Source organism: Eutrema salsugineum, unplaced genomic scaffold, assembly GCF_000478725.1.
Source record: "Eutrema salsugineum unplaced genomic scaffold, Eutsalg1_0 scaffold_18, whole genome shotgun sequence".
Classification (NCBI taxonomy): Eukaryota; Viridiplantae; Streptophyta; class Magnoliopsida; order Brassicales; family Brassicaceae; genus Eutrema; species Eutrema salsugineum.
Window position 1 is genome coordinate 2152749 of NW_006256846.1, and position 70295 is coordinate 2223043.

At 43.0% G+C, this 70295-nt stretch overlaps 6 protein-coding genes and 1 non-coding gene across 7 annotated transcripts; 3 read left to right on the top strand and 4 right to left on the bottom strand.

The window, feature by feature from the left end:
* Window positions 1-1271: 1271 nt before the first annotated feature.
* Window positions 1272-3798, top strand: LOC112087248 (uncharacterized protein At3g60930, chloroplastic-like). The gene is made up of 5 exons (XM_024157279.1): window positions 1272-1900; window positions 1975-2150; window positions 2247-2521; window positions 2669-3019; window positions 3091-3798. Exons 1-5 carry the CDS (start codon window positions 1272-1274, stop codon window positions 3796-3798), a joined length of 2139 nt encoding a protein of 712 aa, XP_024013047.1.
* A 15319-nt stretch (window positions 3799-19117) lies between these two features.
* On the bottom strand, window positions 19118-20053 carry LOC112087249. Its single transcript, XM_024157280.1, has 2 exons — window positions 19556-20053; window positions 19118-19480 (listed from the first exon to the last, which is right to left on the bottom strand). The coding sequence occupies exons 1-2, from the start codon at window positions 20051-20053 to the stop codon at window positions 19118-19120; spliced, it is 861 nt and encodes a 286-aa protein (XP_024013048.1).
* A 1565-nt stretch (window positions 20054-21618) lies between these two features.
* Window positions 21619-22980, bottom strand: LOC112087250 (protein FAR-RED ELONGATED HYPOCOTYL 3-like). Its single transcript, XM_024157281.1, has one exon. The coding sequence runs from the start codon at window positions 22978-22980 to the stop codon at window positions 21619-21621; it is 1362 nt and encodes a 453-aa protein (XP_024013049.1).
* A 1548-nt stretch (window positions 22981-24528) lies between these two features.
* Window positions 24529-26302, top strand: LOC18020395. The gene is made up of 3 exons (XM_006403007.2): window positions 24529-24821; window positions 24912-25104; window positions 25703-26302. Exons 1-3 carry the CDS (start codon window positions 24714-24716, stop codon window positions 26080-26082), a joined length of 681 nt encoding a protein of 226 aa, XP_006403070.1. The 5' UTR covers window positions 24529-24713; the 3' UTR covers window positions 26083-26302.
* A 308-nt stretch (window positions 26303-26610) lies between these two features.
* On the bottom strand, window positions 26611-29784 carry LOC18020396 (methyl-CpG-binding domain-containing protein 2). Its single transcript, XM_006403009.2, has 5 exons — window positions 29624-29784; window positions 28581-29115; window positions 28443-28496; window positions 27424-27581; window positions 26611-27004 (listed from the first exon to the last, which is right to left on the bottom strand). The coding sequence occupies exons 1-5, from the start codon at window positions 29634-29636 to the stop codon at window positions 26871-26873; spliced, it is 894 nt and encodes a 297-aa protein (XP_006403072.1). The 5' UTR covers window positions 29637-29784; the 3' UTR covers window positions 26611-26870.
* A 1876-nt stretch (window positions 29785-31660) lies between these two features.
* LOC112087252 lies at window positions 31661-36944 on the top strand. Its single transcript, XM_024157282.1, has 5 exons — window positions 31661-33230; window positions 33373-33939; window positions 34060-34111; window positions 34374-35635; window positions 35809-36944. The coding sequence occupies exons 1-5, from the start codon at window positions 31661-31663 to the stop codon at window positions 36942-36944; spliced, it is 4587 nt and encodes a 1528-aa protein (XP_024013050.1).
* A 7712-nt stretch (window positions 36945-44656) lies between these two features.
* Window positions 44657-44763, bottom strand: LOC112087442. The gene has a single exon (XR_002900121.1). It is a non-coding gene; the product is annotated as a small nucleolar RNA R71 (small nucleolar RNA).
* Window positions 44764-70295: the final 25532 nt, after the last annotated feature.

Here is a 70295-nt window from a genome sequence, read left to right on the forward strand (position 1 = left end):
GGCCCATCAAAACTTCTCCACGGCTCGACCCACTTACCATTCGAATCGTGACGTGATTTGGTTCACCTCACCGAGGCGCGGCTCGGCCCAAGCATGTTGAAATGCGTCTCGGCCCATTTCTCACGATACAGCTCGTTCCACCTGCTTCCTTGCACAGCTCGGCCCACTGGGCATCCTTTCCGCGGCTCGGCCTACTTGTTCCTCTTCACGGCTCGGCCCATCTTTGCACGGCGTGGCCCATCTTTCCTTATTCACGGCTCGGCCCATCTGCCTTTCTCCACGGCTCTCCCACTTATCTTGGTGAGCGCAGCTCGGCTAATTTGTCTTTCTTCCATACTTAGTCATTTCGAGATGGTTTTATCCACTTGGGGTGAAAACCGACCCCAACAGTTATCCCCCCAGCTCGTCAGTTTCAGAGGCGAGAATGACGAGGTCCATTACTCCTGACTGTAGGATAAACCATCGAGTCAAGTTGTTACGACTTAAGCCCAAAGATGACGAGGCGTTCCCAAGGAGTGCCGAGGATGCCGAGGCGTTTCAAGAAGGTGCTGAGGATGCAGAGGAAAGTTAAGGACGAGGCGATTCTGTTTAGTAGTGGTGAGCCGTGATGAGGCGTTTTGAGAAGGTTCTGTCGAGCCGAATAAACGGCGAGGCGTTTCGAGAGAAAGTTGGTGCCGAGCCGTTTTGTTAACGACGAGGCGTTTCAAGAGAGAGTTAATACCGAGCCGTTTCATTAACGGCGAGGCGTTTTAAGAGAGAGTTAATGCCAAGCCGTTTCGTTAACGACGAGGCACTTCAAGAGAGAGTTAATGCCGAGCCGTTTCGTTAACGACGAGGCGTTTCAAGAGAGAGTTAGTGCTGAGCCGTTTCGTTAACGACGAGGCGTTTACTTTGGTAAGATATCGGCTGAAAACTTGGGTATCCCAACTGTTGGTCTTCCGAGAGAAAATTCCTGATCTATTGGCGCGTGCCACCGGCGCAGTTCGGGCTAGCTAATTCACCGCGGATCCCACGCGCTGTTGGACGGTTTCCTGAGGTTTACACGGAATTCACGCGCTTCGGTTTTCCTATAAGTAGGTGAAGCTCCTTCATTCTTCCTCATTATCTTCAGACTCACTCGTTTTCACTAAAGGTAGCTCTCCATTCTCTCTTCTTTCTCTCTCTAGTTTATTTATTTTCCGGCTAGGGTTTCCGAGGTCTCCGCCGTTCCAGATCTTTTTCCGGCGGAGGTTCGCCGAGTCGTGCTGCAATTCCTGTATAAGCTGTAAATTATGTCGAGCCGCTCCGACGATTTGCTGGATTCACTCTTTCACTACGAGCCGAGCCGTGTAGATGCCGAGGCGAGAGGTACAACAGAATCCTCTGAGGCGTCTGTTTCACCGAGCCCTTCCAATCGTTCATCTGACGAGGCATCAAATCATGCAAATCCATCAGATGTCGGCTCTACAGATGACGAGCCGTCGGTTTCAACGACCCATCCCCAGGATCCCGTTCCTGATGAAGATATTAATCGCGCCGCAGTCAAAGCCGAGGAGGAGGCATTTCCCTTTGACCTATTCGAGGCGAAGCGTGAATTGGAAGGTCTCATGGCGTCCCGAGGCGCTTCCACATCTAGGCGAGGGCCACGAGTTAAGAGACAAAAGCCTGACCCGCCTGGCTCTATGCTTTGCTCCCTTGAGTCGATCGAGGCGTTGAGGCATCGCTTCGGGATATCCGAGGCAGTGGAGTTTGTCGTTCCAGAGAAGAGCGACCCAGCCGACAAGCCTCCAGAGAATCACTTCACTCTGTACGAGGCGTTCTTCGAGCTTTGCTTTCTCTGGTTCCCGATCGCCGGAGTGATCCTCGAATATCTCTGGAAACACGGGATCTCGATTGGGCAAATCATGCCGAGGGGATTACGGCATATGATTGGCATCTTAGTTCGAAGCTTTGAATGCGGGCTTGATATCGAGCTGAATCACCTGCGGAAATCAGGAAAGCTCCGAAAGGAAATAGATTCTATATTTCCAACAAGGCGAAGCGACGGATCATAGGCGGTTTTCCCAGCAAGGATCAGTTTTGGACTGAACGCTTCTTCTACGTCTTGGTGAACGAGGCGTCGGTCGGCGAGGATTACGTTCAAAGAACCAAGACCGCTTGGGGACCACTTGGTAGCCGACCCGAAGCTTTGCCTCGGCTCGGAACTGTTTTTTGGTATCCTTTTCCCTTACTGAATTTTTCCTTTCTTTTTTTGCTTTGTTTTGCAGTTCGGAACATTCTTCCCCCGATTCCCGACGACCTCTTTGTTGTTCGAGATTCTCTTTCGGCTCGGAAGGTCAATTGGAGGAAGAATTTCACCCTCGAGAGAGTAGAGAAAGTCCGAGCTATCCTTGCCGGAGTCCCTGTCAGCTCTTCATCTTCCAGCTCCTCAAGAGATACACGAGAAAAAATGGTGATAATCACTCTGAGAGATAGGAAGAGGCGTGAAGAAGAAGAGGCCGCGAGACGAGCTGCCGAGGCGGCTCAAGCGCAGACCGAGGCGGTTCAAGCGTAGACCGAGGCCATCCCTCAACCCGACCTGCCGAGCCGGGAAGGAGACGAAACGGTCCGAGCCGCAGAGGCAAACCCTGCCGAGGCGGCCGAGAAAGATGCAGTGCCCGAGGTGGAACCGTGCGAAATTATTCCCAAGGCGTCCGGGGATGATTCGGCGGTGCGGAGCAAAACCCCTTCGAACTCTGCCATTTTGGCCCTCCCGAAGTCGACGAGGCCCCCGACTTCAGTTGTTCAGAAACATGACCCCAGCCGAAAACGTTCGGCCGCTGACAAGGTGAAGGGCGTTGCTGTTCAGAAGGACGAGCCGTCCAAGAAGAGGCGGAAGCCGACGCCCAGAGACTCCGCTGCACGCAAGTTGGTCGTCGACGACCCCGACGCCTCTGCCGTTATGTTCTCGCGTGTAAATAACGCGAACACGCGTCTTCCTCCTCCGGAGAAGCTGAGGAGACCGAGGTCGTACGACGCGATGGCACAGCGCGGTACCAAGGTACGTTCTATTTGCTTTCCTTTATTTTCTCGAATTTTACTAAGTGTTTAACGCGAGTTTGTTCTTTGCAGTTTGTAGTGGCCATTAACGACCTGATGGTCGAGTACGAGGCGGACCTGTCTAAGGTCGAACGTCACTTGGACGAGGCCCGAAATGAGACCGCGGCGTCAAAGGTGAAGCTGGAAGAGGCTCAGAACGAAGCCGCGGCAGCAAATGGGAAACTGGACGAGGCGATGGCCAGGGCGTCCAGGCTGGAAGAGGAGAAGATTGTTTTGCGCGCCAATGTTGACAAGGTCTCCGCCTCAGTCATTCGCCTCGAGGAGGCGAGGAGAGCTAAAAGCGCCGAGGTGGAGATGCTTAAGAGGCGTATTGAAGCCAAGGACGCCTTGTTCGATGCCAAGGTCAAGCGGGCGAAAAAGGAGGCGAGGCGAGAGCTTACGACTAAGTTTCAGGAACGCCTCGCCAAGGTGGAGGAGGGTTTGGCCAAGCTCGAGAAGGCCAAAAATGACGAGAACGATCTGGGGCAGATCAAAGGCAATCTTGCGATGATTGCCGACCTGAAGAAGCCGGACGCCCCAACGCTTGATGACGAGGACGCGAAGCTGAAAAGCTGGGAGAGTGAATATACCGACGACGAGGTGTACGAGCGTATTGCTTCCGAGATCCGAGGCGAACTGGTTTTCTCTCCCGTATCGCCGGACTCGGTAGACACCAGCATTGGCAACGAGCCGCTTGAAGAGACAGCGGCCAACCTGGGTGTCGTTGATCCGACCGGATGAAACGCGGGGATACCGGCCCTCTCGAACCTCCTTGCCGAGCGCGAGACGCAGTCCGCGGCCTGATACTATCTGCTTTCCCTCACCCTTTATTGCATATGTTCTTTTTTTGTACTTAGGTTTTTTGATGATTCATTTTTCGAACTTTGTTATGTAATCGGTGCCTGGATGGCTTTATCCATTTGACTTTTATTTTTGCTTTATGGATATATTTTATTTTCCTTAGCCGTTTTCGGATTCACTTGTCTCTAACGATCCGTGAAAATGTTTACGAAAACTGTTGGCTTAGAAAAAATTGTCAAGGATGAAAACTGTTGTGTCGAGAATGATTTTGATTGCTTCCTTAGCCAAACTTTTCGAAATTGATAGAAATACGGGCTAAGGGGTGAGTTGTTTAAGGATCTCTTTTGGGTTCTTAATCCCGAGCTTGGAGTTAGTTTTGTGGAGTATCTTTTGTTTTAGGTGACGCTGGAAAGTTTTTAAATGACAACATCAAGGCAACTTTTGTTGGCAATGCCGAGCCGTGTTTAACGACGAGGCGTCTTCACTTTGCATGGTGCCGAGCCGTGTAAACGACGAGGCGTTTCGTTTTTGTTAACTGAGGATGATCTGGTGGTCTTGTTGAATTTGACTATAGACAGGTGTTTCCGAGAGGATGAGTGTGTCTTGCCGGGTTTCAAGAGTTCACTTCGGTTTTAGAGAAAACGATGTAGTCTCGACTTATAATCTTGTGTGCGATAATGAACTTTGGCGACCGATACGTTTTTGGTCTGATATTTGTATAACGCGCTTTAACTTTTATCCATAGAGGATGTAACTTGCACCCTCGTCCTAGGAAAGGTGGTAATAGTCCGTTTAGAGAACTTTGTATTTGTTGCCCCGTTGTGGCCAGCAACGAGACGAGGCATTCGGAGGCTTAGTTGCTGAACTGAAACTGAGGACCACTAAAGGTCCGAGGCAATCAGGTCATGATACCATGTCGAAGTAGTATAATTACTTGCCGAGGTGAATGAAGAATTTAAAAATCCGAGCTTGTTAAAATAAGTTGCTGATTTAGAAAGAATGAGAAACTAACCGAAGCGATAATGAACGAACTAGAAATCCGAAGTAAACATGAAATAAGTAGATGATTTAAAACTCCCACTGAAAACGGGCCGAAGTGGCGATGTTCCTAAGTGAGCAAGCTGAAATTGTAGAGTTAAAGGAGGTATGTGTATACGTACCCACTCCCCCCCCCTTTTTAGGAGGGGGGACAGCTGAACCCGTCCGAGAACGGGCTGCCTACGTACCCTTTGCAGGGATCAAGCCGTCCCGTAGTTCATGTTGACCGTGCTGTGGTTTTAGTGATAATACTTCTTTAGATGCATTGCGTTCCATGATCTTGGAATCGCTTCGTCAGCTAGTGTCCCGAGTTCATAGACTCCTGGGCGAATTACTTTTGTAATCTTGTAAGGGCCTTCCCAGTTTGCCCCGAGCTTTCCTGCATTCTTCTCGGTAGTGTTTTGGAAGACCTTTCGGAGGACGAGCTCCCCTTCTTTGAATCTTCGACTACGAACGTTTTTGTTGTAGTATCTCGCCGTTGCTTGTTGATAGTTCTGGATTCGGATTAAGGCTTGGTCGCGCATTTTGTTGATTAGATCGAGCTCATCTAGCATCATTAAGTGGTCCAAGCCCTCCTGTCCTGGTAGAAGTCTTCGTCGAATACCTGGGAAATCCACCTCGGAGGGGATTACGCACTCTGTTCCGTAGACCAAGGCGAATGGAGTTTCCCCGGGTGGCTCGGCGCGGAGTTGTCCGATGAGACCAAAGGACTCCTTCGAGTTCGTCTGCCCACCGTCCTTTTTTGGTGTCGAGCCTCTTTTTCAGACCGTCGAGGATCGTCTTGTTGGCTGCTTTGGCTTGCTCGTTCCCTTGAGGGTATCTTGGCGTAGATTTGCTTAGACGGATTTTCCACTTCTCGCAGAAGGCTTCAAAGCGTGTTGAGATGAACTGGGATCCGTTGTCGGTGACTATCTCGTAGGGGACCCCGTGTCTGCAGATGATATTTTTCCAGACGAAGTGTTCGACTTGAACATCCTTTATGCTTGCGTAGGAATCGGCTTCGACCCACTTGGAGAAGTAATCCGTGAGGACGAGCAGAAAACGCTTCTGCTTTGAGCAATGTAGAGGTCCGACGATGTCCATCGACCATCTCATGAACGGATAAGGTGACGAAATTGACGAGAGCAACTCGGTAAGTTGATGAATTGTTGGAGCGTGCCGCTGACACTTCTCGCATTTCGCCGTAAATTTTTCGCAGTCCTTGACCATCGTAGGCCAGAAGTAAACGTGCCGTTTTATCTTGATAGCGAGCGACCTTCCGCTAGAATGGTTCCCGCACGCGCCGCTGTGCACTTCCTCCATGATCTTTCTTGCCTCCAGTCCTTCGACGCATGTCATGAGAGGCCCTGAAAATCTCCATTTAAACACCTCCCATCAACGAAGACATACCGCGCGGCCTGAGCTTTTAGTTTGCGGGCTTCCCATTTGTCGGTTGGCACCTCTCCATCGGCAATATACACTCGGATAGCTCAGAGCCATTCTTTTTCGCAGCCGTACTCCGGCTCGGCTGGTGAGGCGCTTCATCCATAGGAATGGCTTCGTCGTCCTCTGGTTCTTGTTGAGGAGGATTTATCAGCCGAACTCCTTCTACCTCTTCGATGCTAGGACGTTCGATGAATTCGACTGAGATCGTCCGTTGGAGGTCCGGGTGTGAGGTCGAAGCGAGTGCTGCCAAGGCATCGGCCGAGGTGTTTTCTCCTCGGGGAATTCGCGTGAGTTCGAACTCGTCGAAATTTTGCACCAACTCTCGGACCACCTTGAGGTAAGCTCCCATTCGTCTATCCTTCGCCTTGTATTCTCCGTTGAATTTACATGCTACGAGCTGTGAATCGCAAAAGGTTCTTATCTTTCGAACTCCGATTCCCTGCGCTAGTCGTATGCCCGCGATCAGTGCTTCATATTCTGCTTTGTTGTTCGAGGCGTGGAAGTTCAGGCGAAAAGACTGCTCCAATATTTCTCTGGTGGGAGAGGTGAGACGGATTCCTATTCTCGAGCCGTGTTTAGACGACGAGTCATCGACGTGCAGCGTCCATACTTCGTCTAGAGTCGGCTCGTTTGTTGCTTCGGCTGGAAGTTCAATGAGAAAATCTGCGAGCACCTGTGACTTTGCAGACGACCTGTTCCGATACTCGATGTCGTATTCGCTCAGCTCTATGGCCCACTTGGCGAGCCGACCGGATTGGCTTGGGCTGTGTAGGATCGAGCGCAGCGGAAGTGTAGCGAGCACAACAATCGAATGTGATTGAAAATACGGGCGCAGTTTGCGAGCCGAGACTACGACGGCTAGGTCGACCTTCTTGATCTGGGGGTAGCGGGTCTTGGCGTCGGTCAGTGTCTGGCTAATGTAGAAAATGGGTTTTTGCTCGGATCGTTCTTCTCTGATAAGCACTCCGCTTACAGCTGTAGCAGACACTGCAATGTAGAGGAAGAGCGGCTCTCCTTCGACTGGTTTTGCTAAGATCGGTGGACTCGCCAGATAATTCTTCAATTCCTGGAAAGCTGCTTCGCATCGCTCGTCCCACTCAAATTTCTTGTTTCCTCGGAGGGTATCGTAGAAGGGCAGGCAGTTGTCTGTGGAGCGGGATATAAACCTGTTTAGCGCGGCGACTCTTCCTGTGAGCCTTTGCACTTCGCGCTTTGTCCTTGGAGAGGGCATCTTAATTAATGCCCTGATCTGCTTGGGGTTTGCTTATATGCCTCGGTGAGTTACCAGATAGCCGAGGAATTCTCCCGAGGTGACCGCAAATCTGCACTTCGCCGGGTTTAGTTTCATGTTGTGCTTGTTCAATTGCTCGAAGCACTCCCGTAGATGCGCGACATGGTCTTCCTCCTTAAGTGATTTGACTAACATGTTGTCGATGTACACTTCCATGGTTTTTCCGAGCTGAGCCGCGAACATTTTATTGACGAGCCGTTGATACGTTGCTCCTGCGTTCTTGAGCCCGAACGGCATGATTTTGTAGCAGTATATCCCGCGATCAGTTATGAATGCCGTTCTTCTTCTTCACGGCCACCGGATTTGCGAGCTAGTCCCGATATTTGGCCTCGGCGATTAATCCTACTTTGAGTAACCTCTCAACTTCGTCGTTAACTGCTTTAGCTCGTTCGGGGCCGAGCTTCCTTCTTTTCTGCTTGACTGGCTTAAAGGTCGGATCCACATTCAGCTCGTGACAGGTTACGTCGATGCTTATTGATAACACCGGATTTTGACCATTTTTATGGATCATTTTAATATCTTTTACAGGTGTTTTTACTCCATTTTCAAAGGTTTTCAAAGGATTTCTATGTTTCCGGATTTTAAAAGATTTTTCAGGTAATTTGGGATAAAGAGGCACAAAATGGAACAAAAAGACTCTTTTGGATAAAGCAGACCGTCAGAACTCTTATGGAGATACGAAGACCTTCTCACCATCTGATCACCCTCAAAATTGGACAACTTATAGAAGAATCAACCAGCTTTCAAATGCACTTGGTTTGGAGACTTTTCAACGGTTGGATCTCAAGATATTCCATTAGCCCCGGAGCCACTCGAAGTCGGTCAGCAACTCACGCGAGCGCGGCCAACAAGCTATTTGCCGCGGTCAGAAGCTTCCCGACCGCGGCCAACAAGCCAATTGCCGCGGTCACAACACTCCCGACCGCGGCAATCAATCTCCGAGTTAAAGCTCACTTATCTGAAGTCCAAAGTCATTCTCAGCCTCAATTCCGGAACCCTAGAGACCATGGAGTGTTGGAGACTATAAATACATGTCATTTAGGTCGTTTTTAGACACAACCCTTCATACTTTACAGAAACCCTTTTCCTTTAGCTGTTTTTATGAGATTTTTGTAGAAGATTGTTCAAGTCCGAGTTCTTCAATAGAGAAGCTTTCTTTATCTCTTTTCTTTACTGTTTTTCATTACTTTTATTAAAACCAATGATGATGTCGAACTCAGCCATGTCTGAGTAGATCCCGAGTTGGGCTTAGGGTTCCCGAAAGGGGCTCTCATAATCGATTAAGACATCTAGGTTTATAGATCTGGGATTTCGACCTGTTCTCTGTTTATTCTTGTTCTTATTGCATGTATGCTTGATTGATCACCTAGTATCTGATCTAGATAGTTAGTATTGCGAAAGTTTTCATTAAGTACCACCGTACTCTAGCTCTAGAACCCATATATCATTATCTGTCAATCCCAATCTATCTACCTTAGTGTTAAAAGTGATTATGATCACTTAGAGTTCCCAAAAGCTCAGCGTTTTTAGCCATAGTATACAATTCCATCGATTTGTACTTGCTTTCTTAGACGTGCATTTCAATTTCTTTAGTTCATTATTTACTTGCTTTATTTACCTTTCATGCGATATTTTACTTGCCTTATTAGTCTTTCATTCGATATTTGCTTATTCTAATTGCATTTCATTCGATTTTCTTACCTGCTTTTTAGTATAGATTTATTTGCTTTCTTTGTTTTTAGTTTAATTCGCAAAACAAACAACCAACCTTTAAAACCAATTTAGTCTAGACATAAAGTTAAAAACCGTAGAAGAATACCAGGCACATAAATCTCTGTGGATTCGATCCCTAAATACTACAACTGATCAGCTGTGCACTTGCGGCTTTCATTTGTTTTGTTAAGGGTAAAACTTGTTCCCTCACGCAGTTGACACGACCATCAAGTTTTTGGCGCCGTTACCGGGGATTTGTTTCGCTGCCTTTTGCTATTTTTCTTGTTTTAACTTCTGTTCTAGACACCTGATCTCTAGTTCTTTCTTAAAGTTTTTCTGAACTATCTTTCCCTTCTTTTTTTTCTCTGAATTGCATGAATACCAGGCGTAGACCTGCAGGAGACATTCCAATTCTAGACGAGATAGACAGACACGAAAGAGGACTTCGAAGACTTAGACGAACGCAAGGAATGACCAACGACGACCAGCCTGGAGATCCTATTAATCGAAATTTAAATATGGACCAAGACGGGTCCGAACATGGAGAAAACAAAGAGAATGATCACATAGAAGGTGATCATGCTCGACAAGATGGAGAGGAGGATGAGGTTCTTCCAAGAAACCACCAGAACCGAGAGAGAGAAGGACGTGAAGACCTTGATCCACCCATCAATGCAGCCGATGGTGACCACCCAGCAATGCAGCCGAATGAACGCATTCACCACCCCATTCCGCCAGCAAATCAACACCGAAGACAAGCCAGGAACCATCGCATAGCTGATTTTGATGCACCTACTCAAAATTTTCAGAATCGATCTGCAATTCAAGTACCATTTCCAAACCGGAATGAGTTTGAAGTCAAGCCTCAAATCATCTCATTGGTGAAGCAAAACCAGTTCCATGGAGTTCCTTCTGAGCACCCAATGGACCATATCGAGCTTTTTGAAGAAATTTGCAGCATGATGAGAACAAACCAAGTTCCACCTGAATATTTAAAGTGTAAGTTGTTCCCTTTTTCATTAGCAGATAAAGCTCACCGTTGGTTGAAGTGTTTGCCTGCAGGATCGATTACCAATTGGGAAGAATGTAGAACTGCTTCCTAAACAACTTCTACAATAAGTCAAGGTCGAACAATTTGAGAACGAAGATCTCAACCTTTCAACAAGGGCCAACTGAATCTTTCTATGAAGCTTGGGAACGTTTTAAGGAGTATGAACGAAAAAGCATCTAAAGACGTGAACGTGAAAGTGGACTGCATGTACAATGATCTGAATGGTAAGTGGATTGCCCTCACCATGGATTTCATGGATCAAGCCTGCTGGGCACATTTTACCAAGGTTTGCAACCAAAATACAAACTTTCACTTGATACAGCTAGCAATGGAGATTTTGGGCAAAAGACGATAACCCAAGGAAGAGCTCTCATCGAAAATTTGGCTCAAGCCAATAGCAATGACTGTCCTGAATACGATTGATCGATGAAGCAAGCCGGAACAGACAACGAGGAGATAACCGAGTTGAAGAACATGGTGAGCCAGCTTCTGAAGAGCAACAATCGCCCGATCCATGCCTGTGAAACCAACAATGGCGCAGAAGAGGAAGGACCTAGTGATATCGATCACATTAATCAAGCATTTCAAGAAGAAGATGTGAACTACGTAGGAGCACTGGTGCCATACCAAAATCGCTTCAACAACAACTTCCGGAATGCAAATTACAACAATCTCTCTTACCGCAATCCAAATGTGGAGAATCCTCAAGATCAGTACTACCCACCTCAGCAAAAATCCTTTCAAAACAAGTTTCAAGGTGGAAACTTTGGGGGAATAGTACCATATCAACCGCGACAGCCATATAACTACCAAGGTACGGGTTTTAACAATCAATTTGTACAACAGCAGGGAGTCACGACGAACCAGCTAGCTTCACAAATCGGTAGACTTGAACAGTCAATCCAACAGCTTGTTATGACGAACGAAAAAGCATCTAAAGACGTGAACGTGAAAGTGGACTGCATGTACAATATCTGAATGGTAAGTTTGAATCATTATCTTCGCACGTAAAAAATTTAGATGTGCAAGTCGCCCAAACAGCCTACTCTATGAAGAGGCAAAGTGGAGTTCTTCCAAGAAGAGTTGAAGATAACCCTAAGAAGTTTTGCAACGCCATAATTAACCACATTGCCCGAAGAAGAGGCCGGAACCGATGGAAAGAAAGAAGAAACCCCAATCTTTGTACCACTGTACAAGGATATCGATCCGAAGCAGCCACCGTTTAAGGTACCTGAACGATCACCGTTTCAAAGGCTTACCAAAGCCGATGATCCGGGATGCTTTGTTTTCCAGTGTTTCATTTCAGGAATCAAGTTTACAGACTGCTTGTGCGATTCCGGAGCCAATGTCAACATCATGTCTAAGACATTTGCCGAAAAATTGGGCACAAAAACCTTAAGGACATCGACGGTTAAGGTTATCTTTGGAGATTCATCTCAAAAAGATATTGAAGGGGCGATTCATGATCTACAAGTTCTAGTGGGAGATAAGATTGTTCCAGCAGATTTCCAAGTCCTGGAGATGGATAAAGACAAGGAGAGGCCACTCATTTTCGGGAGACTATTCCTAGCTACAGTAGGAGCAATTATCGATCACGCAAACCGGCATGCTGTTTTCCTCAATGTGGACAGAAAAAGGTACTATCCTACTATCTTAGATGAATTTCCAAGCAAAGGAATCATGCCAAAAGAGAAAGAAAAGGAGAAGCCGAAAGCTTTTGCAAAGATCAAGATCATCATTCCACCAGATGCAACAGAAACTAGTGAGGACCAAATCCAGGAGCTGATCGAAAATACAAAAAGGGTTTTGAACAACATTAAAGTCCGAAAGAAGAATAAAGGAAAGAAGACGGCTCCTCAAGGAGAAGAAGTAAAACCTCCAGCAACTGGAAGTAATAAAGGCACATCAAGTGGAGTGCCATTTAAATCAGCCTGATTCCTAATGCTTACGTCGAGCTAAACGACTGAAAACAAAAGCGCTTAATGGGAGGCAACCCATTTAGGTACTCTTTCTTTTAGTTTTCTTTTTCTTTTTACAATTTATGCTTTCTTTTTCTTTTTAAGTTTTAGGTATGTTATAAAACAAAAACACAAAAAAAAAAAAATTAGAAAATTAGAAAAACCAAGAAGAAAAGGTAGGTTTTTAGCTGCTCGGCCCGGCAAAAACGAGAAGATTGGACAGTAGGCCGCAGGAGGAAGAGCCGCGGTCGTGACCGTTCGACCCGCGGCCAAGGGTGCATCGACCACGGCACCGTGAACGTGACCGCGGCCGAGCCCTCAATCACCGCAGTCGCGCGTCTCCTGACCGCGGCCGTTGGTCGTTGAGGTGATGCCGCGGATTTCTGCCGTTTTTCGATATTTCCCGGTGTTGCCTGGTGATTCCCGGTGTTTCCCGAAATGTTCCCGGTAAAACCCGAAAAGATTCTCCGTAAGTTTTAAACTTTTCTAATGTGCAAACAAGAAAAGGTAAGTTCTCGTAAACTTAAAAATTTCCAGAAATTTTTCGTTTTTGCTTCAAAAACGCTTTTTAAAGAAAGGAAACAAACTTTTTGGATCAAAACTCTTTCTTCTCTTCTCTTCCAAAAGACTTAGAGATTTATGAGAAAGAACACATTTTTCAATTCTTAAGCTTTTTAAGAGATTTTTGGCTCAAACCTCACTCTTTTTCAAAGCTGATTTCAATTCTGCCATCAATTCTCTATTTCCAGCAAGGTATGAACCTCAAACTCACCATTCTTACTCGATTTTGAACTTAGGGTTTTCTTTAAAAACCCAAAATCTTGGTCTATTGATGGTGGAAATAGCTTAAGAATGATAGATTATCCATTTAGGTTATCTAAAAATCGATTTTAGCACCTAGCTTAAGAGAAATTGAGATTTTTGAAATTTGGATTCTACATGCTTAATAAAAATCGAATTTGGAACAGCAAAATTGATGAATTTGATTTAGTCTTGTGTGATTAGTGATTAGTATTGGGTAATCTTTAGAATTTACATGGAAATTGCTCATCAAAACCGATTTTTAGAAGATTTCTATGTTAAGAACATCAAAAATCCGAATTTAGTCATGAACTACTTGATTTCTCTGATTCAATATAAATTTTGCTTGCTCAGGGTTTTAATTAATCTCTTTATACTAGTATTAGTATAACAGATCTTAATGTGTTAAAATCAGCATCCATATTCATTCTTTTTCCAAGAATCATTTCATTTTGCAGAAAATGGACGAAACCAGATCCCGAAGGAGCCGTCGCACTGGTGGCAGCTCCGAGGACATTCCCGATGATGTTACTCTAGGAGAGTACATGCTGAACCAAGCCAGACCAAGAAGAAGAAGCTATGTGATGAGATTGCTCCAGCACTCAAAAGAAACACGAGCAGCTCCCGAGCCACCACAAATTTGATACATTGGGAGGGAGACAAACCCGAGAGTGGACTATGCAAGGCGTTTCAAGAAGCTGAACATCAAACCCACGCCTTGCATTGATTATCATACACTCGTGATGCTTGGAATCAAAGAGGATGTGATCTGGTACATCGATGCACTTAAGCTGAGACCCTACATGGAGCTGAACCTTCCGACTTATCCTGAGCTAGTCCGTGAGCTTTTAGCGACTATTACACTCCACCACACGAAGAGGAGGAACCCCAGAGCATCAGATGGCATCTTGTCATTCTCTATCTGCGGACAGCCTTATTCTCTCACCATTTCCGAGGTTTGTGAAGCTCTTAAGCTTCCATACACTGATGGCATTTACCTTGAAGATGAACCTGATCTTAACCTGTGGAGAGAGATGGGTCATGGAACCTATGATAGTGGGAGATCGAAGTCAGCTCTTCTTAGCCACCCAGCAGTGAGAGTTGTGCACAAACTCTTAGCACACACGATCTTCTCTAGAGCCAACATGGGAAGTGTTTTGAAGACTGAGCTCATCACACTTCAGATTCCTTTTATGGATGATCCACGACTTGCCTGCTTCGCATGGATCATAGTGCAGAATATGGTAAAGGTGAAGCATGATTTACATGGTTGCGAGGACGCTACTCCAGCTTTCGGGAGTGCTATTACAGCGATACTACAGGCTGTAGGATTCGATTTCTCATCTGATGATCCACTTCCCAATGTCTGGTATGATCTACTTTATCTCTCTCGCGATCACACTATCTCTCGTGCCGCTTTCGATCCAGACAGGTTTGGTTACAAGTATTGCACTGGCACCAAGGAGCACCGAGTCCGCTTACCTTCAGCATCTATCCCGAGATTGTGCAATGGAGGACGCCCATGATGGACTCCGGTATCCGATGATTTTCTGCCATCTGTACCTCGTCTACCATTCACCATTGGCCAATACATAGTGGCCAAGGCGAAGCGTGATGCAGATGCGGCCCGTGCTCATTTTCAGCCATCTATTTCGACTGGCCACACCTCATCATCTACATCATCACACACTCATTCCGATCTGGAGCGCAGAGTTGAGAGACAGGGACGACGCTTTCAGCGCGTTGTCACCTTCTTACAGGAGCAGCACCAGTTCGCAGACGACACTTCGGAGGATGAGTGATTGATCAGCACTTCACTACCATCACGGTTCTATCATCATTTTATTTTCTTTTATCTTATTTTATTTTATTTTGCTTTTATTCACCATCTTCTCACCAACTTTTTCACACTGGGGACAGTGTGATTTAAGTCTGGGGAAGGATGTCTATCCGTACTAATAATTACCCAGCTTTGCTTTTAAATTTCAAGTACTTTTTAAATTTTAATATGTAACCTATTCGACATTAAGTATTTTTCAGGAATGTTTGACGCAAAACTATGATGATTTAGACCTGCACACTTCTACACTATGCATGATAACTCATTTGTGGTTAGCACTAGACTAGGCGGTAGCTAGAGTACTTGCACTACGAACTCCCACCAGAGGACTTCTATTTATGGAGATTCTTTCTGACAGGATATACTAGCTCATTTTATTTGGACTTAATATTGATATCTAATTTTCTCATCATTGATTTTAGGCAGGCATCGACATACACATCTAGGACGTCTTTTACCATCACTTTTACCACTATTTGTCGTCCTAGATGACCAGTTTATCTTTATCTGGTACCATACCCTAAACCCAAAACCCTTGTTTTCAATCCTCATGCATTCTCTCTTTAGTTTATATCAGCAGATATGTGCAAAAACGTCGGAGAGAAGAGGAGCGACGTAGTTTTCAGTCACTCACAAAGAAGACTGAATGGAATTGGGAAGGAAGAGTATCAGAAACATAATAAAGCTTTACAAGACAGATATTGACTGGTAATTTCGTGCTCTCTAAGACTCTATATCTAAAGGTGTTCCCTTTCTTTAAAAAAAAAAAAAACAAAAAAAAAAAACGTGAAAAGAGAAAGGGAAACAAAAAGCCTAATGAGTCTTAGATTGTCGAAATTTATGGAGCAATGAGAAACCACTATTCGTTTAAGGAGCTATTGTTTTGAAAGATTTACAAAAATCTACGTCTGGGGGAGTTTGGAGAGAACTTGAGGAAGAAGACCACGAATCTATGTCGAGAAAAAGTGACTGAAAACTGTGGATACCAACAGCTTCACTCTCTCTTGCGGTTTTGCATAATGTCCTGCATCCTCCAGATCTTCAGGTAACCCTTAAACACAAAAAGCCATACCCCCAAAATAATCCTTCTTTACACTTATCCTAGATTGCCTTGCCTAGATTTTCTTTGATGAGAACCACCGAGATTTTTAATGAATGTTAAGAGCTAGTTGACTGGAAGTTAGATCTTAGTGCATAGATTTCTGCATGACGGATTAACGGACTAGTTATGCCTGTATTTCTAGTGAGAATTTTCTAGGCTATTCCCGATTGATGCATACTGATTGATATTGGTCTAGAAGTTTGGTCTCTGAGATTTTGTTTAGTTCCTGCGTTTTCAAACCTCTCGCCGAGATTTAGCCTTTGTTTTGTTTGAGGACAAACAAAAGACTAAGTCCGGGGGAATTGATAACACCGGATTTTGACTATTTTTATGGATCATTTTAATATCTTTTACATGTGTTTTTACTCCATTTTCAAAGGTTTCAAAGGATTTCTATGTTTCCGGATTTTAAAAGACTTTTCAGGTAATTTGGGATAAAGAGGCACAAAATGGAACAAAAAGACTCTTTTGGATAAATGCAGACCGTCAGAACTCTCATGGAGATACGAAGACCTTCTCACCGTCTGATCACCCTCAAAATTGGACAACTTATAGAAGAATCAACCAGCTTTCAAATGCACTTGGTTTGGAGACATTTCAACGGTTGGATCTCAAGATATTCCATTACCCCGGAGCTACTCGAAGTCGGTCAGCAACTCACGCGACCGCGGCCAACAAGCTATTTGCCGCGGTCAGAAGCTTCCCGACCGCGGCCAACAAGCCAATTGCCGCGGTCACAACACTCCCGACCGCGGCAATCAATCTCCGAGTTAAAGCCCACTTATCTGAAGCCCAAAGTCATTCTCAGCCTCAATTCCGGAACCTAGAGACCATGGAGTGTTGGAGACTATAAATACATGTCATTTAGGTCGTTTTTAGACACAACCCTTCATACTTTACAGAAACCCTTTTCCTTTAGCCGTTTTTATGAGATTTTTGTAGAAGATTGTTCAAGTCCGAGTTCTTCAATAGAGAAGCTTTCTTTATCTCTTTTCTTTACTGTTTTTCATTACTTTTATTAAAACCAATGATGATGTCGAACTCAGCCATGTCTGAGTAGATCCCGAGTTGGGCTTAGGGTTCCCGAAAGGGGCTCTCATAATCGATTAAGACATCTAGGTTTATTGATCTGGGATTTCGACCTGTTCTCTATTTATTCTTGTTCTTATTGCATGTATGCTTGATTGATCTCCTAGTATCTGATCTAGATAGTTAGTGTTGCGAAAGTTTTCATTAAGTATCAGCCCTAGAATGAAACCGGCGATTTTTCCGTAGGAGTGGAAACCTACCTGCGGCGAGATCGTGAGTATTGGCGAGTCTTGTGCAGCTCTTGCGTTCTCTCCCTTCCAGGGCCAGAGTGGAAACCTACTTGTCAGGGTTGCGAGAAACAGTTGGTTATGATCACGACAGTGTAGTCATACCGCCGTACTCTAGCTCTAGAACCCATATATCGTTATCTGTCAATCCCAATCTATCTACCTTAGTGTTAAAACTGATTATGATCCCTTAGAGTTCCCAAAAGTTCAGCGTTTTTAGACATAGTTTACAATTCCATCGATTTTTACTTGCTTTCTTAGACCTGCATTTCAATTTCCTTAGTTCATTATTTACCTGCTTTATTTACCTTTCATGCGATATTTTACTTGCCTTATTAGTCTTTCATTCGATATTTGCTTATTCTAATTGCATTTCATTCGATTTTATTACCTGCTTTTTAGGATAGATTTAATTGCTTTCTTTGTTTTTAGTTTAATTCGCAAAACAAACAACCAACCTTTAAAACCAATTTAGTCTAGACATAAAGTTAAAAACCGTAGAAGAATACCAGGCACACAAATCTCTGTGGATTTGATCCCTAAATCCTACAACTGATCAGCTGTGCACTTGCGGCTTTCATTTGTTTTGTTAAGGGTAAAACTTGTTCCCTCACGCAGTTGACACGATCATCACTTATGCCTGGCATATCTTCCGCTTTCCAGGCAAAAGTATTGATGTTCTCCTTGAGGAGGGAAAGGAGTTCGCTTCTCAGAGGCTCTTCTAGTTTTGTTCCAATTTCGACGCATTGCTCCGGACGCGCCTCGTCTATGCACACCGAGTCCACTGCGTCACATACCGGCTCGGCGCGTGTTTCGCGGCTCTCCGCGATCTGTAATTGCTATAAGAGTTTCGAGAGCTCGTTCGCGGACTCTCGGTCTGTCTTCATCTTTTTGCGGTCTATGTCTGCTCGTGCGTCGGTGACGGGGTTCCTCAGCTAGTGTTCGGCCAGGCAGCATATTCGTGACTCCTTCTGATTCCCCCATATCGTTTTGACACCCGCTGGAGTTGGGAATTTGAGGCAGAGATGATAGGTGGAGGGTACCGCCCTCATCCCGTTGATCCATGGAGTTCCCATGATCACATTGTAGATTGCTGGGTGATCAATGACGCAGAATTCGACGATCTTAGTGACTCCGCCAGCTACCACAGGAAGCCTGATCGTTCCCATAGTCATCGTTGTTTCTCCTGAAAATCTGGTTAGAGGTTTGGGGATTGCTTCCACCTCGGAGAGGTCGATTCCCATTCTTCTGAGTGTTTCCCTGAAGATGACGTTCACTGAGCTTCCAGTATCGATGAGCACCCTTGCTACATCATGATCCCTGATCGTTAACTCAATCACCAACGGATCATTGTGAGGTCGATCGATTCCTGCCGTTTCCTCCTCGGTGAAGGAGATCATTGTGTTTGGGATGTCGGTTGGTTCTGTCCAATTCTCCTTTGCTTCGGCTCGGCGCTGATAGGTTTTGATGGAGGACACGGTATCTTGGTAGTATTGAGATCCACCCATGATCATATTGATCATTTGCCTCGGCTCGGATCGCTCTTCGGGTTCGGCTCTCCTGTCGCGTTTGGAGTTATCGCCTCGTCGGGGAGGATTCGCGGGTTCCGCCGCGCCGCTCGGCTCGGCTCTTTCTTGTGGTCCATTAGGGACGAGGTCTTTGAGGTTGACCGCGTTTTGGAGCTCTCCTGCTGCCATATTAGCCGCGAGTTTCGCTCCTAGAGTTCAGCATTGTACCGTTGAGTGCCCGTAGGTCTGGTGATACTCACAGAAAGCCTTCTCGTCGTAGTTGGCAAACTTTCTCACCCAAGTGTTGTTGCGCGGCTCTCCTCTTCCGCGTCCGGTGCCTACCTGATAGTTTTGGGCACCTCCACTTCTAGGTTCATCCGAGCTATGCGTTGTTGTGTTGTTCGATGGGTTGCCCTTCTTCGCGGGGCGCGGCAAAATTGAGCTTCGGATTGCTGCTTTCGTTGCTTCGTACTGCTCGTCCAAGTTTTTCATTTCCTCCTTGTTTACGACGAAGTCTGATGACCGGTGCAAAGCGTCTTGAATTGTTTGCGGCGTGTTGAGAGCCATCTCCCGTCGGAACTCGGATTTGTACCACAAAGATCGTTTCAGAGCCTCGAGCGCAGCCTTGTCGCTTATCCCTTCTATTTTAGATACGACTGCCTTGAATCTTGCCATGTAATCCCGAAGCGGTTCGTTCGGTCCTTGGGATAGTGTCCACAGGTCGGCATCAGATGTTCCTCTGTCCATAAACATCGAGTATTGTTTAAGGAATAAGGCGGAGAGCTGTTGAAAACTGCCGATTGAATTGTGTTCCTGTCTTGAAAACCACTCGAGCGCGGCGCCCTTAAGATGCTCCACGAAGAGCAGGCAGTATCCGGCATCTACTTCCCGTTCGGTCAGTTTAGCGGCGTTCTTTGTGAAGGCCCGTCCCATTGCTATCCGAAACGCTGTGATGTGTGCTTTCGGGTCGGTTGTTCCTTCGTAGAACGGGATTCTCATTTTCCCGGGCTCGGGAATCCTTGCCTCCGTGATTCTTGCCGTGAATGGAGTTCTCTGAGTTTCTTCAAGCATTCGGTCGATTTCGGGCGCGGCGTTTGTTGCGTTGTGCACTTGGGACTTCATGGCGCGTATTTCAGCTACTGTCCGAGCCATCGAGGCTCGCATCTCTTTGAGTTCGAGAGTTTGTGCGTGAGTCGTTCCCTTTGATTGGGGGGGGGGGGGGGCGCTCTCGCTCCTCTCTCCTCGGCTCGTCTTCGCGCTCTGCCTGCTCGATCCACTGGAGGTTTTCTTCCTCCTCGGTTGGGTTGTCGCCGCGAGTCGGATCGGAGACTTCGTCAGTTCGAACACCGTTTAGTGCCGAGGCGAGCTCTTCTTGACTTATTCGCCGAGCCGAGCCAGTTTGTTGCGGATTCATGGTTCCGTCGTTCTGCTGGGCGTCCACGTCGATCGCATCGTTTTCTTCTTCGCCGGCTCGTCGCCTTGAGTTCCGGCGGAGAGGGGGCGGCTCGGTCATGTTGACTCGGGTCGCCGCGGGAGTCTGTTCGTCGAGGGACGAAACATTGGAGGAGCCGAGGGGTTTCTTGCGCCGCTCCCTGAGGCTTCTGCAGGTGTTGAGAAATCGAAGCGTCTCCGGATTCCATCCATCGGGTCAGGAATTCCTGCTCTCCAAGTTGGGTGTAGCCGCTCAGCCGCCATCGCGTCGAGCCTCTCCGTAATCGCCTCGTTTCTTTTATCCTGTTCGTCGATTTTCTTCATCAACGCAGTCATCATGTTTCGCATCTCCTCTTGGGTTTCGGTTGTTGCCGTCGTTGTGCCCGATGCCGGAGCGTCCTTCTCCGCGCCGTTACCATTGTTGTTGTTATCATCGTGGATGTTGCTTGCCATGTTCTTTGGATCTTAAAGTCTTTGTCGATTTAGAGTAAGAAAGCTTTGAGTCCCCACAGACGGCGCCACATTGTGTGAGCCAAAACTCGCACAACCAGAAATTTGTTTAAGGAAAACTAAGGGATCGAAAACTTCTAGAGTTTATCGTCAAGAACAGTAAGATTGAAAGAAAGTTTTTCTTGCTGTAAAAGTGTTTAGCTCTTATTGCTTAGGGTTGCCAAAGTTACAGAATGAATTGTATACATCGTCTATTTATACTAATTCTCTGAACCGCCTAGCCGAGAATTTCGGGAGAGATTTTTGGAATATTTCCTTATCGCCTCGTGCGGCTCACCGTCTTTGTATTTCACCTAGGGTTTCTATGGGCTTCGTCTTTCAAGGCCTAGGCTCGGCCCATCAAAACTTCTCCACGACTCGACCCACTTGCCATTCGAATCGCGACGTGATTTGGTTCACCTCACCGAGGCGCGGCTCGGCCCAAGCATGTTGAAATGCGTCTCGGCCCATTTCTCACGATACAGCTCGGTCCACCTGCTTCCTTGCACAGCTCGGCCCACTGGACATCCTTTCTGCGGCTCAGCCTACTTGTTCCTCTTCACGGCTCGGCCCATCTTTGCACGGCGTGGCCCATCTTTCCTTATTCACGGCTCGGCCCATCCGCCTTTCTCCACGGCTCTCCCACTTGACTTGGTGAGCGCAGCTCGGCTAATTTGTCTTTCTTCCATACTTAGTCATTTCGAGATGGTTTTATCCGCTTGGGGTGAAAACCGACCCCAACAAATACCATTTCAACGACCAGTTATCCCTTACAAGACGAAATACAAATCGCAAATTTAAACTTCACTCGGGTTACCACCTTGGTTATCACCTTGGTTTTCTTCTTCATCTTCATCTGTGTTAAGCGGTTCCAACCAACGACCAAGATGTATGCCTAGATTGGTCCTGTTACTTCGTTTAGGGCGAGCTTCTCCGGTTGAAGGGTAGCACTTGTCTCGTTTTCTCCCTGATTTTTTTGTGTCCAAGTTGTACTTGTCTCCTTTGAAGTAACATCTTGCCCATTTTTCAAGATTAACACTGTTATCTAAATACTCAGCTGCTTTGGGAAACCACTTTCGAAACTCTGTGTATGCACTTACAAACTCAACTTCTGTGTATTTGTGAGCGCATTCTCTAAATTTGTCTGCACACAAATCCTTACATCCGACCCTAGCCTTCCCTCTCACGTTATGTGACAAATGCCAAACAAAAAATCCATGTTGAGATAGAGGATACACCTCCTGGACTGCCTTAACAATGCTCTTATGTCTGTCACTCATAAAAACCAGCTCGTCATCATCTGGTATTACAGTTTTCAATGTTTCAAAAAACCAAGACCAACTAGCATCTTTCTCCTTATCAATTACACCCATTGCAATGGGGTAATGGTGATGATTTGGGTCCTGACCTGTGGCAAATACAAGCATACCACCATAAACACTCTTCAGAAAAGTTGCATCCACAACTATGACTTTTCTCATTGCTCTAAACCCTTCAATACTAGCGCCCAAAGCGACAAAGAGATATTTGAATTTATTTCTGGCATCCAGTTTCACACTTGTTACTGTCCCAGGATTAACAAGCTGCAACATGTAAAGATAACAATACAATTTCCGATAACTTTCTTCAGGACTGCCCCTCACCTCACTGATAGCTAGTTTTTTCCCTCTCAAAGCAGTAGAATAGGACACATTAACGTGAGCTTCATTTTGAACAACTTTAATCAAAGCTTTAGGCGCAGGGGTATCTACTTCACCTGGATAGACCCCACGCAAAACATCTGCTACTACTTGTGGTGTGCCTTTCCTTGTATTCTGAATTGTACTTGCAACAACCCTAGAGCATGTATGGATATTCCTATACACTCTAATACTGAAATAAGTAGAATCCTGCATCCTTACGGCATGTAGATACCATGGACAACCATGTTCAGCTTGACGGCATTTGAGTATGAGTCTCCCAGGATCCGACTTTACAGTTTTTACCTCAAAACATCCCTTATGCGAAGCTCTATCTACTAAAACTCGCAAAGCCGCCTTTGAACGAAATTCTTGATGTTTTTCAAAACCAGCGCCATCATCCCATTCTAGAACAAACCGAGTTGGTTCTGCAGCCCGTGGAGGCTCAACATGATCATGTTCATCTGCATATTCATGCATACCTTCCCAGCCGTCCTCGTCCGCCTCATTCTCATCCAGTACCGCATTCTCATCCAGTACAGAAATTTCATGTAATACCTCTAAATCAACACTCTCTATCAGCTTCTCTTGTCCTGGTTGTCCCTCTGCTACCAGTTGTCCCTCTACTACCAGTTGTCCCTCTGCTACCAGTTGTCCCTCTGCTACCAGTTGTCCTTCTGCTTATCCTGGTTTGTGATCAGTCGATTGGCCCGCATTAACAGCCGCATTCTCTTCCATTACATCAACATCATGTAATACCCCTAAATCAACATACTCTATCATCTTCAGTTGTCCCTGTTGTCCCTCTGCTTCTTCTGCAATTTCAGCCACCTTATCTGCTCTGGGAAGCTCCTCACATAACTCGCCTGTCTTTTCTCTTTCCAAATCTTCTACTACCTCCACATTCAGAACAGATCTGAGTCCTTCTTTATCCACTGTTGTTAGATAAACATAAACATCACCATCATCGACAATACATGACTCCCTACAAGGCTTAGCTACCAATGGTATATAGGTCAATCTCAGCTTCGTCGTACTGTTGTTCAACCCAATCTTCTTGCATATACCATCACCAAGCACTGAGTATGTTAAATCGTCCACAGATAAGTCTCTAAATGATATAACATAGATGGGATTTCTTGAATTCCATTTCAACTCTTCTCCTCCTGCTGAGTAATACCCTCCATAATCAAAATGTATGTTTGTGCGGCTCGTCATCCTCTACTGGAGTTTCTGGAAATACAAAAAAAAAACAGTTCCCAATACTCAGCTTTCTCTCACTTGTACCATTTGTACCAGTTGTCCCACATCTACCAGTAATAATGTTGTACCAGTTGTCCGATCACTATAATTTGTACTAATTGTCCACCCCTCTTAGTTGTACCACTTATACCAATCATCCCAACTGTCCTAGTTATACCACTTGTCCCAATTCATCATTCACAACCTAGAACTACAATTCATCTCGATTCAGCTACATTCAGCTTTCAGCTCGATTCAGCTAGATTCAATATCAAAAATCAACTAATCGACCCATATAGGTGTTTACATTATCCAATGTGCTTACTCAAACTCCAAGATTTCACAAATTCATCATCTAAATCGAAAATCTCCAAATTTTCGTTTCTTACCTAATAACTCTGTAGTCGACCTCCAGGCGCTAAAATATGATAACGACGAGTGTAGAAAAGGTCGACGCGGTGACTCGGCCCGATATTTCTGGATTTCAGCTCAATATTCGATTCAGCTGAGCTCAACCCAGAAATCGTTCGAGAGAAAAAAGAAAACAAATTTTAATTTCGTTTAGTTTCATTAATTAAATTATTTTTATTTAATTTCTAAATAAATAATAACAAAATTTTGAATTATTTAAAATAAGAGATAATCGAAAATGTCATAACCTTTTTTTATTAAGAGCAATTTTAGAATTACAACACCACTTATAGCACGTACACTTAATTATGGCACACTTAATTATAGCACCTGATCATTACCTTCTAATTTGTGGCAATTTGGCCATTTTTTCTTTGTGCTTTCGTCAACCTTCTGGAGTCGTCTGGAGGACCTGAGACAGACCCTTTCTCTCTCTCTCTCTCTCTCTATATACCTGTAGCTTCCTTCTTTCCTCTCTCTCTATCTCGCTCCATAGTTTAATACCTTACTAGATTTTAGTACTTTCTGCTGGAAGCTTTACTTGTCGTTGAGACGAGAAAATGGTAAACGACGAGCGCTTGCTGATGAAGAGGAAAGATATCGACAGAGCGAAAGAGGAATTTTCTGATTTTTCCCTCTCTTCTCCTGCTCGAAAGATTCGTCGTCTGGTAATTCATCTTAATCTTTTCTCTGTTTTCTTAATTTATCAAATCCTAGGGTTTCGTTATCCTTACGCGATTCTGTTTTGGATGCATCAGGATGTGAAATTTCCACCGATAATCGAGGAAGAGGAAACAGATGTGGCGATGCAAGAGACGGGTGCGGAGGAAGAACACGAGCCTGCACCTGTAAACGAGGAGAGAGCAATTGTTCTATTCAAGCCTCTCCATTATCATCAGCCTCCTTCTGGGCAACTCTATGCTGATAGAGACTTGATCTCTGGCTTTAACAGTAAGTTTCTTATTACTTTTATCAAATTGTTATCTTTGTGGGTTATGTTATGAGCTTAGGAATAAGTATTAGATGTTCTTATGAAGTTCCTTCGACAATGAGATAAGTCTCAGCAAAACAATCTTATAACTCTTATTAATATGTTATCTTTGGAGATGATGTTAGAAGTTATTGGGAGTGATGTTATGATTGGAACCAATATGCTTAGAAATTGTTATGAAGTTTTTCGACATTGAGATAAGTCTCAGCAAAACAATCGTATAAGATTGTTAAAAAAAAAACAACTTGTATGGAGCCTTGGAAATTATAGTTGTTGATATTCATTAGTATAAAGCACAGAGAATCTGAAGTGGTATCATAAGTAGGCATTCATGATTCAATTGTGGTAGGGATGCATATGATATGAGGCTATGTAGTTTATATATTCGTTTTTTGGGGGAGCTTGGTCCATAAACGTTGCGAGGACTTCGCTTCGTCATATGGTTTCATCGCCTTAGTTATGCTTCGTTTAGTTTATCTTTGATGTTTGAGAGCCGAAGAGTCTGGACAAGATACTGATGAGTGGCTATTTTCTGAATGTGTTTCTTTTCTTGTGCAGATAGATTTTTACGTGATGCATCAAGAGCTGATGACGAACACGGTGAAGACCAGACTTCCAAGAAATGCCAAGCCGTTGTTTGCTGGAATCCGTCTCAGTCTCCTTACTCACAGTCCATAGGAACTTTCCAACAACCCCGTGCATTAGAGATTATCGAGTTGGACGAGTCAGGTGAGGATGCTGTAATGGATGACGCAGCCGCGGTTATAGAAGAGGATAATAGAAGCAGTGGTCTATCTTTTCCTCAACAAGGGCAGCAACAGCTTCAACAAGAAGTGCCCACTAATGGTTTTGGATTTCAACAATGGCAGCAACAGCAACACTGTATGGTTCCGCAGCTTCCGCAAGTCAACTCTACTCCCATCACTTGGTTCCGATGAAGGGGTTAAGCCGACGAAGCATGACCTCTTGTTGAAGCAAATGGGGAGTCCTTGAAGCAAATGTAGAATCAGCTTTTGAGTTCTCTGCCCTTTTGTTGGTGTAGGATCTTATCTTTTGGATGTAATTAAAATAGCTTAGAGATTTTCACGTTCCAACTATTAGCCCAAAGTGAGAGCCTGTAATTTCACATAATGATAAGATTTTGCGATGACTATTGGTTCCTACAAAAGATGTTTCTTCATAAGAAATTAACAGTAACACAGTCCAAATAAGTTGCTTTCAAGTTTCCAGGATCCATCAGTTTGGCATCTCCTGTGCGTATCTAAGTGAAATCCAAAGCTTGCAAATTCGAACTAGGCTTTACTTGCAAGTTGTAACTGTATGGTCAAAATTTTTTGGTGGTTTCTTATTTTCCAAATCAACCAAATAATGCCTCTGTTCCGAACGATCGTGCTCTGTTTTTAGATTCAGTTGATCACCTACCTTTGGCAATCCATCAGATTTGATATTTAAAAACATTAACTTCATGGTTCATGAGAAGTCCAGTAATTTATAAAAAAAAAACAATAGTACCAAAAGACCCATCCTCTTCATAAAAGTAACCTATAAAATAGCTTGCACAGCAAAATAAAACAGATAATACACAAATAAACAAGCTAACCCACGTCCTCAGTTTCTTCGATATACCCGACCCAAAAAAAACAGATGTTCTCTATTTCCGACGAAGAAAGAAAACGGGTTATATACCAGAGATTATCAAAAACTACAGGTAGTTCAGTCAAGATCATCAATAGGAGCAAGAGGATGGCAGCTCTGATGTTCTTGTCCTTTTCAACGGCGACTCGTAAAGTCCAGGCTCGGTTGGGTTACGTAGCTGCAATGCTATCTGATCCTCTGGGGATATCGAAGCCAGTGGATTAGCTGATGTAAAATAAACGACCAAATGTTAGAAAATTTTAAGAGCTGGATTTGATGGAAAATGATATACAAATTGCCGTGAAACAAAGGCGTTTTCTTGTTGATAAGTTCCCTTAGACACCTGTGTTATCTGTTTTAATACACATTAAGCACAAGATTAAGCTACTGAAGGGAACATAGTTGTACAAGTATTGAGATTTGCATGGCTAAGTGAAATGAATATGTTTTCTCTGTGAAGGTATACAAAAAGGAGAAAATATATCTATTCAAATCCGTGTGTAGACAAGTGCCAGTTTTGATAAGTAGTTTTAAGTGACTCTTAAAATATTTAGCCAAGAATGTCGTTTTCAGATATTTCCCAATAAAAAACTAAATCCAACAATTGATAAAGAAGAAGTAAGGTGGGAAATAAAGCAACATACCTCCTGTAGCTACAGGGGTGTTTGTATTATCGGTGGATTCCATTAGTCGAGTAGGGCGCTTCCTTACGTAGTCGTGCTGCAGAGGTTTTGGGATTTGGAACGAGAACTGTGAAAGCTTCACTCCTTCTCTTATGTATTGCGGGTGGTCATTCAAGTACCTGCAAACCAGCAATGAGGTTTGTTAGGACGTAAAGAAGCCGTCCATATGTTACTCAAAACAAATTGGTAATCACTAAGTTTTTCTTCTACCAATGCTCAAATGCCGCAGGACAGATTTATGATAATATCATAGTTTAACTAATTCCTTCGCATTGCACATTTTCGTTCGTAAACAAAACACAGGCAAAGGTTTATGTAGTTTGCATCACTGCCTAACTTTGGAGATAACACTTCGAGATTCCAACTATATGTTCCTGCTGATTCTATATATAGGTTGGCAAAAATGGTAAGGCGCTGATACACTGATACCTCATGGTTATATATACGCAAATGTAAAAGCAAAGCACTCTAGGAAAAACAAAAACAGATCCTAAATCAGAAAATCGAAGAAGTACGAATCGATAAATGTAGCTTTCTTGTTGTGAAAACGTATATGTTGTGTAGGAAAAGGAAAAAAAGAGGAATTGGAAAGGTAGAAAAACTAACTTATGAATATACGATATGTTAACTAATTTCTTGGCATTGCACACTTTCGTTTGTAAACAAAACACAGGCAAGGGTTTATGTAGCTTGCAGCACTGCCTAACTTTGGAGATAATTATCACTTCGAGGTTCTAACTATATGTTCCTGCTGATTCTATATATAGGTTTGGCAAAAATGTAAGGCATAGATAATCTGAGACCTCGTGCTTATACATACGCAAATGTAAAATCGAGGCATTTTAGGAAAAGGAAAAACAGATCCTAAATCAGAAAATGAAAGAAGTACGAATCGATCAATGCATTGGCATTGTTGTTGTGAAAGCAAAAATGTTGTGGAAAAGGGAAAAAAGTGGAAATGGAAGGCTAGAAAAACTAACTTTTGGACTTCCACACTTGATCGAAGCTTCTTTCCTGACGGAGAAACATAATAACTGAAAGACCAAGAACATAAATTATAAGGAAAGCTTTGTTACACACTACATGTTTAAGAGGAAAAAGAGGGAAGAGGAACGTACACATCAGCAAATCTGGTACCTCCTTCACCTCTAATACGCAGTAGACGTTGCCAGCCAGTGGGTGGACGAGCGATGCTAGGCTTATCAATAGCCCAGAGACGAGTTCCATCTTGAGAGATATCTTCAGGAACATCACAAGACATATTTGGTTTCCACTCGCATGCTGCTTCGCAGAAAAACGGATTTTCTAGAAGCTGTTCCCTTATCTCTTCATACTTCTGCATCGAAGGCATGAGCCTCCATTTGAAACAACTAGCACACTGGACGGTAAAAGCACCGATAGAAGGACACGGTGTTTTGTATGCAGAAGAAGGCTGAGATTGGGTAGGTTGGCCTTCTCCTTCAGTATCACTTCCCTTAGAGACATAAAGAACCAACTGATTCTCGGTGGCATCGTCAGTAGGTGAGGATGATCCTGATCCCCCCGAAGGTTGTACTGCTCGAAAATCCGTACCACTGGAGAAAGGAGCAATCTTTCTTTCCTCCATTACATTGTTGGATTCATTTCCATAGCACGGCTGCGACATACTCGAACCTGTTTTATATTCATCACAATTACGCTTTTCTTTATGTGAACATCATAGGAGAACACGAAGAAATTAAAATTCAGACAGAAAATTGATCATGCAAGCAACAAATGATACAAATAGTTAACATCTCTTCCTCTTTGAATCAAAGAACAGTCTCTGTGAACATCGTAGGAGAACATAAACAAGACGATAAAATCAGAATGTTTTACCATGGAGCTTTTACTTTCTGTCAAGGAATATGGAGAATCAACAATTGAATAATCCAGACAGAGAGTTGATTATACAAGCAACACATTCATACGAGTAAACGAAGAGTTAACAAACCCTCTCATGTATAAAACTATTCAAACTCACAATCAGCTCTACCAAATTGAGTGAGGCAGAGAAGGAAGAGAAAGGCATATCAATGGAAGCAACAATAATCAACAAGAGGCAAGGTGCGGTGAGAGAGACGAGATCCATACAAATATCATCGAAAGCTTAAATTTTTAAGGAGAAGAAGAGAATCATTACACGAGGAGAACATGGGTTTCAGAAATCGGTGAGAGATTTCCTGACAGAATCCGCGAAGGCCGTAAAGATGGTTTCGTAGATTTCTCTAATCCGACAATAATCCCACGGAACCAAATCGATCTAAAAGCTTTTAGATTTGTTGGTGTTGTTGTCGAGACAGAAATAAGGAGAGAGAGAAAGTGAAACCGAATTTAATTCCTTTTGCATAAATATATTTGTGGGGATAAAAACCAATTAATTTGTTATTGATTTTTTTTTTGTTCGCCATTGTACCATAGAAAACTAGTTTATTAAGAGCAAGTTTAGCAAGAAACCTATGTGGATTTCTTATAAATTATTTAAATTAGGAGAGAATCCGCGCGTATGCGCAGGTGTTGTTTTAATTTATATTTAAATAATAATAAATAGTATATTTTGAAAATTTGTATTGAATTTTATGTTTACTATCAATATTTTTGTGTTTAAAATATTTATATTTTCTTCGATTTTTTCTTGATGATATATTATTTATAATCTCTTCTATACCGATTATGCCAAGTAATCTAATTTTTTTCGAAGATAATAAATGACTAAAAATCTATTATTTTAATTTTTATATGAAAACGTAATAGTTTCACTTAAAAATATATATTCAATATCTCTCTTGATATTTATTTGTTCTTGGATATTCGATATTCGATTTTCATATTCTTTTTTCTCTTATAAATTTTACTAATATAATATTTGTTAAATTTTCAATTAATCATTTTAATATTTATTTATTTATTTATTAAGATTAACTTTGATATAATAGATATGTATATGAATTAAAGTTTGTATAAATATATGAATAATGATAGATCTAGAAGACATATGGTGTCTTGAAAATCCAAATTTAATTCAAACCCATAAATATCAATGACTATTTTTTTTTAAATTTGTTTTTGTGTTTGTCCCACATCGATAAACTTGGATAATTGAGAAGGGGAATCTGCACTATAAGTAAGAGTCTTCATCTTTTCTTTACTGCAATTAAAGCATACAGCCTTATACATCCACGACAAAGAAATATTTTACATACGACAAAAAAAAAGAAGAAAATTTTTACATATCCAAGTTGTGGGCCCAAAACGAATTCTGTGTGGAAGCCATTCCAGATGGCCTGAAATTGGGCCTGAATAATCGTCTAGGCCCTCGATTTTTTTGAACATGTGAATTTTTTTTTAATTAAAAATTCAAAAAGACACGGTGTCAAGCAGCTGAAGAGAGTTGATTGTCTTTTATATAAGATAATAAAGTTAAATTAAGAAACTTATTTAAAAATTTATGTTTTTTTTAAGTATATTGGAGAAATCCAAATAGATTTTTTTAAAAAAAATATTTTTAATTCATATCTAAAGAGACTCATAGTTTGTAATCTAAACCATACTTTGTAATTTTCATAATTTAGAAAATGTTTTAAATTCTTACAGATCAAACTGAGTAAGAAAATAGAGGGGAAAAAAAAACTTGGTTTAACTAGTTGTGTTGCTTCAATAAACAAATTAAAACAAACAGCCGATGATTTTTTAACTAGTTGTGTTGCTTAATCATCAGGCTTATCCACGTGCAGTTGTTTCTTCTTACCTAAGAAACACAGGTAAACCAGCAAAATCTGATCATTTCAGAAACAGAGACATGCTTAAGCTTAAGAACAAATAGTCCACAAGTTCTATAAACCAAAAAGAAACCAACATATAAAGACGAATCAAGAAAATAGAGTGAATGTGTGTACCTGTCTTCTTTTTGCCAGCAGCTTCTTTCTCTGCCTTCAGTTTTTCGTTTGTTATTGCTGTAATATGGACGAAGCAACGTCTTTCACATATGCTGCTTTCATATTAGCCAAAGATAATCTCATCACTGTCTTGAGTAGGCTAATATAGTGAAAGCTTTTCTGCAAATACAGCGAATATATATAGGGCGATTCTGAGGGCGATCTAGGGTTTCTAAGCTTTTTGGCCACGCAACGGCCAGAATCCACGGCGGCGCCGAGACAGGAGGTCCCTCCCGTCGGAAAACATGGCGCAGGTGATGGAAGAATCACTGCAGAAGGAAACGATGTCTGGGTTGAAAGGAAAAAACGAAATAAAAGATGGTGATGGTGAAAATAGGGTTTCTGTTGAAGAAAACACGAGTCCTCTACAGGGGAAGAATATTGGTGCGGTTGTTACTAAGGGTGAAGTGAATCATGTCGAAGGTCAAGTGCCTGCGACATCAAATTCGGAGGAAAAAGGGGAATCATTGGGTCCGCCTCGTGACCTGATGGTTTCATCGCAAACAGTGGATAAGGGGAAGTCTTGGACTTCGGTGGTCAAGGATTCTCCGAGTTTGCAGAAATTTGAGGTGGATGTGGCTATTGTTGATGGAGTAGAGACGATCTCTGTTCCGGATTCGGTATTTGACAATCCACCTTTATGGACAGACTGTATTGTAGGGAAATTAATGTCTAAGGCACCACATGTGGGTTCTATACACATGATCGTTAATAAAATATGGTCTGTGGGAGGTAAAGCAGCGAATGTTGAAGTGTTTGTGGTAGATGATTCAACTGTCAAGTTTCGAATTCGTGATGCTAGTATCCGAACTCGTGTCCTTAACAGAAGAATGTGGAACATTAAGAACGTTGGAATGGTGGTGTTTAAATGGAGTCCACTTGCAGAGGAAGCTCAACCGGAACTCACGTCAATGCCGTTATGGGTCACATTTAAAAATGTGCCACGCTCGCTCTACTCTTGGGCTGGTCTAAGCTTCCTCACTAGCCCTCTCGGGATGCCCAAGAAGCTCCACCTAGACACCTTATGGGCAAAAAACTTTGATGAGGCAAAGGTGTTTGTTGATGTAGACTTGACGAAGAAGTTACCAAACTCTTTTAACTTCAAGCTTAAGAACGGTAAAGAGACCTGTGTCAACTTTGAATTTCCTTGGCTCCCCCCTCGCTGCACTTTGTGTGGCACATGGGGACATCACAACAAGGAGTGCTTGGCTGGACCGGGTACAAAAGAAATCTTGAGAAGACCTACTTCCCCAAAGAAAGCAAAGCAGAGTCAAATACCAATTGTTGTAGAGCAGAGCTCAACTCTAGCGGTAGTAGAGAAGACAAAAACAGTGATGGATTCTTCGTCAAAGAAAGAGGTTGCAGAGAATAGCAACACCAACAGAGTGGCTGCAGACTGTACTGTAGTGACCCCTGACGTTTCCCCAGCAAAGTTGGCAGAACTCCCGAGTCAGCCAATAGTAGAAACAAATAAAGCAAACGAACCGGAGAAATTGCAGTGTGTCTCTCCCAACAAGGTGGGACGCCAAAAAACCAAAGCACATGAGGACATTGAGCTTGTGACTAACACCCGATATCTGGCTCTTTCGAATGACGAGGAGTTAGAAACAGAGGCTTCTCAGTCGGGTGATAATGAGGCCGATGCGGAACTAAGGGATGATGCTGAATCCATTCGAAGTGGCAGTAAGAATGAGGAAAAAAGCTCAAAGGAGTTGGGTACTCGCCAAATTTTGCCTCATGCATCAAAAACTGTAACAAAAACAAATCCAGCGAACAAATCTTCTTCTACTACGACGTCTGCTCAGAAGACTTCGGGTAAAAAGAAGAACCGAAATCGACGAAATCAACATAAATGACGAGCTTCTTCTGGAATATCAGAGGACTTAACAAGTAAATAAGCATAGTGTGATAAGGAATTGGTGCATTGGAAATAATTTCGAGTTTGGTGCTCTTTTAGAAACTCGAGTGAAAGAAGCGAAATCTGCGTCTATCTTTTCGTCGGTGTTTAATGGCTGGTCGTTTAAGAACAACTATGAACATCACCGATTGGGTAGGATTTGGGTTGTGTGGAAGGATATGGTCAGGGTTACTCCGGTCTTTAAGAGTTCTCAGATGATATCAGTATTGGTAAAGATACCAAGTGAAGAGAATGAGTTTTTATGCTCATTTGTCTATGCCTCCAATTTTGAAGAAGATCGTAAGGTTCTTTGGGATGATTTGCAAAGTCATTCTACCTCGCCTGTTTTGCGGAAGTTGAAATGGGTAGTCATGGGTGATTTTAACGAAATTGCTGCTATAGAGGAAAGATCAAATTCGGACAATTATGCTGGTTCCGACTCTGGTATGTATGACTTTCAGGATATGATCCGCGACTGCAGGTTCACAGATATGGGTCGCCATGGTCCTTTGTTTACATGGGGGAACAAGAGATCAAATGATCTTATTTGCAAAAAACTGGATAGAGTGATGATCAACGATGTGTGGCTGATGAACTCTCCTTCATCTTATATTGTCTTTGAGACAGGTGGCTGCTCGGACCATCTCCGTTGCCGTATCCACCTGACTCCTGCGAACTTTTCTGTTAAAAAGAGGCCTTTCAAATTTGTAAATGTGGTTGCTACACTCCCAAGTTTTTAACCTACAGTTGCGAATTTTTGGAAGAATACATCGCCTCTGTTTGTCTCGACGTCAGTGCTGTATCGATTCTCAAAAAAAATTAAAGGATCTTAAAGGTCCCATTCGGAAAATATCTAGAGAGAGCCTAAACAACCTATCGGCTAAAGTGAAGGAAAGCTTTGAGGTATTATGTGAAAGACAAGAACAGACTTTGCTCATACCGACCCCAGCAAATCAGGAGAGTGAGAAAGAAGCAATGCAAAGATGGGAACATGTTTCCAAACTTGAGGAAGGTTACATGAAACAGTAGTCAAAATTACATTGGCTCAATGTTGGTGACAGATGCACAAGGGCTTATCACTGTGCCGTCAAAGCACGCACTGCGAAAAATGGAATCAGAGAGATCAAAACTTCAGGAGGAGAAATAGTTACAAATCAGGAGGAGATCAAAGAAGAGGCTGTACGGTTTTTTGAGGAATTCTTAAACAAGGTTCCTACAAACTACCAACATGTCGAGGAGGATTTCATAACAGGGCTGTTGGATTTTAAATGTTCATCACAGGATCAAGAGTTTCTTATCAGGGAAGTAACTGAAAAGGAAGTTCATGATGTTCTATTTGGTATGGCGAGTGGGAAATCACCAGGACCGGACGGATACACAGTGGAATTTTACAAAGCAGCTTGGCCTATTATTGGGAAGGATTTTGTGATCAGTATTCAAGCTTTCTTTACCAAGGGTTTTTTACCAAAAGGGGTGAATTCAACAATCTTGGCTCCCATACCGAAAAAAGAAGATGCTATGGAGATGAAGGATTACAGGCCAATCTCCTGTTGTAATGTCCTATATAAGGTTATTTCCAAGATCCTTGCAAACCGTCTAAAACTCATTCTGCCTCTGTTTATCGCCCCAAACCAATCTCCTTTTGTTAAGGATAGACTTCTTGTTGAAAATCTTCTCCTAGCTTCTGAGCTTGTTAAATATTATCACAAGGAATCCATCTCTCCTCGCTGTGCAATGAAGATTGATATCTCCAAAGCTTTTGACTCAGTACAATGGGACTTTTTGATTATTATATTGCAAGCTCTGGGCTTTCCAACACAGTTCATTCACTGGATCAACCTGTGCATATCCTCAGCTTCTTTTTCTGTTCAAGTTAACGGGGAATTAGCTGGTTATTTTGGTAGCAGAAGAGGTTTAAGACAGGGTTGTTCTCTCTCTCCATACCTTTTTGTCATATGCATGAATATTCTCTCTAAGATGATTGATAAAGCTGCAGCTGAAAGAAGAATAGGGTATCACCCACATTGTAAGAAGCTAGAGCTTACTCATCTCTGCTTTGCCGATTACCTGATGGTATTTTCTGATGGAAGTCTAGGCTCTATGGAAAGCATCATTTCGGTTTTTAACGACTTTGCTACCATATCCGGGCTACATGTTAGTCTGGAAAAGTCCACAGTTTATTTAGCAGGTGTCGCAGGAGACCTACGAGCCACTACGCTTGAGAACGTACCATTTGTAGCAGGAACTCTCCCAGTTCGCTATTTAGGGTTGCCGCTCCTCACCAAGAAAATGACTAGAATGGACTATGCACCTCTCATTGACGGTATACGACGCAGAGTTCATTCCTGGACAGCTCGTTTCCTGTCGTTTGCAGGTCGTCTACAGCTCTTAACCTCGGTAATATCTGGGTTGACTAATTTCTGGATCTCGACTTATCGACTCCCAAAAGGATGATTGATGAGATCGATAGTATCTGTGCGGCATTCTTGTGCTCAGGACCTGAGTTAAATACCAAGAAAGCTAAGGTTGCTTGGAGTGCGGTTTGCGTGCCAAAGAAGGAAGGTGGCCTTGGTTTGAAAAACCTTCGCAATGCAAATGATGTCTCTGTTTTAAAATTGCTGTGGAGATTACTTACTTCAAAAGAATCATTCTGGGTTCGCTGGATTCACTCGAGATATATTCAAGGAGCTTCTGTGTGGGCAATTCGAAATCCAACTAGTTCTTCACCAGGTACATGGATGTGGAAACAGATCCTTAAAATCAGGGAAAGAGCTCGGGATTTCTTGCGAATGAACGTAAGGAATGGGAAGGGAACTTCCTTCTGGTTCGATCACTGGTCATCTATGGGCCCTCTGGTGGAACTAACAGGAGAGAGAGGGTACATTGATCTTGGTATGAATTCAAAAGCCACAGTTGCCACATCGATCATTTCGCACAGAAGACGGAGACACAGATACCCCATTTTCAACATTGTGGAGGACATGATCGACGAAGCTCGAATTCTGTATAAACCTGATGAGGATGACTTGGTACTCTGGAGATACAAACAGGATGAGTACAAGAACCGTTTCAGTACAAAACAAACTTGGGAACAATTAAGGGAACCACATCCTCTTGTTCCCTGGCGTAGGGTGGTGTGGTTCGCTCATAACACTCCCAAGTTTGCTTTTCAGGTCTGGATTGCTATCTTAAATCGACTTCCCACAGGCGAACGAATGCTAACATGGAGTGATCATCTTTACACATCATGTGTATTCTGCCTTCACCCGATAGAATGCAGGGATCATTTGTTCTTTGATTGCCCTTACACAGCTCATATATGGACTGCACTAGCAAGAGGTCTTCTCGGTAATGACTTCACCTGTGATTGGGAGGATTTTTTGGCTTTCTTAATTTGTCAGAATCAAGGGCGCCTACAGGTCTTCACAATTAAATACTTGTTTCACATAACCATCTATTACATCTGGGGTGAAAGAAACGCAAGACGACATGGCGAGGACTTTTTCACTTCGCAGCAGCTGATAAAGCGGATAGACAACGGCATGAAGAATAGATTCAACTCTATTCGCCTCCAAGGGGATCAGAAGTACGAGGAAGGATACCAGTTTTGGCTAGCATTTAGTCCTTTATAGTGACAAAGCTTATGGTTCTAGTTTAATCTTTTCAAAAAACAGCAAACATCCTTGATGTAAAAACGTTTTTTTTTGTCTGAATAAATTTAACATTCATTCAAAAAAAAAAAAAATACAGCGAATATAGTTATAACACGGGTGGCCAATCTTTATCTGATATTTGGCCACATAGAGATAAGCAACACTTCGCATACCTCATATGGTATTAGTCTATGAGAAATCAACTCATCATATTCCAAGAAATCGCTTTCAGACTTGGGAATAAACATATCGACACTCTTCTCTTCAGTCTTTGCTCCAAAGAGTTCAGCAGTTGCCTGGTAAAACACATGTCCCTGTATATAGCCATTACTAATTTTCCACATATTCATGGGAAGAAAGATACAAGAGTTACAGAAAAGAAATGTATTCACACAGAAACACACATGTATCAAACACTGCTTAATATACAAATCCTACCCCAATCATCCATATGTTCTGCCAATTATCAAGAACAAAGTAATATGAATATGGGCTAGGTTACAAGCGAAGAATTCTACATGATCTACATATGAGATCTCTACATATGAACTCTACATAATCTGAACAAGTAATACAGCTTTCACAAGAAGTAGTTGAAAGTCGTCGGCCTCTGAAACCAGATACAAGTGAGAACTCTACATATTATACAACCTGTACTAATCTTTTACATATCCAGGGGGATATAAAAACAAGAACTAGAGAGAACACACACAAGGACTTACAAGCAAAAATCGAATCCAAACACCTAAACCCAAATCGAAGACCCAGAATTCCAGATCATACCCAACCCAAAATCAGGTAATGAGAGTAAGGGGGCATGAGTAAGCCTGTCTTTTAGGAGCTGGAAGGCTTCTTCCTATGCCGTGTCCCACTTGAAGCCAACATCCTTCTTTATAACCTCGGTGAGTGGTGCGGCAAGTGTACTGAAATCTTTAACAAACCGCCGATAAAACCCGGCTAAGCCGTGGAAGCTCCTGACCTCACCAATGGTCTTAGGGCTGGGCCATTCTTGAATCGCCCTGATATTCTCTTCATCAACCTGGATTCCGTTAGCTACTACAACAAAACCTAGAAAAACAACACTATCCACACAGAAGGTACACTATTTCAAGTTACCGTAGAGCCGTTCCTTCCTAAGTATTTCTAGGACTAACCGTAGATCCTAAATGGTCTACCAAGATTTTGCTGTAAATTAAGATGTCATCAAAGTATACAACAACAAAGACACCTATAAAAGACCGCAAGACGTGATTCATGAGCTGCATAAAAGTGCTGGGCGCGTTGGTTAAACCGAAGGGCATGACCAGCCATTCATATAGTCCGTGCTTTGTCTTGAAGGCCGTCTTCCATTCGTCTCCCCCTTCATTCTTATTTGGTGATAACTGCTTTTTAAGTCTATCTTAGAAAATAGACAAGAACCGTGAAGCTCATCAAACATATCATCCAAACGGGGAATGAGATGCCGATTCGTTACCGTTATGCTGTTTATGGTCTGGCAATCAACGCACATTCACCATGAGCAATCCGTTTTGGGCACGAGCAGGACCGAAACCGCGCAGGGGCTCATGCTCTCCCGAATGTGTCCTTTCTCCATGAGTTCCCCGACCTGTCTTTGTAGTTCCATGGTCTCGACTGGATTAATTCGGTACGCGGGTCGGTTTGGTAAAGAAGCAGCGGGAACGAAATCTATCTAGTGCTCAATCCCGCAAATGGGTGGTAGACCGCTGGGGCTCTCATCCGAGAAAATATCTTTAAACTCCTGCAAAAGTGGTAAGACACTGCTCGGAAAATCCTGCTGAGGATCATTAAGGCTAGTCAAAGTGGATTTAAACATAAGCAAAATAAACAGCTGTTTTGTGTGAACTGCGTGCTTAAGCTCACAAGGTCTCACGAAAAGAGGTTCTTTGCTCACGAGTGTTACCTCAAAGGCCTTTTCTGGGGGTTCTCTCAGGCTCTCCTTTTTAGTGGAAGTGTTTGGGGGTTCACTCACAATGTTCTTCCCTTTGCTGCCTTGCTCAAGGTTCATTTGATCCATATAAACCTCTCGTGGTGATAATAGTGCTAAGGTTATATTTCGGCCATGATGCTCAAACGTTTGCTTATTGGTGAATTCGTCATGTATGGTTCTCCGGTCATACTGCCATGGTCGGTCCAAGAGGATATGGCCTGCTTCCATGGGCAATACGTCGCACAAGACCTTATCTTCATATTGGCCAATGGACAAGGGCACCGATACCTGTTTGGTAACCTTTAGCTGTTTTTGATTGTTTAACCAACGAAGGCTGTAGGGCTGAGGATGCTTGCGTGTCTCCAGACCGAGCTTTTCCACCATAGTGGTACTAGCAACGTTCGTACAGCTCCCGCCATCTATAATAAGGCTGCAATCCTTTCCCAACACATAACACCGTGTGTGGAACAGGTTTTCCCTTTGGTCTTCCTCTTTGACCGGTCCTTGTGCTAGTAGAACTTGCCTTGCAACAAGCAACTCTCCCTCGGCTGCATATTTCTCAGCGTTTTCTTCATCATATATAGGTCTGGTGTCTTCTTCTCCCTCAGACACGATCTCACCTGAATCAAGAATCAACATTGCTCGCTGGTTAGAACACTTATTCGCATAATGCCCTTTACCTCGGCATTTAAAACACTCGATGTCTCGCGTTCTGGCCGGTGTAGCCTCGGCCTTTCCTCGGTAGTCGGCTGTGGAGGAACTTGGCTTGGAATCTGATTTAGGCCGAGTATCCGATCTTGCCGGATAGCTGGTTTTTTCTTCTCGGTAGGCTGGATGGGAGTTGGTTCCCTAAGTTGGCCGAGAGGTACCTGTCCTTTTGAGTTGTTGTTCCACCAATATTGCTTTGTGCAGCATTTCAGGCAGGCTCGCATACTCCTGTCGCTCCATCCGATCTTGCAGCTCCCGGTTCAAACCACTCAAAAACCGAGCCATGGTTGCATTTGTTTATTCATCCACATCGGCCTTTAACATAAGCCGCTCCATTTCTTGGAAATAATCTTCCACGGTTTTTGTCTCCTGAGTCAGCCGTCGAAGCCTGGTGTGCAGCTCCCGGTTGTAGTGGGCTGGAACAAACCTGTGTCTCATTAGGGCTGCCATCTCGTCCCATGTAGCAATAGGTCAGAACCCGTTTCTTCTCCTGTTAGTCACCACCTGGTCCTACCAGTCAACCGCGTAGCCGTGGAACTCGGTTGTGGCTAAGTTCATCTTCTTTTGTTCGGAGAAATTTTGACAGCCGAAGACCAGCTCGATCTTCTTTTCCCACTCCAGAAAGGCATCTGGGTCGTTCTTTCCGTAGAACGGTGGAATTCGTAGCTTCATCCCGGCGAGGTCATTGTCAGGTCGGCCTTGGTCACGGTCAGGGTCGTTCTGCCTGTTCCTTTGGTATGGTTCCTCCTGATCTCGGTATGGTGGTAGATCATCTCGGTACTCGTCTTCTGAGTTTCGTCGGTTATGCCTATGTCTGGGCCCTTGCATTCGAAACTGTCTACCTTGACCTCGGAGAGCACCTCGGTAATGCCTATGTCTGGGCCGGCTTGCTCCGGAGGTATGGCCGTCCGCGTAGAAGAATCCATCCGCTGACTCAATCGCTCCATCAACTCGGTGATTTAGTTTAGTTTAGCGTCCATGTCTTCAGGATTAACCCACCGAATATGGTTGCCGTCATGAAAGGTGTAATAGTTCCACTCGCCGTCTGAGTCTAAAAGGCCCAATGACAAATAATGGTACCTCGAAAAATGAACAAACTCGTTAGTAACAAAGTTCCTCACTTAGTGTTTCTCTCTTGAATTCACCCACACTCATAATGATCTCACTAACACTCAAGAGATTTCCCTCGGTTATAATGGAACTGGTATCAAGACAAGATGTAGCGTTCACGAAAAAATCAAAATAACAAGACCCCAAGCGAAAAGATAGATAGAAAAGAGTTTTGTTTTCAACAGATTTTTTTTTTTGACTTTTCGTTTCATTTTGTCTTATTCAGCGACAAGTGTGAGAGTGGTGATATGTTCATAATTTGCATCATTTAGGTTGTATATTTCATTCCAAATCATATCTTATTTCATGCATTTTAGGTCTTTAGGTGTTGTTTTAAGACTTAGGGGTTTGCATTAGGTCCAAGTAAGTCTTGCACGTTTTGGAGTGTTTACAAGTGATTTGGAAGCAGTTTGGACCTAAAAAGATGAAGCCAGGAGAAGAAATGGTTAATGGGGGTTTAAAAATGGTGAAATCAGCCTTTTGGGGATTCTCGGCGCTAGCCTGTACCGCGGGAAGCTTTTTCTCGGCTATTTTCATGTACCGCAGGTGGATTTCTCGGCCAAAATGCGTATCGGCTGCTCAAGTTTCTCGGCCGAAATTCCCGGGTGCAGAGACATCTTCGAGTTTGCGTTACCGGAAGGTCTTGCCGGGCGATTCAGCCTCCAAGGTCTTCAGCAAAGATCAAGATAATGGAGTCTAGATCTCAGAAAAGTTAGAGTCGATGAGTTTGAAGCACCGAGCTGAAAGATACGGCCACCGGAAGACAGACCTCTTACGCATCCGTTCTGGAGCAATCCCATACGTCTGGAAAGATCGCCTGTCCGGGGAGTCTTAACGTCCGATTCAGATTACAGGGTCTTCAGTAAAGTTGGAGATGATCAGGTCACGGATCCATAACAGGTAGTAGCATTGGATTTGGAGTCGTGAGCAGAGAGTTAAACTCACCGGAAAGCACACCTGTCTCGCTTCAGTTTCAAGACCGGTCCGATGGGTCACAAAGATTGCGTAGGACGATGCCTTTCCATTCTGATTCAGTTTCCGGGGTCTTCATCAAGATTCTAGATCTTTGAGTGCTATTTCCAGAAAATATAAGTTCATTCAGTTTGGTACTATATGCTGAAAGATATCGTCTCAGGAGTGAACACTGGTCCAAGAGCTTCCTTTTGATTGTTTCAAAGCACTACAGAGATGAGCTGTCCAGGGAACCTTCCACTTCCCAAGCGCTGAAGGTTTCTTCACCAAAGTTCAAGATATTTGAGTGCGCTTTCCACTGCAGCTAGAATCAAGCCATTTGCACCTATATCCTGGAAGTTACGCTCCCCCGAATGCGAAGTGGTCCGAGGAGATTTGAAGTCTGCGAGATGGTTTTGCGACTTGGATAACTCGCAGCGCTTAAAGGATAATTTCTGGGAATTGAGCTGCGTGTGGAGATGTTCGGGTGAGGTAACCCTAGATGAGATCAAAGGCTCCCGAGCAGGAAAAATGCTAAGTCCACAAATGTGCGACTTGAGCATGGGAGTTGGCCGAGTAGTGAACTGAACCGCATGATCACTCGCTGTTTACACCGAGTTGGGCATACGACTTCGGAGTGAAGTAGACCAACTCGTACACATACTCGAAGTCCTGTGCTACATGGTTGTGCGAGCTAGGGAGCAAAGGGAACTGAACCGCATGAAGACTCGCTGTTTACACCGAGAGAGGATTGCGGCCTGGCTTACATGGTTAAACCTGTGAGAGTTGGGCATGCGACTTGGGACCAAAGGAGGACCAACTCGCACACATATTCTCCCCAGATTTCGTCTTGGTCATGCGAGTTGAAGAGAAGAAAGATAGAATCACACACATGTTCAGTGTTTACACCTAGATGGGCATGCGGCTGAGACTAAAGGACTTAAGGCTCACAAGACTGTTTCTATGGCTGTGCGACTTGGGCATGCAACATAGGAAGCTCCTGACCAACTCGCACACTTGAGATTTTACCCATTAAAGCCGGGTCAGGACCCGGTTTGTTCCGGGCTGACCCGTTTCGTTTTAAGACCTATATTTAGTTTTTTTAGGGTTTTACCCTAAGGACCAAGCTTTATTCCTTTTGTTTCTTGCCTATTTTGTCAAAAGACCCCTTTTAGAAGAGAAATATCGATTTTTAAGGGTTCTAATCAAGAGAGTTTGAGAGATCTTTGTGTTTAAGGCTGCAAATCGATCATTATCCATCTTCTTCATCTCCATTTCTCATCATTAATGATGCCAATCTTCTCAACTTGCAAAGGTTTAACAGATATTAGTATAATTAGTGAGTAGTCATTTTAATGAGGTTCTAGATGTGTAGTTTAGGGTGCTAAAGTGTTAGATTAGGAGTGCTTAGGGCTAGATTCATTCATTCATCTCTCTAAACAGCTGTTCTCTAGGCTAGATCCTTGCACATCACTTGTGATCTAGAATCTGGGAATTTCATGCACCAAAAGTGTTTGATGAAATTCCTGAAAGAGTTGTATTAGACGCTTAAGCATTTGCTGCATGATGTTGTCTTGTTATTTGCTTGAATGATCTTTTAGAACTGTTTATTAATGCTCATTGATTCATATTTCACAAATGATGATTTGGTTTGAAAATGGATTATTGTAGGGTTTAATACCTTCATGAGAGGATTAATCTAGATTAGAGTTCTTAATCATTTGAATCGTGTCTCATCATTGTCATTAGCATTTCTAGTTTAGCACCAAAGCACCCTAGCCAACTATCTATCATGTCTAGAATCTCATGCTTCCATCATCTCATATTCACATCACTTGTCATTTGCTTAGTTCTTGTTTGATCATTTTTTTAGTCTTTAATCTTGTTTTTAGTTCTTAGTTGTCATTAATCAATCAAACCTCACTTGTTCACTTGAATTGAGAAACTGATCACATAGCTTAGTGTCTAACACCACATTCTTGGATTGACATCTCTTTTGTACTACTTTGACAAGGGGATTGATAGCCCTAAGACCTAAAAAATATTGTCTATCAATTGGCGCCGTTGCCAAATTGTGGATTGTTTAGCATTAGGCTCTAATCTGTTCTTGAGATCAAGTACTTATTTTTTTTTTTTTTACTGATTACTTTCAAGTTCTGTTTTTGCTTTCAGGTGTATGAACACCAGGTCCAGATCAAGAAGCTGTGGTTCACCTTTCCCTCTGAAAGACAACATCAATCTTTTGGTTCCAAGAAGGAGATGGGATAGGCGTGGAAGACAGACTGATCAGGCTGATATGTAAGATCAGAGACAGCATGTGGTTGACATTGAGCCGCAGGTTCAAGAGGGGCAACAGGCCTAGGTGCAGCAGGATAATGGCGTTGGTAATGCTGCTGGAAATGCAGCTGGAAATGGAGCTGGTAATGGATTTGGTCAAGGGTTCCACCAGGGTAATGTTCACCATGAACAGGTGCATCAACAGCAAGCTTATGTCCACCTGGGACAAGCTCCAGCTCATCAGCAAAGGCATTAGGCCAATGTAAAGCAAAGACAACATGTTCACCACCAACAGCTCTTCCAAAACCCACCAAGGAGATATGAGCAGCCACAGGTCTATGTTGGAGAAAATGACAGGACCAATGCTCATCAGTATGGAGCAGGGATTCAAGCACCACCGGTGCAAAACAACAATTTTGATGTCAAGGCATCTTTGCTGAATATGGTTCAAAACTCCAAGTTCCATGGATTGCCAATGGAAGATCCTTTGGAACACTTGGACCAATTTGATAAAGTTTGTTACTTGACAAAGATAAATGGAGTATCTGAGGACAGCTTCAATCTCAGATTATTCCCCTTCAGTCTTGGTGACAAAGCACACCAATGGGAGAAGAATCTTCAAAGAGGCTCCATTCAGACTTGGGAGCAATGCAAGCAGGAATTTATGTCTAAGTTCTTCTCAACTTCCAGAACAGCAAAGCTAAGAAACCAAACCTCCAGCTTCACTCAACATAGCAATGAGAATTTTGGTGAAGCATATGAGAGATTCAGGAGCTACACTAACCAATGCCCACACCATGAGTTTAGTGAGGCTTCTCTTCTCAGCACACTTTATAGAGGGGCTCTTCCCAAGATTAGGAACCAGCTGGATACTGCATCAAATGGAAAATTTATGGGGAAGGAGATTCATGCTGCTTTAGAGCTAGTTGAGAACTTTGCAATGAGCAATGATACATATGGAGAAGACTTTGATAGAGCCAATAGAAGTGAGAGTTCAAGCAGGGATCAAAGGTATGAGAAGGACTTTAAAACAATTGAAAGCAAGCTGGACAAGGTGGTATTGGCCACTCAAAAGCCAATGCACTTTGTAGGAGAGTATGAGGAACCTTCTCAATGCTTTGAGAACATCAGTGAAGAGAGTCTTACTCAGGAATAGCTAAACAATATTGGGAATCAGAGTTTCCAAAGATATCAGTATGCCAATGCCAATCAGAACCTCTCTTACAGGAATCCCAATGTAGCCAACCCACAAGACCAAGTTTGCCCTACCTCTCAAGCTCCACAGAATTTTGTTCCCAAGAACAACTTTCAAGGGTCTTTTCAACCAAAGAATCAGTTTGTTCAGAATCAGGGTTATAGTCAGCATCAGCAACCACTTCAGAGTTCTAGTTTCAGTTCACAGCAACAGCCAAAAGCACCACCAGGGATCAGTCCACCACAGTTTCAGCAACAGGCGCCGGTCAGTTCCAGTCAGCACCGGTTCACCAGCAGCAACAGCATGGGCTGGACATGGTTGAGATTCTACAACAACTGATGCAGGGTCAACAAATGTTTGCAAGTCAGTATGCATTTTTGCAGCAGGACATCAAGGAGCTGAAACAAAATCAGGCATCCACTTCAAGAAGCCAAGGTGGCTTACCTGGTAAGCCTAAACCAAACCCAAAGGATTATGCTAAAGCCATTACATTGAGAAGTGGCAAAGAGCTCCCAGGTATAGAGCCTAACAATGTGATCATTGAGAACAATGATCAAATTGGTGGGGAGGCAGCCCCAAGGGATGATCAAGAAGCTGAAAGATCAAAGAAAGGGAAGGACAAAGAGGTGGAAAAGCCATCAGAACCAGAAAAGCCTTATGTTCCACCATCTCCCTATAAACCTAAGCTCCCATATCCAGGAAGATTCAAGAAGCAGATTGTAGATAAAGCAAGGGCGCTCTTTGAGGAGACTCTTAATGAGACACCTTTACAATGCCTCTCAGTGAAGCATTTCTGATGATGCCTAAGCTGGGAAAGTTTCTAAAGGATGCTATCTTGAACAAGACCAAAGAGCTACAGGGTATGGTGGTGCTAAGCCATGAGTGCAGTGCCATAATTCAGAAAAGTTCAGTCCCAAGGAAGCTGTCTGATCCAGGGAGCTTTACTCTCCCTTGTGCTATAGGTCCATTAATGTTTTCTAGTTGCCTTTATGACTTGGGTGCATCTGTCAGTCTAATGCCATTCTCTATAGCAAGAAAGCTTGGATACAGAGTGTTCAAACCTGCTAGAATCTCTCTTGTCCTATCTGATAGATCTGTAAGGCTACCTGTTGGAATGTTAGAGGACTTACCAGTCAAGATTGGTGGTTTTGAAGTGCCTACAGATTTTATTGTTCTAGAGATGGATGAAGAACCTGTTGATCCACTGATTTTGGGCAGGCCATTCTTGGCCACAGCAGGAGCAATCATTGATGTAAGAGGTGGCATCATTGAGCTACAACTTGGTAAAGAAAAGCTGAAGTTTGATATCACCAACATGATGAAGAAGCCCACTATAGAAGGCCAATGCTTCTATGTAGAGACCATGGATCAACTAGTTGATGAACTACTTGAGGAATTGAATACTGATGATCCTCTTCCAGTTGCTTTAACTCAATAACAAGGAGACCATGGTTCTTAGCAGAGGAGAGTGAAGGGTACAAGCTGTTTTTGGACAATGCAAAAGAACTTGGTCTTGAGACAAGGTTTTTGGAACTGGAAGGAAGTGGTCCTGAGTACTTGGATATCAGAGGCTCAAACACAAGCCAAGGAGCGGTTCAAGGAGTCATGGCCGTGGGTTCTAAAGTGGAGGAGCATGTTGGGCCGTGTGAGCAAGACAGATTCAGTGCTGATTGGGATGAGTCTAAGGCACCTCAGCTGGAACTCAAACCTCTTCCCAAGGGGCTCAAGTATGCTTTCTTAGGTCTCAATGAGTCTTATCCTGTCATTATCAATGATATGCTGTTAGAGGACCAAGAGATAGGTTGTTAGAAGAGTTGAGGAAACATAGGAGAGCCATTGGCTACTCTCTGGATGACATAAAGGGTATCTCACCCTCCCTATGCACTCATAGGATGTACCTAGAAGAGGAATCTATGTCATCCATTGAGCACCAAAGGCGTCTTAATCCCAACTTAAAAGAGGTAGTGAAGAAAGAGATTCTCAAACTCCTAGAGGCTGGGATAATTTATCCAACCTCAGACTCTAGATGGGTTTCACCAGTCCATGTGGTACCCAAAAAGGGGGGAATGACAGTGATAAAGAATGAGAAGGATAAGCTGATTGCTACTAGGACTATAACTGGATACAGGATGTGTATAGATTATAGAAAGCTCAATGCAGCCTCTAAGAAAGACCATTTTCTTTTGCCTTTTATTGACCAAATGCTAGAGAGGCTTGCAAACCATCCCTTCTTTTGTTTTCTAGATGGTTACTCTGGATTCTTTCAATTCCCCATAGATTCAAGAGACCAAGAGAAGACCACATTCACCTGTCCCTATGGGACGTTTGCTTATTGGCGCATGCCATTTGGGCTGTGCAATGCTCCTGCTACTTTCCAGCGTTGTATATTTTTTCAGATCTGATTGAGGAGAAAGTAGAAGTCTTCATGGATGACTTCTCAGTCTATGGACACTCTTTCTCCTCTTGTTTGTCTAATCTGTCTCAGATCCTGGAAAGATGTGAGGAGCACAGCTTGGTGTTAAATTGGGAAAGATGTCACTTCATGGTTCAAGAGGGAATAGTGTTGGGGCACAAGGTCTCAGAAGTTGGAATAGAAGTGGAAAGAGCAAAGGTGGAGGTGATGGTGAATCTTCAAGCTCCAAACTCAGTCAAAGGGATAAGAAGTTTCCTTGGGCATGCAGGGTTCTACAGGAGGTTCATCAAAGACTTCTCAAGAATAGCTAGGCCTTTGACTAGGCTGTTGTGCAAAGAGGTTAAATTTATCTTTGATGCTGAGTGTGAAGAAGCTTTCAAAAAGATCAAAGATGCATTGATCAGTGCACCAATTGTTCAGGCCCCTGACTGGTCATTGCCCTTTGAGGTTATGACTGATGCCTGAGACTATGCAGTTGGAGCTGTGCTTGGTCAGTGAAAGGACAAGAAACTTCATGTCATCTACTATGCCAGCAGAACCCTTGATTCTGCTCAAGAAAAGTATGCTACCACAGAGAAGGAAATGCTGGCAATGTTTTTGCATTTGATAAATTCAGAAGCTACCTGGTGGGATCAAAAGTCATTGTGTACAATGATCATGCAGCCCTCAGATATCTCATGACTAAGAAGGACGCCAAGCCTAGACTCCTGAGATGGATCCTCTTACTCCAAGAGTTTAATATGGAAGTACAAGAAAAGAAAGGCATAGAGAATGGAGCTGCAGACCATCTCTCTAGGTTAAAAGTGGACTCTGAAGTCCCTCTTAATGACTCTCTCCCTGAGGAATCATTGATGGTGCTCAACTCTTACTTGAAGTTTAAGGAAGTAGATAACATCCAAGAGAGGAGAATGCCTTGGTTTGCTGACATTGTGAACTTTCTTGCTTGCGGAGTGGAACCACCAGAACTTGATGCTTACCGCAGAAAGAAGTTCTTCAAAGATGTCCAAAGATACCATTGGGACGAACCTTACCTTTACGTTCTAAACAAAGGTCAGCTGTATAGAAGGTGTCTTGCTGAAGAGGAGATGCAACCTGTGTTGCAAGAGTGCCATGGATCAGCTTTTGGAGGTCACATGGGAGCATTCAAGACGGTGGCAAAGGTTCTTCAGAGTGGGTTTTGGTGGCCTACTATGTTCAAGGACGCTCAAAGGGTTGTTTCAGCGTGTGATGCCTGTCAGAGGCATGGAAACATTTCAAAGAGGAGTGAAATGCCTCAATATCCAATATTTGAGGTTGAGGTTTTTGATTATTGGGGAGTGGATTTCATGGGGCCATTCATCTCATCTTATGGGAATCAGTACATATTGGTGGCTGTGGACTATGTGTCCAAATGGGTTGAGGCTGTTGCTTCCCCTACCAATGATTCCAAGGTGGTGGTCAGGTTGTTCAAGAACATAATCTTCCCAATATTTGGAGTACCAAGGGTTGTTATTTCTGATGGAGGTTCTCATTTTGTGAACAAAACCTTGGAGGGACTGCTGAGGAAGCATGGAGTGAAACATAAGGTAGCTACTCTTTATCATCCTCAAACTAGTGGCCAGGTTGAATTGTCTAATAGACAAATTAAGGCCATTTTTGAGAGGACTGTTAGCTCAAGCAGAAAATATTGGAGCAAAAGGATGGATGATGCATTGTGGGCTTATAGAACAGCCTTTAAGACATCTCCTTTCAATCTGCTATATGGGAAGAGCTGCCACCTTCCTGTTGAGCTGGAGTACAAGGCATTATGGGCTGTGAAGTTGCTGAACTTTAATATCAAAACAGCTCAAGAGAAAAGAATAATTCAACTCCATGAACTTGAAGAGATCAGGTTGGAGGCTTTTGAGAGCTCCAAGATCTATAAAGAAAAGACCAAAGCTCTACATGATCAAAGGATTTTGAAAAGGGAGTTCAAGGAAGGTGATTTGGTGTTGCTGTTCAACTCTAAGCTTAAGTTATTTCCTGAAAAACTTAAGTCTAGATGGGCTGGTCCCTTTAAGATTCTTGAAGTTAGGCCATATGGAGCTGTTGTGCTAGAAGGTAAACATGGTAAAGAGTTTGTGGTCAATGGCCAAAGGATCAAACACTACCTAGTCTCACAAAGGAAGGAGGAAGCTACATCAGTTCCCCTTCTTGATCCACCATCAGCATAAACATGGTATCAAAGTCAAACTTAGAGACTTTAAACAAAGTGCTCTTGAGAGACACCCCAAGCTTATCCTTGTACATAGTTCTTTTGATCTTTTCTTTTCTTTCTTTTTTATGTTTTAGGATCTTTTGATGGGTTTTGTGAGTTGTTCTCAGGTTCCAGGTGACTTTTGGAGGCTATGGCTCAGGGACAAAGTGGAATGGAGCATGTGAGAAGGCTGAGAAAAGAGTTTAAGACATGAAAGCTTGATGGACGCCTGTGTGCTACTTGGGCGTGCGGCTCAGTCAGGCCAGATACCAACTCGCAGAAGAACTCGCTGTTAACACCTACTTGGTCCTGCGAGTTTTTCACCTAGCAGCAAAAGATTTGAGCAATAAAAATGTTAAGTGCTGCTGGTCTGCGAGCTGGGAATGCGGCTTGAGCCAAGGAGAGACCAGGCCGCACACCAGGTGAAAAGAGTCCAAGGCGTTCAAAGACAGATCCTGCGAGATGGGCATGCGGCCTGAACCAAGGAGAGACCAGGCCGCAGAAACACTTGCTATTTACACCAGGTTAGTTATGCGATCTGGTTCAATATCCTCACAGGTCGCACAGCAGGAAAAGAGGCCGAGGTGTTTAAGTGTCAGAATGTGCGAGATGAGCATGCGGCCTGAACGAATGAGGAATCAACTCGCAGGGACACTCGCTGTTTACACCTAGTTGGTCATGCGAGCTGATTCAGCAGATCCCAGGCCGCACAACAAAAAGTAGAGGCCGAGGTGTTCAAGTGTTAAAGCGTGCGACTCAGGCCTGCGAGTTAATTCAAGGAAGATCCCAGGCCGCATAAACGATCGCGGTTTACACCGAGACAGGCTTGCGGGTCAGTCCAACAGGGAGCCAGGTCGCAGGTTAAGGAAAGGTGCCAGGTCGTCCAAGGTTTAGAGTGTGCGGTTTGGTCCTGCGGGTCAGACTAAGAAGGTCCCAGGTCGCACGAACATTCGGCGTTTACACCGGCATGGGAATGCGTGTTGGTTCAGAGAGGAGACCAGGTCGCACGATGAGAAGAAGCAAAAGACCGGCAAAGGTTTAAAATGTGCAACCTGGGCGTGCGAGATCATTCGGAGTCCGCCCAGGCCGCACAAACGTTTGCAGTTTACACCAACTGGGACGTGTAAGTTAGTTCAAAATGGAGCCAGGTCGCAGCATGAGAGAAGGAATCAGATCAGGCAAAGGAAATTTTTGTGCGACCTGGGCATGCGAGACGGTCAACACCAGGTCCCAGGTCTCACAAGAACTCGCGGTTTAATCCGAGACGGGCTTGCGGGTCATCAGGAGGTCACGCCAGGTCGCAGGACAAAAGGGAAGGCCAAAGCTCTCAGAAGAGTTTTGTGTGCGACTTGGGCGTGCGGGACAGGAAGAAGATGGTCCCAAGTTGCACACAAACTCGCAGAACACACCGAGTCAGTCGTGCGGGATGAGAAAGACCGGGTCCAAGGCGCAAAAAGGAAGGAAAAGGGGTCTGGTCAACAAAAAAAGGACAGGTCAAGCCTTGACTGGTCAAAGTGGATCTATTGACCACCAGTCCAAAGGCTGTACCTAGTCCCACACTCTCTCTTCCTCACCAAAAACACGAGTTTGCCTTCTAAACCCCATTTCTCTCCAGTGTTTTCTTCATAACTCTCTCATTTCTTCACCAAATTCGTTGATTCAAAGTGCTCTGAGCTCTTTTTTGAGTTGGTAATCTCATATTGTTAGCATTTCGAACTCATTTGCATCATAATCCCAAGGTATTCACTCTGTTAAAACTCATCTTTTTCCATGTTCTTAAATGGTGATTTTTGAGCTTCATTTTGTGGAATCGATTTTAATAGGTTGTTGTAGACCTTGGGATTATTTTTATAAATTCTAGGGTGGTAGATTATCATGGAAAACAGAGCTCTCTATTGGTGATTCACTGTTCTTGAATTTTGAAAATTGTTGCAAAATAATTCATGGAAAAATTGATTTTTCTTGAAAAAGTGGTGAGCTTGTTTCTTGCTGAGTCTTTGCTTTGCACTTTTGTTTTGCATTGCTATGAATTCATTGGACTGATGCTTGGCTTGAGAAAATCGTTCATGTTCTTTAGAAATCGATTTTTGCAACAATTTTTCAAAATTTTTGAGAACTTTGTGGAACTTGATCTTGTGCTAACTTGTTTCTGAGAAATGATTGGCAGATGACTGAGAGAACCAATGCTCTAGCCCGCATGAAGAAAGTTCTTGCATCCAAAGACAAGAGCTTGGTCTCAGGATCTTCAAAGCCAAAAGGGAATGGCAAAGGCACCAAGAAAAGCACAAAGCAAGGAATGAGGAGAAAGCTTTGGTGGTTGCTTCTGCTTCCAAGAAGAAAGGAAAACAACTGGCTGTGGTCTCTGATTATGAACAAACTGAGAGTGGTTAAAGCAGCTCAGCTGGAGGTTCCCAAGGCGTCATTGAAGAGGCACCAAGAGGATTAAGAAAACTAAACCAGAAACACCTGATTATCCAGCAAGGGAGGTTCCCTGATGTGAAATTTTTGAAGAAGATTAGCATCTATGAGGATGTCAAAACTTTCCTTGGGAACATGGGCATTGAATCCTTCTTGGAACTGAGAGAAGTGGCTTATGAGGAGGAATCTCAAGAGTTCTTGGCCTATCTTGAAATTGATATGTACATGCCAAGGGACCCAAAAATGATTCAAGGAAGAGGTCTAGGAACTATTCAGTTTCAGGTGAAAGGGAATCTCTACACGGTGCCATTCAAGGAGCTGACTGAGATATTTGGATTATCTGCGCCTAAAAACACACCTCTCTCCAACAAGATCGGTCTTAGGAAGGAAGAAGTTCAAGCTTTATGGGGATCAATTGCATTTGGGAAGTACACAGCTGGAGACTCTAAGTCCTCTTGGATACGAAACCCGGTGCTGAGATATGTTCACAAGATCCTTTTTCACAGCTTGTATTTCAAGCTTGATGTTGGGAGAGTTCATCAAGGTGATCTGAACCTCCTTGGTGTGGGACTGAAGCAGTTGATGCCAACTCATGAGAATGGGAAGACTTATGAAGGATATGCTCACACACCTTGCCTTGCCTCTCAACTAGCAAGGTCTTTGATGTTCTACAAGGAGTGCATTTGGGATTCAAAGAAGAAGGAAGCAAAGCTGGCCCATGGTTGGGTTGTAACAAAGATTTTGAAGGCAAGAGGATATAGGTTTAAGGAAAGCAAGCCAAAGCTTGATCTGATTAATGAAGCTCATCTGTGCAAGATTGGTTTCTTTCAAGGGAGAGTTGGTGCCAAGCTGGTTTACAACTTTAAGTACTTCATTGATGAGCCACTCCAAGTTCTCCTACCCAGTCCCTCCATCACCACAGTCCAATTAAAGTGCAACATTCACTTATACTTGTTGAAGGAAAAGCTCTACAATGTCCAGACTGATCCACCAATTCTCAAGTACAAGAAAGATTGCAGAGAAGAAGCTTCCAAAGAAAAGAAAGCAGACGCTGAAGCTGCTGCTGCTAGTGATGCTGGTGCTGGAGATGATGGTCTGCCTCCACCTCAGAAACTTTATGGTGGGAATAGATACCACTTTGATGATTACAACTGGGAGGAGCCAGGCACCTCAGGGTTCAGAGCTCAGCAAAAGATTGGTGTCCTTCAGCAATGGTGCAAGTATCAGGAGAAAACGATACACAAGATGGCCAAATGTATCAAGGAGATGAAGGAAAGGATCAAGAAGCTTGAGAACCCTTGCAAAGATGGATCTCTAACACCGGTTTCACCAAGACACAGAGAAGAGGTTGGAGAGAGCTCCACCAATTGCACAGCACTGGTCCCATATGGCACAGCATGGGTGGATCTTGAAGACGGTTCTGATGAGGCAAGCCATCACTCTTGGGAGACACCATCTGGTCACACATCAAACCCCTCATACTCCTTGAGGTCAGACTTCCACAGCTCTTAGGTAACACTCCACCCTTGTACATATGCATGTAGACTTTCTTTTTCTCTTTGCATTTTACTTGTTTGTTTTGATTTTACTCATTTCTCATGCTTTTATAACACATGAGACTGTGTTATTTAAGTGTGGAGGAGGATTTTCATCTTTTACTAATCATATTTTCTCTGTTCTTATTTTCTACTTTGAGTCTTGAGTCACATTCTTGCATGCATTCATGTAGTTGCATCTAAGTGCATATAAACCAAACCTTCCTTGAAGCCTGAAACACTATAGTGAGATATGTGAGGCCTTTTTCTGAATAAACTTGACAGAAAGTGTTGGGTTTAGGGCGACAAGAGTAGAGTCTCATGTAGATCTAGCTCTGCATCATGAGTCTAGAGTAGGCTAGGAAGAGATCTCGGGAAACACTGGGTGAAAAAGAGAGAGTTTGAGATGAGAACCAGGGGATGGAAAAGAAAATAAAGCGGTTTGGGGTCTGCTGTTTAAAGAAAGAAAAGCTCTTGTGTTTTGAAAAGAAAAGTCTAGCCTCTAAGTAAAGAGAAAAGAAAAGAAGCCAAAAGGCTCAAGTGTTTGAAAAAAAAAAGAAAAGAGGCTAGACAGTGCTATGTGAGAAAGAGCTAAGTGAAAGGTTCAGACCCCAAAGCCTGAGTTTAAAGATGAAAAAATGAATCCCCTGGTGTGAAAAAAAAAGAATGTGAGTGAAGTGAGGAGTGCGTTGATGAGGCAATGAATGCCTTGAGAGAGGAGTAGCTAGGATGTGATCTTCATGAGAGTAGAGTTAAGGTGAAAGACCAACTTGGGGCATTGGGTAGATGGGATTCTACTCTTGTATGCACCAGTTGCCTTTTACCCTTAGCCTTCTGTTAAAGTTTATTCCTTCTTGAGTGATCTCTTGAGCTGCATTGAAACCATAAGCATTGAATGAGATCATCTTTGTCTCATAACCCTGTCCCAAGATAAGTGAGTTCACATGATTTGCATAAGAATGATTCACATGAGCTTTAATGAATGTCAAAAGGTTGGAACTATGGCTGTTTGTGAAAGTTTAAGCTTGAGCTTGATTCATTTTATGATGAGTATGGCAAAAGTTTTATGAGTAATCTTATTTGCACTGCATCTTAGAATTATTAACTAGGACAATGAGCCTTGAATTCTTTTAGTGATACACTCTCTCATTAAGGAATATGAACTCCCAATGCATCCAACCTCTTTCTCTCATTTGCTCTTTGTTCTTGAGGTTAAGCAAAGGACAAGTGTGGGGGAGTTGATATGTTCATAATTTGCATCATTTTGGTTGTAAATTTCATTCCAAATCATATCTTATTTCATGCATTTTAGGTCTTTAGGTATTGTTTTAGGACTTAGGGGTTTGCATTAGGTCCAAGTGAGTCTTGCACGTTTTGGAGTGTTTACAGGTGATTTGGAAGCAGTTTGGACCTAAAAAGATGAAGCCAGGAGAAGAAATGGTGAATGGGGGTTTAAAAATGGTGAAATCATTCTTTTGGATATTCTCGGCGCTAGCCTGTACCGGGGAAAGCTTTTTCTCGGCCATTTTCATGTACCGCGGGTGGATTTCTCGGCCAAAACGCGTACCGGCTGCTCAAGTTTCTCGGCCAAAATTCCCGGGTGCAGATACATCTCTGAGATCGCGTTACCAGAAGGTCTTGTCGAGCGATTCAGCCTCCAATGTCTTCAGAAAAGATCAAAATAATGGAGTCTAGATCTCAGAACAGTTGGAATCAATGATTTTAGAGCATCAAACTGAAAGATACGGCCACCAGAAGACAGACCTCTCTAGCATCCGTTCTGGAGCAATCCCATACGTCTTGAAAGATCGCCTGTCCGGGAAGTCTTAACGTCCGATTCAGATTACAGGGTCTTCAGAAAAGTTGGATATGATCAGGTCACGGATCCAGAACAAGTGGAAGCATTGGATTTGGAGTCCTGAACAGAGTGTTAAGCTCACCGGAAGGCACACTTGTCTCGCAACAGTTTCAAGACCGGTCCGATGGGTCACAAAGATTGCGTGGGACATTGCCTTTCCAATCTGATTCCGTTGCCAATGTCTTCATCAAGATTCGAGATCTTTGAGGGATCTTTCCATAACATCTAAGTTCATCCAGTTTGGTACTATGTGCTGAAAGATATCGTCTCCGGAGTGAACACTGGTCCAAGAGCTTGCTTTTGATCATTTCAATGCACTACAGAGATGAGCCGTCCAGGGAACCTTCCACTTCCCAAGCGCTGAAGGTTTCTTCACCAAAGTTCAAGATATTTGAGTGCGCTTTCCGCTGCAGCTGGAATAAAGCCATTTGGACATATATCCTGGATGTTACGCTCCGCCTAATGCAAAGTGGACCGAGGAGATTTGAAGTCTGCGAGATGGTTTTGCGACTTGGATAACTCGCAGCGCTTAAAGGATAATTTTTGGGAATTGAGCTGCGTGTGGAGATGTGCGGGTGAGGTAACCTTGGATGAGGTCAAAGGCTCCCGAGCAGGAAAAATGCTAAGTCCACAAATGTGCGACTTGAGCATGCGAGTTGGTCCAGTAGTGAACTGAACCGTAGGATCACTCGCTGTTTACACCGAGTTGGGCATGCGACTTGGGAGTGAAGTAGACCAACTCGCACACATACTCAAAGTCCTGTGCTACATGGTTGTGCGAGCTAGGGAGCAAATGGAACTGAACCGCATGAAGACTTGCTGTTTACACTGAGAGAGGAATGCGGCCTGGCTTACATGGTTTAATCTCGCTGAAGCTTCTTTCTAGACCTGTGCTAATTGGGCATGCGACTTGGGACTAAAGGAGGACCTACTCACACACATACTCTCCCCAAATTTCTTCTTGGTCATGCGAGTTGAAGAGAAGAAAGACTGAATCGCACATTTGTTCGCTGTTTACACCTAGATGGGCATGCGGCTGAGACTGAAGGACTTAAGGCTCACAAGACTGTTTCTATGGCTGTGCGACTTGGGCATGCAACATGAGAAGCTCCTGAGCAACTCGCACAGTTGAGATTTTACCCATTAAAACCGGGTCAGGACCCGGTTTGTTCCAGGCTGACCCGGTTCGTTTTAAGACCTATGTATAGTTTTTTAGGGTTTTACCCTAAGGACCAAGCTTTATTCCTTTTGTTTCTTGCCTCTTTTGTGAAAATACTCCCTTTTAGAAGAGAAATATCGATTTTTAAGGGTTCTAATCAAGAGAGTTTGAGAGATCTTTGTGTTGAAAGCTGCAAATCCATCATTATCCATCTTCTTGATCTCCATTTCTCATCATTAATCATGCCAATCTTCTCAACTTGCAAAGGTTTAAGAGAGATTAGTATGATTCGTGAGTAGTCATCTTAATGAGGTTCTACATGTGTAGGTTAGGGTGCTAAAGTGTTAGATTAGGAGTGCTTAGGGCTAGATTCATTCATTCATCTCTCTAAACAGCTGTTCTCTAGGCTAGATCCTTGCACATCACTTGTGATCTAGAATCTGGGAATTTCATTCACCAAAAGTGTTTGATGAAATTCCTGAAAGAGCTGTATTAGAGGTTTAAGCATTTGCTGCATGATGATATCTTGTTATTTTCTTAAATGATCTTTTAGAACTGTTTATTAATGCTCACTGATTCATATTTCACAAATGATGATTTGGTTTGAAAATGGATTAGTGTAGGGGTTAATACATTCATGAGAGGATTAATCTAGATTAGAGTTCTTAATCATTTGAATCATGTCTCATCATTGTCATTAGCATTTCTAGTTTAGCACCAAAGCACCCTAGCCAACTATCATGTCTAGAATCTCATGCTTCCATCATCTAGTATTCACATCACTTTTTATTTGCTTAGTTCTTGTTTGATTATTTCTTTAGTCTTTAATCTTGTTTTTAGTTCTTAGTTGTCATTAATCAATCAAACCTCACCTGTTCACTTGAATTGAGAAACTGATCACATATCTTAGTGTCTAACACCACATTCTTGGATTGACACCTCTTTTGTGCTACTTTGACAAGGGGATTGATAGCCCTAAGACCTAAAAAATTTTGTCTATGAATTGGAGACTCCCGAATATCCCTAGGCCCAAACTCGCAATGATCGCCTTGTACAAGGTGATGGGTTCACCAAGTTCAGAGCTCGCGGATCTAAGATGATCAGGTGTGAGAACTAGGTTCCCGAAAATCCTGATGCCCCTAAATCGCCTTGAACGAACACTTAGGCTTGATGGGTCGAAGGCTGCGGTGAGTCCGATGAGAAGAACTCAATAAATCGAAAGAAAATATTCAAGAGGATGACCACCTTAGAATCAAAAATAGTTCTAAAAAGAACAGAGAGAAAATCTCGAAAATAAAAAGTGAATGAGTTCCAAATGAGAGTACAAAGGCCTTATATAGAAGGAAAAATAGCTCAAGGATTACTCTTAGGAAATTACAAAGAAAATAAATGCTAAAGACTAAAAACATTGACTGACTCTTCGGTGGCTTCAAAATGACTCTTGGACTGCTCCACCAAAAATGACTCTTAGACTATCGACCCATGAACAAGACCGTAAACGAACCTGGGTCGAGAGATGGGCAATGGACTTAACCTTGTTAAAACCCCATCCGGTAAACCCAGTGGGACAAACACGGATGTAAGAAAAAAGAGTATTAAGCCATTACCCGGACCAGATTAGCTACAGCCTGCATTCACAAGTACGGTCACTCCTTTGGATAAGGCCAGGTCGTCTGGATAAATCTTGATCCCATCAAGTTAGGTCTGGACCGCTCCTGCTAGCTTCCTGGTCCTGGAATGAGTCATTGGACCTTCCGGTACGGTGAAGTGCTCTTCTGGAACCTCGTTTTCTGCATCAGTTCCATCCTCCGGGTCCACGATCGTATCAAGATTCACCTGCATCATAAGGGGACAAGTCAGTGACATTGAAAGTAGGAGTGATATTAAACTCACCTGGCAGCTCTAGCTTGTATGCGTTGTCATTGATCTTCTCCAAGACTCGGAATGGTTGATCTCCCTTCGGTGCAAGTTTGGATTTTCTTTGCTTTGGGAACCTGTCTTGCCTCATGTGCAACCACACCCACTCTCCTGGCTCAAAGGTGATTGCTTTGCGCCCTTTGTCAATTCGGTTCTTGTCCTTCTTGTTCTTTTTATCCAGCCTCTCCTTAACCTAAACACCATAGAAATTGGAAGTGCATTCCAAACCGTTTCTCAAGAGCATTACACGCGAGACGGCCTCAAAGGACCCGATTTAGACATAATGGAGGGCTTCGCGCATTTGAACCTCAAAGAGAGCCAGCCTCAACAAGAACAAGGTATATATGTTTACTTGGCAGGAAATGGAGCATGGAACACCAAGAATCCCGAAGAGACCGCCTCGGATCATCAAGATACAACCGTTTCAAGACATGAAACCGATAGCGAGCAAATGAGACAAGAAGGACACGAAGAAGGGCACGAGAAGATACTTGAAGAACTCACAGGACACGGCGTTAGCAGGACTCTAGACGAAGAAAACATCAAGACTAACGAGCTACATGGGCCGGACCACGACTTAATCAACTACACAACAAGCATGTCCACAACCGGCCTTAATCAGGTATTTTCCATTTATACGATCTGTGCAGGTAACATGGAAGTCTCCTAGTGGTGTCTAACACGCTAGAGAGCATCAGAGGTGCACGGAAAAAGTCTAGGGTTGCACGTAGTTAGTTTCTTCTCTTTTTATTTTTAAGTGAACTTTCCATTTTTTGTGTCCAAATGAGACGCTTTGCCATTTTTGCTTTTTTTTTTTTTACAAGTCCTGTTGTTTTGAGTCTTTAGTGTCATTTTGCTTGTTAAGTGTCAAACCTAGAAGGTTCAAAGCTGACGGACTATTTATAAAGTCCCACACACAGCTGTTGTACTCACCTTTTTACCTTATCAATAAAATAACGCTGTTTTTCCTCTTAGCTTGTGCTCGAGAGACTTTGCTTGTGTTCTTGCGTGTGAGATTCACCGAGGGGCAAGTTTTCAGTAACAGAGATCCTCTCATCATCTCTGTGGTGCCTTCGATCCACTTCACAAACACTCATTGATCCCTCAAGAGAGAGCGTTAAAGCCAGCTTGACAGATCCCGTATCGATTCAAGCCTTGTGTAAACGAGTCTTGTCTTACCATCTCCATCCACTAATCCACACGAGAGAGCGTGAAAGCCAGCGTGTTGATCCCACCAAGCCATCGATCCGCAATCATGTAAGCCTCTCATCGGGTCTTATATCATTTTGGTATCAGAGCCAAAGGTTCCTGCTTTGGTTTTCTATCCCTTGCATTCTTTAGTTTCTATGCATACTTGTTTATTTTCTTTGATTCATAAAACCGAAAAATCCTAGAAAAATTTAGTTTATTTGCTTGCGCATTCATCAGTCAAAAGAAAAAAGAATCAGTTGCATTGTTAGTTCAAAACCGTTGTCCTTGTTTATTGCAAACTAAAATTTGAAAACCCTATATAAGGTTATTTAGTTTTATCTAAGTGTCGAGTTCATATAGTTTAGTGTTTTGTTATCCTTATTATTCGGTGGTACTAGTTGTTGTTTTGTGAGTACAAGGACATTTAAGCAAACTTAGTTAACACCATGGCCGATGGAGAACCCGTTCCGAACGATGCTCTTGTTCAAACGATGACAGCGATGAGAGAGGAGTTGAGGAGCATGACTCAAAAAATGGGAAACATTCGTCAAGAACTTGGAGCAAGAATAGACCGAGTTGAGGCACAACCAAGGAGAGCCCCAGTTCGAGGAGCACAAGTGCCAGCCGGTGATGCGAGTGATGATGAAGAGATACCCGAGTTGGAGGATGACCTTCCACCCGATCCTCTTCAGCATTGACAATAGAGGAAACCGGACCCTCTAAGGAGAAATCCAGCTAGGGTAGTAGATGCCCGAGAACAAACTTATGACCTCAAGTTAACACCTCCCACTTTTGCAGGAAAATCAGATCTCAAAGCATATTTGGATTGGGAGACACAAATAGAGCACATATTCGAGTGCTATGGCTACGCTGAATCTAAGAAGGTGGCTGTTGCGGCTGCACAGCTCACTGACAATGCATTAGTGTGGTGGGACAGAAACGTGGCCGAGAGAAGAAGGCAATGTTTTGGACCGGTCATAACTTGGAGCGACATGAAATTTCTTCTACGACTTAGGTATGTACCTGAGCACTATCATAGAGACTTACAAAAGTGTTTTCGCAAGTTGTCTCAGGGAAACAGGAGTGTAGATGAGTACTTTGAGGAATTTGAGAAGCTGATGAACTCGCTGGAGTTAGAAGAATCGGAGGAGGCCTTAATGGCCCAGTTCATTGACGGCTTGCTAAAACGAATTCCAAGAAAGGTGGAGAGAGCTCAATACAATGGCTTACACGAGTTATTGCACCTTGCTGTGCAAGTGGAGCAGCAAATCAAGCGCAAAACATCTCTCACAAACCGCAACCGTATGAATCAAACCTGGAACGCTAGCAGCTCTAAACCAGTAGACAAGTGCAAAGTCGTGGAGATCGATTCAAGGTTTAAGGGCAAAAGTACCGAGGCTCCCAAGTCAAACTGAGCTGAGACAGGTAAGTCATCTAGTAATCCTTCAAGAACTCATGACATAACATGTTTTAGATGTCAAGGCAGGGGTCACATGTCAAGGGAGTGTCCAAATCAATGGGTCATGATCATCACACCAAGTGGGGACTATGACTCTCAAGATGAGTAAGAAGACGAATTTAATGACATGGATGAGGAGGTCGAATATCCTGATACTGGTGAACTATTAGTAACTCGCCGAGTGCTAAGTGTTCTTGTTCACCCCGAGGAGACAACCCAAAGAGAAAACATGGCTAGCAAGTATTCACACTAAATGCACCGTCAAAAACAAGGTGTGTAACCTTATCATAGATGGTGTTTCATGCACTAACGTGGCTAGCAAGTATATGGTGGACAGATTAGGTCTTGAGAAGAAAAAGCACCCTCGCCCTTACAAGTTAAGGTGGCTAAATGATCAGACTGAGCTCAAGATCTCCGAACAAGTATCAGTACCTTTTAGTATCGGCAAATACCATGATCAAGTCACTTGTGACGTGGTGCCAATGCAAACAAGACATTTACTACTCGGTAGACCGTGGTAATTTGACCGAGCAACAAACCACAATGGCCGCACCAACCATTATTCCTTTATGCACAAAGAGCGTAAGTACAATCTTGCACCTCTCAGCCCCACCTAGGTTCATGAAATGCAAGTGCATATGAACAAAGAGGCCGAGATAAGTAAAAACAGTCTTTATCTATCATCTAGTGATATTTGTAAAATCATGAGTGCCAATGGCACCGTGCTACTGATGATGTTTAAAGAGTGTCTAAGCGCAGGCATAGGTGACTCTGAGATATCACCCGAAGTGCAAACTATCTTGAACAAGTTTAGAGATGTGTTTCCCAAAGAGATACCCCCAGGGTTGCCACCACTTCGTGGAATAGGGCACAAAATTGACTTAGTTCCCGGTTCAGCATGCCCAATAAGCCAGCTTATAGGATGACTCTCGAGGAGACTAAGGAGTTAGAGAGGCAAGTACGAGACCTAATGGGAAAAGGCTATATCCGTGAGAGCCTCAATCCTTGTGCTGTTCCAGTTCTCTTAGTACTAAAGAAAGATGGTACATGGAGAATGTGTGTGAACTGCCTTGCCATCAACAACATCACCATCAAGTATAGGCACCCCATTTCACGCCTAGATGACATGTTGGACGAGCTGAGTGGATCCACAATCTTCTCAAAGGTGGATTTAAAGACTGGATACCACCAGGTTCGTATGAGTGGAAAACCGCGTTTAAGACTAAACAAGGTTTGTATGAGTGGTTAGTTATGCCTTTTGGCTCGATTAATGAACCAAGCACCTTAATGCGCCTTATGAACCAGGTTCTTCGAGCTTATATAAGTAAATTTGTAGTTGTTTATTTCGATGATATACTTATATATAGTAAGAACCTTAATGACCATCTTCAACACCTCGAATTAGTGCTTGAAACACTTCGCAAGGAAGGCCTATATGCTAACCTTAAGAAGTGCACATTTTGTACTAACAGGCTTGTTTTCTTAGGTTTTGTAGTAAGTGAACAGGCATTACAAGTAGACGAGGAGAAGATCAAGGCAATACGCGAGTGGCCTACACCAACTACAATCGGTCATGTTAGAAGTTTTCATGGTCTAGCCAGCTTCTACAGGCGTTTCGGACGAGATTTCAGCACCGTGGCAGCCCCACTCACCGAGGTGATCAAGAAAAACGTGCTATTCTCATGGGGACCGGCTCAAGATGCAGCTTTTGAAGCCATGAAGAATCGTTTAACACAAGCACCTGTTCTAGCCCTACCCGACTTTGATGAAATGTTTGAGGTGGAGTGTGATGCATGAGGAGTGGGAATTGGAGCTGTGCTACATCAAAGAAAGAGACCAGTGGCATTCTTTAGTGAAAAACTCAGTGGAGCCACACTAAACTACCTCACCTACGACAAAGAGTTATATGCCTTAGTCCGAGCATTGGAGACTTGGCAACACTACTTGTTGTCCAAGGAGTTCATCATTCACACTGATCATGAAACTTTGAAGCACTTAAGAGGACAGACCGCGCTTAAGAAACGCCATGCTAAATGGTTAGAGTTCATAGAGACTTTCCCTTATGTAATTAAGTACAAGAAGGGGTAAGAGAATGTAGTGGCTGATGCACTCTCAAGAAGACATGCATTGATCTCTACCATGGAGGCAAAGGTACTCAGGTTTGAGCACATCAAGGAGCTATACAAAAATGACCCAGAATTCGGAGAAACTTATCAAGGGCATGGAAAAAGAGCTTTTAGCTCATATCACTTACACGATGGGTTCCTTTTTCGACAAAAGAGGCTATGTGTTCCCCAAGGGTCTTTGAGGGAGTATTGCTGAAGGAGGCTCACGGAAGAGGACTCATGGGTCATATTGGAGTGGAAAAGACACTAGCCATAATAGCTGACCACTTCTTTTGGCCGCACCTCAAGAAAGATGTGGAGAGACATTGCTCATGCTGTGTTACTTGTCACAAAGCCAAGTCCAGGTTACATCCTCATGGTCTATATTTACCTTTACCTATCCCTAACGCACCATGGGTGGATATTTCTATGGATTTTGTACTAGGTTTGCCCAAGATCAGGCACAAGGACTCGATCTTTGTTTTTGTTGACCGCTTTTCAAAAATGGCGAATTTCATACCCTGTGACAAGACCAATGATGTCACACAAACCGTAGATTTGTTCTTTAAAGAGGTGGTGAGATTACATGGAGTGCCAAGAACGATTGTCTCTGACCGAGATTCTAAGTTCTTAAGCTACTTTTGGAGGACCCTTTGGAGAAAGCTTGGCACCAAGCTTCAATTTTCTACAACTTGTCATCCTCAAACGGATGGACAGACTAAAGTAGTAAACCGTACACTATCTACTTTACTTAGGGTCACTCTTGGTCGAAACTTAAAAACCTGGTTAGATTGTTTGCCTTTCATTAAATTCGCTTATAACCATGCTACTCACTCGGCTACTAAGATGTCTCCTTTTGAAGTTGTGTATGGATTTAATCCACTGACGCCTTTAGATCTCTCACCAATACCCCAAGCTGAACAAGTCAATTTAGATGGCCTCAAGAAAGAAGAGTTTGTGAAGAAGATACATGAGAAGGCCCAAGATAACATAGTGAAGAAAACGGAGGAATACAAAAGGAGAGCTGATAAAGGACGCAAGAAACTTGTATTCGAACCAGGAGAGTGGGTTTAGCTACACATGAGACCAGAAAGATTACCACAGCCAAGGAGCTCCAAGCTTGCACCTCGCGGAGATGGGCCTTTCAAAGTGCTAGAAAAGATCGATGACAATGCTTACCGATTGGAACTCCCAGGTGATCTAAATATTTCACATAGTTTTAATGTTGCTGATTTGTCTCCTTATGATGCAGGTGAATCAGGTTTGATGACAAAACCTCTTGAAGAGGGAGGGAATGATGAGGTCATCGAACCAACACCAAACCAAACACTCGTTCCCAAGCTCAAAGAAGCACCAATGACCCGTTCCAAAGCAAGGAGACTTAGAGAAGGGTTCAATTGGGCGTAGAATCATTACTAAGCACCATGGAGATTGGAGGCGCATTCCAAACCGTTTTTGAAGAGCATTACATGCAAGACAGCCTCAAAGGACCAGATTTAGACATAATGGAGGGCTTCGCGCAGTTGAGCCTCAAAGAGAGCCAGCCTCAACAAGAACAAGGTATACATGTTTACTTGGCACGGAACACCAAGAGTCCCAAAGAGACTGCCTCAGATCTTCAAGATACAACCGTTTCAAGACGTGAAGCCGATAGCGAGCAAATGAGACAAGAAGAAGGACACAAAGCAGGACACGAGATGATACTTGAAAACTCACAGGACACGGCGTTAGCAGGACTCTAGACGAAGAAAACATCAAGACTAACGAGCTACCTGGGCCGGAACGCGACTTAATCAACTACACAACAAGCAAGTCCACAACCGGCCTTAATCAGGTATTTTCCATTTATACAATCTGTGCAGGTAACATGGAAGTCTCCTAGTGGTGTCTAACACGCTAGAGAGCATCAGAGGTGCACGGAACAAGTCCAGAAAAGGTTGCACATAGTTAGTTTCTTTTCTTTTTATATTTAAGTGAACTTTCCATTTTTTGTGTCCAAATGAGACATTTTGCCTTTTTTGCTTTATTTCTTTTACAAGTCATGTTGTTTTGAGTCTTTAGTGTCGTTTTTCTTGTTAAGTGTCAAACCCTAGAAGGTTCGAAGCTGACAAACTATTTATAAAGTCCCACACGCAGCTGTTCAAAGTTTCTTTTTTTTTTTTAAGTGAACTTTCCATTTTTTGTGTCCAAATGAGGCGTTTTGCCATTTTTGCTTTATTTCTTTTACAAGTCTTGTTGTTTTGAGTCTTTAGTGTCATTTTTCTTGTTAAGTGTCGAACCCTAGAAGGTTCAAAGCTGACAAACTATTTATAAAGTCCCACACGCAGCTGTTGTACTCTCCTTTTTACCTTATCAATAAAATAACGCCGTTTTTCCTCTTAGCTTGTGCTCGAGAGCCTTTGCTTGTGTTCTTGCGCGTGAGATTTACCGAGGGGTAAGTTTGCAGTAACAGAGATCCTCGCATTATCTCTGTGGTGCCTTCGATCCACTTCACAACCACTCATTGATACCTCAAGAGAGAGCATTAAAACCAGCTTGACAGATCCCGTATCGATTCAAGCCTTGTGTAAACGAGTCTTGTCTTACCATCTCCATCCACTGATCCACACGAGAGAGCGTGAAAGCCAGCATGTTGATCCCACCAAGCCATCGATCCACAATCATATAAGCCTCTCACCGGGTCTTATATCAAGAAGTGGTTCAGGAAAGCTGACTGGCTTCTTTCCATGAAGTAATAGAACCAGATGGCATAGATTTTAACCATCTAAAAGCTTTATCACTTAGAGAGAAAGGAAAAAGCTTGTACTTCACATATATCCATAATTTCTGGAGTTGTTCTCACCATTCCACAAATATTTTCAAAAAGATCAATGTGGTCCATTGGATGCACAGTAGAGATTCCATGGAATTGATTCTGCTTCATCAAAGAGACAATCTGAGGTTTTATCTCATGATCTCCTCTTGCTAGAACAGGAAATTGAATAGCTGATCTATTTTGGAAGTGTTGGTGAGGTGCATCAAAATCGGCAATGAGTCTATTCCGAGGCTGTCTTCTCGCAGGATTGGCAAGTTGTATGGGTCGATTGGCCTCTCTACCATTAGGTGGAATAATGTTTTCATCATTCCTTCTTTCTTCATGATTGACTTGGTCTTGTCTCCTTTGTTTATCAGCGGCTTGAGCAGCATTTACAGGGACTCGGTTTCCCTCTTCATCGAGTTGTGGCTGGCCATCTTCTTCATGGGCAGCATCTAGGTCATCACGATGAATAGAATCACGGTCATCGTCTCCAATGTGATATTCTTGATCACGGTTTAAAAGATCTTCCCGATGGGCATTCGGATTGGCCATCTTGAGCATTTTTCTACTGAGTTTCCTTAAGTGATCTTTTGTGTTTGTCAATCTCATCTAAGGGCGGTATAATGTTGTCAGGATTTCTCCTAGTTTTCTTGCACCTGAGAGCAGAGAAAGCAAAGATAAAAGGAGAAGTTAGAAAATCTCCAGTAGAACTCGATAATCTTGAGGTCTAGGATTGAGATTAGATAAAGAAATCAAGTCAACAGCTACAACTCCCCAGCAACGGCGCCAAAAACTTGATGTGGGTGCAGTGGGCAACACAAGTTTTACCCTAGACAAGCTACAAGTTCACAGCAAACGCAGTAGTACTTAGGGATTGAATCCACAGGGATTTCTATGTTGAGGACTTCTAACTGATACTAAAAACAATCGCAGACCTAATCTAATAAAATAGGTTTTGGTTTGTCATTAAATCTAATTATGCAGGGAATTAAAAAGCTGGAAATAAAATTCGGTTGAAAACAATAAGAAAAATGGCGTTGGGTTCAAGGTTCATCTTTAGGGTTCATGTTCTAAAACACAAGGAATTTAGGCAAAGATTTTCTATGATTCTGAAACTAGGATAAGCACATGTAAGATTAGCCAACTCTTGTCACCCTAATCATCTAATCACTCATTCATGGCAATTAACTCACACTCTCATACCAGAACAAGATCATGATTTGTAGATCGGAATCCATCTCGGCTTATGTATCCTCCGTAGGTAGCTTTCGTCTCCTACGACGGTGACGTCCATAAGATCAGGTTCAGGCAACCCAGATACAACACTCTCGTGGCTCGGATTTAACCTAGGATCGGATTCTGGGTGATCAATCCAGAATTACCGCTTTGAGATTTGGTTGAATGGGAGAATCATGTAAAAATCAATATCCTTTAACCTAAAAACCTAGATGTCATTCGAACATGAGACCCCTTTGGATTTCCCTTTCACCCAACTAGGTGACTACTCAGACATGGCTGAGATAGACATCATCATCAGTTTAGAACTAGAAAGAAGAAAAGTAAAGAAACAAAAGTTGCAGAAAAACTTATTTTATTGAAGACAGAGTGGCGATGAAAAGTTTCTACAGATGCATAAAAATAAAACCTAAAACTACAAATCAGTTCTCTTTCAAAGATAAGAAAGAGGCTCTCTTACAAAAAAACCTAAAAATGAGTATTTATAGTGTTTTTCCAAGTCTTGGGCGTCTAGGGCTTGTAAAATAGGTGCAGGAAGTGTCTTGGTCCTTAGTTGGGCTCCTGAAGTTCAGACATAGGTCCACCGGCGAAACCTCTTGAGTTGCTGTGGGAAGAAGACTGGCCGCGGGTGAAATCTCATGTGCTTGACTGGACTTGTGTTGATCGGCCTTCAGTGCATTGATGATATATAGAGATCTAACCGTTGGATATCTTTGATTCCAAGTGTGCTGGAAAGCTAATTGTCTCTTCTATGATGTCGCCAAATTTGGGGATGATCAGACGGTGAGAAGGTCTTCATTGGTTGCCAAACTTCTGACGGTCTGAATTTATCCAAAAATGTACTTTTGCTCCAAAATGCACTCCAAAGCTCCAAGTTTTCTGAAAAACCTTTTAAAACTCTAAAACGTGGAAAACACTTATAAACCTTTAAACCTGAGTGAAAAATACCTGCATAAGATTCTGAAAATGGTCCATAAAAGTGGTCAAAATCAGGTGTTATCAGTTTGTGCATCCGTTTGAGGATGACAAGTGGTCGAAAAATAAGAGTTTGGTTCCAAGCTTTCTCCAATTTTTCTTCCAAAAATGGCTGAGGAACTTTGTGTCTCAGCTTAGACGAACAATTTCTTTAACGAAGAGATCAGCTATCTGAGTTGCATCATTGGTCTTGTTACATGGTATAAAGTGCGCCATCTTTGAGAACCTGTCTACTACTACAAAAATAGTGTCTTTGTTGTGTGTCTTAGGCAACCCTAGAACAAATTCCATAGAAATGTCCACCCATGATGTATTAGGAATAGGTAAAGGCATATGTAAACCATTAGGGTGTAACCTGGACTTAGCTCGGAGACAAGTGATGCATTTGGCACATAGCTTCTCCACGTCTCTTCGCATATGCGGCCAGTAGAAGTGCTCCATCAGCACACTCAATATCTTATCACGGCCAAAATGTTCCATCAACCCGTCTCCATAAGCTTCTCTTGTGATCAAATCTCTCATGGATCTTTGAAGAAAGCACAACCGTTTCTCCTTAAACAGAAACCCATCTTGTTGGTAGAATACTCCAAACCCATCTGGTGTTGGTATGGTGTCCTCCATTAATTTAGGATTTTGAGATCAATTGCCTAAACGGTGCCAAAGTGATAAAAATCTTCGAAGATGATCTTAGTAAAGTCTTCTGGTATCCATTTCCTTCGATGATTTGTTTGATGGTTTAACCTAAAAAATAGATTTATTAGACTTTTTCTGTGAAAACTATAAACTTTCTAAATATAGAAAAACATGAATTGTTTTTAAACTTCTTCTTGGAACCGGTGAAAACAGATAAACGTCAGCCACAATATATTATTGATTAAGTAAATATTCTCTTCCAAAAAGTAATTTAAACATGGAAAATTTTTAACTGAGTCCTACACGTAAAGTCTATGTTTTTCCTGTTTTTGTACAAAATATCAATGTAAAATGCAAGATAGAATAACATATATACATATATAATTAAGGTGTGTAATTTTTTATACATTTGTTTTTCTAATCATTCTTATTTAAACTCATATTTGCACAATCAAATCTTAGACTCAAATAGTCGTGGTATTTATCATATATATATTAAAAACGAGTTCAAAATAAGCAATGGAGGCCTCTCATTGAGTTTCAGCTGGTTAATTACCTGTTACCCCTTAATGAGAAAAATTAATTTCGAAAGTATTACCCAAATTTTTTTAATTAAACTCGAAGATATCAATATCGTCGGCCTTAAACGCGTGGATCTGAATGTCGTCGACCCATATTAACTATTTTTCGTAACCTAAACGAAGCCCTAGCAATATAAACCCTAAGTTTGAACACCTATATAAATACGTCTCATATGTTCATTCTTCCATATCGCTTTAGAAAAACCCTATGTTAAACTTACTCATATGCAATAGTTTCTTCGTTTTCTTTGTGTTTTACGCCATTTTGATTCCTACTTTTAGTTTGCTTGCTTTTTTTCTTTTGCTTTATTTTGATGTTGTTGTTGCTTCTCTATTGTAGGCTGATCTTTCGAGAAGGATACTGAAGCTGTGAATGCAGGCTGATCTTTCGAGAAGGATATTTAAGTGCGATCTTATTCTTCCTCTTCATTCAGCTTATCGGTCTCGTGTAACTTTCTCATATGCAATTTTCTTTGTTTTCTTTGTGGTCTACGCCGTTTTGATTCATGCTTTTACTATGCTTGCGTTTTTTTTTTGATGTTGTTGTTGCTTTTCTATTGTAGGCTGTTCTTCAGAAAAAGATACTGAAGTTGTGAACGCATTCTTCCTTTTCATTCTGCTTATCGGTTTTGTGCAAGTGTCGTTAGCC

Coding starts and splice junctions, on each gene's coding strand:
- LOC112087248 (XM_024157279.1), top strand. CDS start 1,272: ATGTCGAGCCGCTCCGACGATTTGCTGGATTCACTCTTTCACTACGAG. Junction 2,522..2,668: donor CTCAAGCGCAGACCGAGGCG/GTTCAAGCGTAG, acceptor ATTATTCCCAAG/GCGTCCGGGGATGATTCGGC. Junction 3,020..3,090: donor TGGCACAGCGCGGTACCAAG/GTACGTTCTATT, acceptor TGTTCTTTGCAG/TTTGTAGTGGCCATTAACGA.
- LOC112087249 (XM_024157280.1), bottom strand. CDS start 20,053: ATGGCTCGGACAGTAGCTGAAATACGCGCCATGAAGTCCCAAGTGCAC. Junction 19,481..19,555: donor TGGCAAGATTCAAGGCAGTC/GTATCTAAAATA, acceptor TACAAATCCGAG/TTCCGACGGGAGATGGCTCT.
- LOC112087250 (XM_024157281.1), bottom strand. CDS start 22,980: ATGCATGAATATGCAGATGAACATGATCATGTTGAGCCTCCACGGGCT.
- LOC18020395 (XM_006403007.2), top strand. CDS start 24,714: ATGGTAAACGACGAGCGCTTGCTGATGAAGAGGAAAGATATCGACAGA. Junction 24,822..24,911: donor CTCGAAAGATTCGTCGTCTG/GTAATTCATCTT, acceptor TGGATGCATCAG/GATGTGAAATTTCCACCGAT. Junction 25,105..25,702: donor CTTGATCTCTGGCTTTAACA/GTAAGTTTCTTA, acceptor TTTCTTGTGCAG/ATAGATTTTTACGTGATGCA.
- LOC18020396 (XM_006403009.2), bottom strand. Junction 28,497..28,580: donor GGTACCAGATTTGCTGATGT/GTACGTTCCTCT, acceptor TTGGTCTTTCAG/TTATTATGTTTCTCCGTCAG. Junction 27,005..27,423: donor CACCCCTGTAGCTACAGGAG/GTATGTTGCTTT, acceptor ATTTTACATCAG/CTAATCCACTGGCTTCGATA.
- LOC112087252 (XM_024157282.1), top strand. CDS start 31,661: ATGGCGCAGGTGATGGAAGAATCACTGCAGAAGGAAACGATGTCTGGG. Junction 33,231..33,372: donor GTCTGCTCAGAAGACTTCGG/GTAAAAAGAAGA, acceptor GTGCTCTTTTAG/AAACTCGAGTGAAAGAAGCG. Junction 34,112..34,373: donor TTTGTCTCGACGTCAGTGCT/GTATCGATTCTC, acceptor TGTTGGTGACAG/ATGCACAAGGGCTTATCACT.